Below are 72089 nucleotides of genomic sequence, written 5' to 3'. Positions count from 1 at the left end.
TGTGTATCTTGGCGTGCTCTTTGAGGTTTCAGACTCATGCCAGGAAGGACATTCTTCACAGTTGAGTGGAGAGTGGGGTCTGACTTTCACACGAACTCGGGTGCCCCATATTTGACCACATCCCCTAGATAAGGAGGCCTGGTGGCACTCAGAGGAAGAATAGCAGGCTACCAAGAAGAGACTTGATACCCTATGAGCATATACAGGGAAGGAGGTCCCCCTCAGTCACAGTCATAGGGGAGGGGAGTAAGGGGAAAATGGGAGGGAGGGAGGAATGGGAGGATACAAGGGATGGGATAACCATTGAGATGTAATGTGAATAAATTAATAAAATATATATTAAAAAAACTCATGCCAGGAAAAGTTATGAAGCCTGTGTAACCCCATTTCTGAAAAAGAAACTCCATTTTAAGGGAATGTGGAGTCTGACTAAGTCCATTATGTTAACAAGCTACAAGACTCTATCATATCACAAAAGACCTCCAACTCTAGCCCAGAAAGTACTCCCCAAATGAAGTCAAGCTGACTAAGAACCAATGCTTATGTTCTAAGGGAAAAGATTGTTTATACCTCCAGGTCTGGGTAAAAGTCCTGCACAAGGTTACTTCATCCACAAATGCACCCAACCTTGCATTCTTACATGTTCACCTAGCAAAATGCAATCAGCTCACTTTGGGTAGGCACCCAGAGTTCAAATATACTTTCTGCACCGCAAATAGTCTGGCACATAACAACACCCAATCAGGGACAGACATGCCTGGCTGTTCAAATGGCATCCAATCATATACTGTAAAAACCATTTCTTTGTATAAAACCTATAAAAAACACCACACATTTCTCTAAACTCTGGGGTTCTCATTCCCAATCTGCTGTGTTAGTGAGGGAGGGAGTCCCTGCCCAGGCTTGAATAAACAACCCTCACGCATTTGCATCAGAAGTGACTCCTGAGTGGTCTTTGGGGATCTCAGAATCTGGGCATAACAGTCTCTCTCTCTGCCTGTTCTTACTGCCTGCAGATCAGAATATAGAGCTCTCAGTGACTTCTCTATGACCATGCTGGCCTGTGTACAGCTGCACTCCCCACCATGAGGATAAATGACTAAACCTCTGATACTGTGAGCACTCTGCAATTAAATGCTTTCTTTTGTAAGAATTATCTTGATCATGATGTTTCTTCACAGCAAGAGAGTAGTGGCTAAGACAATGCGCTGATTCACTTAATCCTCTAACATTATCTCTTTACTCATTTTAATCCTATACTGTACTAAGGCCTGAAAACAAAGAAATAAATAGTACTCACCCTTGTGCGTCCAAATTCTACTGGAAAACTTAGAGAGAGAAACAATAGTAGTCTAAAGTCTAATTAAAATAAATATTAATCCACTTCTGTTGTCTACTCTACTTCCTCTTCTGAGTGGGATTCAAGCATTCCCCATTGGGCCCTCGTTCCATCCATTTGCCTGCAAATTTCATGATTTTCTTGTTTCTAATAACGGAGTAGTATTCCATTGTGTAAATGTACCACATTTTCCTTTTTAATTAATTTATTTGCTTGTTCATTTTACATCACAATTGCAACCCCACTCCCTCCACTCCTCCCAGTCCCACCCACGTATTGACTTCCCCCATACACCCTCACTCTCCCTCTGAGTACCAACACACGATAGCAAATGAAGTCGCATCAGAACAAAGTGCTTCCCTTTTCACTGAGGCAAGAGAGGCAGTCCTGCTAGGGAAACTGGATCCAGAGGGAAGAAGCAGCGTCCAAGTTAGACACAGACCCTGATCCAATTGTTAAGGGAAACACTTAAGGAAAAGGCAGACTATTTGCGTCATTGTGTAAGGGGCATTGAATAAAAATGTCATGAGTTAAGTCTCCAGGTAGACTTAGTAAAGCTTAAATACATTATGAGAACCACTCAGCTATGCTACAAACCAGTTCATTGTAACTTACCTTAGAACTGACATATTGAAAGTGAGATTATTAAATAGCACTCTCTAAAATCAAGTTCTGCCATTAGAAAACTATTACTATCTATATCAAGAACTCATATGGTTCTATAACTCCTAATGCTCTGTATGTTGGTGAATAACTGAGCCTATGCTAAAATGACATATGGATGTCTAGGGGAAGTAGAATCTATTGCCATCAAAGGTGTTTTGTTTTGTTTTGTTTAGAAGCTGTTACAAAGGAGGCTCATTCCTTTTCAATTTAACCCATATATGATAATATCAAATATCTTTCCTCTGTTCTGCCATGTCTTACCACACCTCCAAATATTTACTCAATTCCTATAGAACAATGTGAATAATTGTTTCAGTCTCCCTTCTGTCATCAAGATTTAATTTCACAAGTTGTATAACATGGTGAAGGTCGAGAGTGTCACTTCTGTTTCTGCCAGCTGCTGCTGAGAATACAGGAGGAAATCAATGATATGTCTTTGTTTTAAAGGGCAGTACATGGTAATTGAGAAAAATAATCTCATTCTACTTCCTATTAGTGTGTAACAGATCCACAGTGGAAACTGTAGAAATTAAGAAACACATTTTCTACTAATACACAGGGCATATGACATCTTCATCTCAGTTTTCACAAACCTCCAGTTTGAGGACAAACTTAGCAATGTCATCCCATTTGGACAGAATAAGAGTATACCAATAATAATATCTGATATATAGATGCCCCTTACACTTCAAGACTCATTTTTATTCCTGAAAATTAATTTCATAAGAATAACGTAATGATCTGTTATTACCACTGCAATAAAATCTATAGCAGCTACGTATAGTTTTCTAAATCCATTTTAATAATGGACTTTCTTTAAACTCAGAATAAATTTAATTAGAGAGAATAGTACCAAACTGTGGGAGGAGGTTTAATCATGCAAATGAGGTGATTATATCCTCATGTCTGTTGGATATAAACAAAGCATTTATTTTCAATTACTTTTAAACTTCATAAGTATTTCCTAATACCTAACAGTTGCCGTACAGTACACTATACACCATGAACTATGAAAATTCAAATATTGGAGTCCTTACTAAGAAACTTAAAATCTCCTAAAGATGTGATACATCTGGGGCTGAAGAGATGGCTCAGTGGTTAAGAGCACCGCCTGCTGTTCCAGAGGTCCTGAGTTCAATTCCCAGCAACCACATGGTGGCTCACAACCATCTATAACGTGATCTGATGCCCTCTTCTGCAGATAAAGCACTCATATACAATAAATAAAATAAATCTTTAAAAAAAAAAAGATGTGATGCATCTCCCTACCTCACACAAGAACCAGAAAAATATAAAATTGAATCTGCTAACCAAGTAGAGTTTCCTTATCATTGTCCAGATTTTACAAATTTGAAGAAAAGTTCCACAAGTACTTATGTTACTGTTTCTCTGACAGGAATCTCCATTTTGAAATCATGATCAATGCTAATTTTGATTTCTAAAAGTATTTATTGCCATTTCCTTAGTTTTTTTTCTCTTACAATGCTGAGAAGACCTGAGATCCATTAGTATAGGCACACAGAGATGGAGTCAGATGTGCTCATGGATTTCCTAACAGTACAATTTACTCCTCAGACTGGCCTTAAATTTTAAATGAATTCTTTAAAATATGATGGAGTAAATAGCTTAGTCATTTTAGCATGCATGTTTCAGAAGAGGAATGTGCTTGACAGTTTGTAGAGAAAAGTCACATGATTCATAAATCAACACTTAAACACTTGGAATACTTGTGGCAGGGCAGAAAATCAGTGTATACTATTAAACTAAATCATTCATACTAACTTCCTTAGGCCAACTGGTAAAATTCAGCACTTTATTTACATTTTTGTGCATTGGGTAATGTTTGGGGGAAGATATCTGGAGAGAAGCCATGCATACAAGTATTGATTTAGTTTGTTCCATAGCACAATCCTTACATGATCATCTCTAAAAGAAAGAGCAACTTTCTTGTTGCCTAGTTTACAATTTTCTGCATAGAAATCTTGATGTAATATATAAGTCATTGGAGAAAACTTGAGTTAGTATAATTTTCCTCCAAACTGTATATTGCTTACCTATATTTAAGACCTTCCTGCATATTTTGTACTAATGCACTGTCTCCAAAACAGTGAATACAATATTCTTGTTTTCCACTTTAAAAGACAATGATGGGATCAAAAGACTGATGGCCAATCGTTATATACCTAACTTATTCTTCCTTTTTGGCTCAGAAGTATTCAGTACATTGTTTTCTTAATGTCGTTCACTTCCTGTACTCTCTCTAGACAAGACACCAGGTGATATTAAGCTACCATTTGAAACCTGTCAATGAGTTTCCAGTACCCCCACAGCACAAATTAAGTTCTCTACATTCTGACTTGCCTACTTGGTATAACTGAATTTGGACTTAGAACACACACAAAAAAAAATGCCAACTTCTAAGAACTCTAAAAAATTGATAATAAATAAGTAAAGCAGAGACCTGCCTCAGTTAGAATGTAAATGTAACCAGTGGAGAACAGACTGCATTCGTTTCTGGAGAACGTCATACGCGTATATATTAAATGTTGATTTGAGTTTATTTTCATTATTTTTACTCTTGGCTTTGATCCAAGAGTACCTTTGATGTCCTAGTTTCTTCCTACAGGCTTAGAAACCTAGGGTTCTGAGGGAAGGTCCTGTTCTATCTTCTCTCTTTTTATGCAGTTCCAATGCTGCTCCAACATCATCCACAAGCATAGGCCTCTGGGCAGATGACCTGGGAAAATGAGCCCCTACACTTCAAAGAACATGAATAAGACCCTCATTGCTTCTTCTCTGTATTGTTTTCTTTAACTCCATGTGTGACCCTGCACAAAGATCTCACAGGGAAATAAGACTCATGGCAAAACACCTTTATGGCCAGAAGAAATGAAGAAGGGACTGTTATGTGTCAGAAATAATTGAAGCATAGAGAAATGAGTCCCTTGATTCCCAGAAACAACTGGCAAAAACCAAACATCCCCACTGGCTGCAAAAGGGTAAAAAACAAAAACCATAGCAAAAGCTTTAACAACTGAACTACAACATAAACCACTTGCCAAGGCCAGTGGGTCCTGAGTGGCCCATACAGGGGCAGAATTGAACAGTGTGAAAAAGGAGAAAAAATATTGGCATTGGAACAGAAATGGACTGGAATTTGATGTAATCAATCAATCAATAAAATTAGCTCATGATCTTACTGATTTTAACATAATTGTTACATAATATAAAATATTAAAGTTTCAAAATCGAACCCTCTACATTGGAAGACTGGAAAAATGTAATCATTCTACATGGGAAACACTATCTGAGTGGTTTAAAAATGGATATAATACAACCATTTGACACTAGACAAAAGTAGATGATCTGCATGAAGGCTAGTCTTAATTGCTGATTCGACACAACCTATCAACAATTAGGAAGACTAGAATGGCCTCTGGGCATGTCTGGTGGGCGTTACTTGGGTTCCTTTCATTAACGCAGAAAGATCTACCCACTGCAAATGATGTCATTCTCTGGATAAAAGATCCTGGATTTCATGATTGGAGAAAGCAAACTGAGTATTAGCATGCCACTGCTTATTTCCCTGTCTTGGGTGGGAGCGGTCATAGCAGAATAGAGATGACAGAAAAGATAGTTTATAAGCTTAAAAATGATACAACAGAGATGATTTTGTCTATTGGCTTGGTGATACACACACTTCACACAGCAATCAAGCAAAAGAAAAAATGGAGGGAGTGGGGAAGAGAGAGTAGGAAGAAGAACTTACCCAGTCTGAAGAACAGAGAGCAATAATGATGTAAAGACTAAACAAAGAGATAGTCATAAAAACCACACACAGCCAGACGTGATGGCGCACGTCTTTAATCCCAGCACCTCAGGTGGATCGCTGTGAGTCTGAGGCCAGCCTGGTCTACAGAGTGAGTCCAGGACAGTCAAGGCTACACAGAGACACCGTGTCTAAAAAAGCCAAAAACAAAACAAAACAAAACAAAACAAAATAAAAACAAAAACAAAATCAAAAACCTGAAGGACCTACAGGATAATAACATAAGACTTCTAATCCATGTCATAAACTAAGGACAAAATTCCTGCTCGAATTTTTACATTAGAATTCATTCAAACTAGAAAATAGTAGTAAAATAATATAATGTTCTAAAGAGAAAGAGAGATCAATTAAAAATTCTAGACTTAATGATTTTTTTCTAATAAGTATAAAATATAAAGATAATTTCAGATTTATGAAATGTCAGATGATTCATTATAAATCTAACAATGTGAATTCCTCAGGTTTATTTGAAGTAGTAAGAAAATAAGTATCCAGACCTTTCAGGAGTAAGAGAATAGAGTAAATTTTTTTTTCACATTTGCCCTTTTAAATTCTTAAAACACCTATGATTATTAAATGATGTATATAAATATAAAGAATATCATGTGGTAATTGTTAGTGTACATAAATAAAATGCATGTGGCGGCTATAAAATAAGGCTGTGAATATGAAAAGCCTATAATATAGTTTGAAGTTTTCCATACTTTAGTATAGGTAATAAAATACTAAGCAGTCTCTGAAGGTTAGGTGATTTATACTCTCTAAGATATCATTAAAAACAAACTACTGAAGTTAACAAAAATCTAATATACAAATAAAAGTGGACTATTAAATATATTAAAGAACAGAATATAATGAAAGTGAGGTAAGTAATTCTGAATGTTTCTTGGCTCTCTTTAATATTTCTTTATCAGTTCCAACCTCCAGATTCTTGGATGTCTTTAAATGCCCTGTTGATTCAATTTCTGGGAGATTTAAATATATTTTTGTTTTATTTTGTTTTTCCACCTAATGCCAGTGTGTCTAGCTTAAGATGCTGAAACCCTGGCACATTTGTCTCCACTTCTACAGTGTTCCAACAGCTTTTAAAAATGTCTATCTACACACTGTTATTTGAGCCTAAAATGTCTGTCCTAACCCACTGGTATATGTTGCCCCTCGTTAATTCCCTCCTTTATTTCCACCACTATGCATGGTACAACTTCTCTCTCCTCTCCTTTGTGGCTGTCAGAATGTACTGACCTTTCACTCTGTTCTCATACCACTTGGAAACTTCCTCCACAGTTTTGTCATAAATCCTCATTATTTAATGAAGGAAAACTCTAAAAATTCTGCATACAGTGGAATTAAAAATGATAAGTCTAATTGGAATGGGGCATATTCAATTTTCTTTCTTTTTTATCAAGATTTATTTATTTATTATGTGTACAGTGCTCTGCCTGCATGTACACATGCAGGCCAGAAGAGGACATTAGATCACGTATTAGATGGTTGTGAGCTACCATGTAGTTGCTGGGAATTGAACTCAGGACCTCTGGAAGAACAGTCAGTGCTCTTTTCTTTAATTTTATTAATTTATTCATATTACATCTCGATTGTTAGCCCTTCCCCTGTTTCCTCCCATTCTTCCCCCTCCCACTTCCCCCCTTCTCCCCTCCCCTATGTCTGTGATTGAGGGAGACCTCCTCCCCCTATATATGCTTTTAGAATATCAAGTCTCTTCTTGGTAACTTGCTATCATTCCTCTGAGTGCCGCCAGGCTTCCCCATCCAGGGGACGTGGTCAGGAAAGGGGCACCAGAGTTCATGTGAGAGTCAGATCTCACTCTCCACTCAACGGTGGAGAACATCATGTTCGTGGGCTAGGTCCTGGTAGGGGTTCGAAGCTTACTGCCTATACTCTCCTTGCATGGTGCCTTAGTTTGAGGACCCCAGGACCCAGATCTGCCTGTTATAAAGTTCTTCTTGTAGGATTGCAGGACCCTGTGGGTCCTACTATTTCCTCTTTCTTCCATGCTACTCTAGCCTAAAGTCTCAATAGGATGTCCTCTCTTCTGACCCACTTTTTTGGTAAGTAAAGTTTTTCATGGTACGTATCCCTTGGACTAGTGTTTTGATATAAGTGAGTATATACCATTTGTCTCTTTTTGCTTCTGGGTGAACTCACTCATTATAATAATTTCTAGATCAATCCATTTGTCCACAAATTTCAGGAATTCCTCATTTTTAATAGCTGAGTAGTATTCCATCGTGTAAATATACCACAGTTTCTTAGTCCATCCTTCTACTAAGGGACACTTAGGCTGTTTTCATGTTCTGGCTATTATGTATAAAGCAGCTATGAACATGGTTGAGCATATGCCCCTGTTGTGTGGTAGGGCATTTTTTGGGTATATTCCAAGGAGTGGGATAGCTGGGTCTTGAGGAAGCCCTATTCCCATTTTTTCTGAGAAAGCGCCAGACAGCTTTGCAAAGTGGTTGTATTAGTTTGCATTCCCACCAGCAATGAAGGAGTGTTCCTCTCTCTCCACATCCTCGCCAACATGTGGTGTCAATTGAGTTTTTGATCTTAGCCATTCTGATGGGTGTAAGATGGAATCTCAGTGTCATTTTGATTTGCATTTCTCTGATGACTAACGAGGATGAGCATTTCTTTAAGTGTTTCTCGGCCATTTGATATTCCTCTGTTGAGAATTCTCTGTTAAGTTCCAAGCCCCATTTCACAATTGGGTTGTTTGGTTTTGTGGTGTTTAATTTCTTGAGTTCTTTATATATTTTGGATATTAAACCTTTGTCAGATGAAGGGTTGGTGAAGATCTTTTCCCAGTCTGTAGGCTGTCGCTTTGTTCTACTGACAGTGTCTCCTGCCTTACAGAAGCTTCTCAGCCTCATGAGGTCCCATTTATTAATGGTTGACATTAAGGTCTGGGCTGTTGGTATACAGTTCAGGAAGTTGTTTTCTGTGCCTGTGTGCCCCAGGCGCTTCCCCACTTTTTCCTCTAACTGAATTAATGTCTCTGGTTTTAAGTTGAGGTCTTTAATCCACTTGCACTTGAGTTTTGTGCATGGTGACAAATAAGGATCTAATTGCATTTTTCTACATGTAGACATCCAGTTAGACCAGCACCATTTCTTAAAGATGCTATCATTTTTCCATTGAATAAATTTGGCTTCTTTGTCAAAAATCAAGTGAGCAAATGTGTGTGGATTCATCTCTGGGTCTTCAATTCGATTCCATTGATCCACCAGCCTATTGCTTTGCCAGTACCATGCTGTCTTAATTACTGTTGCTCTGTAGTACAGCTTGAGATCAGGTATGGAGATTCCTCCGGAGGATCTTTTATTGTATAGGATTGTTTTTGCTATTCTGGGTTTTTATTTCTCCATATGAATTTGAGAATTGATCTTTCAATATCTTCAAAATATTTTGTAGGTATTTTGATAGAGATTGCGTTGAATCTGTAAATTGCTTTTGGTAAGATGGTCATTTTTACTATGTTGATTCTCCTGATCCACGAACAAGGTAAATCCCTCCGTATTCTGATGTCATCTTCAATCTCTTTCTTCAGAGATTTGAAGTTTTTTTCAAATAATTCCTTCACTTGCTTGGTTTGAGTCATCCTAGATATTTTATATTGTTTGTGGCTATCATGAAGGGAGTAGTTTTCCTAATTTCTTCCTCTGCCTGTTTGTCATTTGTATACAGGAAAGCTACTGACTTTTTTCAGTTTATTTTGTATCCTGCCAATTTGCTGAAGGTGTTTATCAGCTGTAGGAGTTCTCTGGTGGAATTTTGGGGATCACTTATATACACTATCATATCATCTGCAAATAGGGATAATTTGACTTCTTCCTTTCCCATTTGGATCCCCTTGATCTCCTTTTGATGTCTTATTGCTCTGGCTAGAACTTCAAGAACTATATTGAAGAGATATGGGGACAGAGGGCAGCCTAGTCTGGTTCCCGATTTTAGAGGGACTTCCTTGAGTATCTCTCCATTTAATTTAATGTTGGCTGTTGGTTTGCTGTATATAGCCTTTATTATGTTTAGATAAGTGCCTTGTATTCCCGATCTCTCCAGAACTTTAAACATAAATGGGTGTTGGATTTTGTCAAATGCTTTTTCGGCATCTAAAGAGATGATCATGTGGTTTTTCTCTTTCAGTTTGTTTGTATGATGGATTACATTGATGGATTTCTGTATGTCAAACCATCCCTGCATGCCTGGAATGAATCCTACCTGGTCATGGTGAAAGATGTCTTTGATATGCTGTTGTATTTGCTTTGCAAGTATTTTGTTGAGTATTTTTGTATCAATGTTCATAAGAGAAATTGGTCTGAAATTCTCTTTTTTTGTTGGGTCTTTGTGAGGTTTAGGTATCAATGTGACTGTGGCCTCATAGAATGAATTTGGTAATATTCCATCCATTTCTATTTTTCAGAATAGCTTGAATAGTATCGGTATTAGCTCCTCTTTGAAGATCTGGTAGAATTCTGCACTGAAACCATCTGGCCCTGGGCTTTTTTTGGTTGGGAGACTATCAATGGTTGCTTCTATTTCTATAGGCAAAATAGAGCTATTTAATTTGTTTATCTGGTCTTGGTTCAATTTTGGCAAATGGAATCAGTCGAGAAATTTGTCCATTTCCCTTAAATTTTCGAATTTTGTGGCATAAATGCCTTTAAAGTAGGTTCTTACGATACTTTGTATTTCTTCGGTGTCTGTTGTTATGTCTCCTTTTTCATTTCTGATTTTGTTAATTTGGATAGTGTTTCTCTGTCTTTTAGTTAGATTGGCTAACGGTTTGTCTATCTTGTTAATTTTCTCAAAGAACCAGCTCTTGGTTTTGTTGATTCTTTGGATTGTTCTCTTTGTTTCTAATTTATTGATTTCACCCCTGAGTTTGATTATTTCTAGGTGTCTACTCCTCTTGGGTGTTTCTGCTTCTTTTTTTTCTAGAGCTTCCAGATGTGTTGTTAAGTTGTTTATGTGGGATGATTCCATTTTCTTTTTAAAGGTACTTAGTGCTATTAATTTTCCTCTTAGCACTGCCTTCAATGTGTCCCACAAATTTGGGTATGTGGTTCCATCATTTTCATTGAATTTCAGGAAGTCTTTTATTTCTTCCCTTATTTCTTCCATGACCCATGTGTCATTAAGTAGAAAGTTGTTTAGTTTCCATGTGTTAGTATGCTTTTTGTTATTTCTGTTGCTGTTAAAGTCCAGCCTTAGACCATGGTGATCTGATAAGATACAAGGTATTATTTCAACCTTCTTGTATCTGTTAAGGTTTGCTTCGTGACCAACTATGTGATCAATTTTAGAGAACATTCCATGGGGTGCTGAGAAAAAGGTATACTCCCTAGCGTTTAGGTGGAAAGTTCTGTAGATATCTGTTAGGTCCATTTGATTCATGACATTGGTTAATGAGGTTATTTCCCGGCTTAGTTTTTGAATCAAAGACCTATCCTTGAGTGAAAGTGGGGTGTTGAAGTCTCCCACTATTGATGTGTGGGTATCGATGAGTGGGGCAAGCTTTGTTAATAAGCCTTTCACAAATGTAGGAACCCTTGTATTCAGAGCACATATGTTCAAAATTGTGATGTCTTCTTGGTTGACTTTACCTTTGACGAGTACGAAGTGTCCATCCTCATCTCTTTTGATTAATTTTGGTTGAAAGTCTATTTTATTAGATATTAGAATGGCTACCCCAGGTTGTTTCTTGTGACCATTTGCTTGGAATATTTTTCCCCAACCTTTTACTCTGAGGCAATGTCTGTCCTTGTGGTTGAGGTGTGTTTCTTGAATGCAGAAGAATGTTGGGTCATGTTTATGCATCCACTCCGTTAGTCTGTGTCTTTTTATTGGAGAATTGAGACCACTGACATTTAGAGATATTAATGACCAGTGATTGGTAAGTCCCTATGTTTTTTGTATTTGTAACAGTCGAGATTTTGTAAGGTTGTGATTTTGCAATGGTATAGTTACCTATTTCCTATGTAGTTTTGGTTGTAGTTTGACCAGTTGGGGTGGAGTTTTCCTTCTAGTAACTTCTGTAAAGGTGGATTTGTGGCTAGGTACTGTTTGAATTTGTTTTTGTCATGGAATATCTTGTTTTCTCCGTCAATGGTTATTGATAATTTTGCTGGATATAGTAGTCTTGCCTGGTATCTGTGTTCTCTTAGGGTTTGCAGAACCTCTGTCCAGGCCCTTCTGGCTTTCATGGTCTCTGCTGAGAAGGCAGGAGTAATTCTGATAGGTTTGCCTTCATATGTTACTCAGCCTTTTTCTCTTGCCGCTTTTAATATGTTTCCCTTATTCTGTATATTTTGTGTTGTTAGTATTATGTGGTGGGAAGATTTTCTTTTCAGGTCTATTCTATTTGGTGTTCTGTAGGCCTCTTGTATGCTCGTATGTATCTCCTTCTTCAAATTGGGGAAATTTTCTTCTATTATTCGATTAACAATATTTTCTGGGCTGTGGAGTCGGTTGCCTTCTTTTCCCTCTATCCCTATTATCCTCATGTTTCGTCTTTTCATGTTGTCTTTTAATTCTTGAATGCTCTGTGTCAGGAACTTTTCAGATTTAGCATTTCCCTGGATGGTTGTTTACAGTTCTGCGATTGTATCTTCAAGTCCTGATATTCGTTCTTCCATTTCTTGCAATCTTTTAGATAAGGCCACCTCTGAGATGCTTGCTTTCTTCTCTGATGCCTCTTGATCACGTTTTTCTTCTGTGTATTCCTGTATCATAGCTTCCATTTTTATCTTCATGTCTTGGACTGTTTTAATGATTTCCTTCATCCGGTTATTTATATTTTTCTGAAATTCTTCAATTGCATCTTTATATGACTCTTTTAACTCTTCAGCCCTCTTGTTTGCCTCCTCCTGCATTTGTTTACAGATTTAATTTGTTTCTTCCATTATCATCTTCTTTACTAAAGTACATGATTTGCAGTGAGTGGAAGCAAACATAGGAAATATTGAGCAGTCTAAAGAAGATTGATTTAAAAAAAAACACTGTTTTCAAGTATGAAAGCTTGTGTGTGTGTGTGTGTGTGTGTGTGTGTATTTGAGTGAGGAAAGAAGAAAGGTCTGTGGAGTGTATGGTATGTGTGTGTGTATTGTTATATGTGTGTGTTCTGGTATGTGTATGTATTGGTTAGTGTGTATGTGTTGATCTGTGTAACTTCAACTGTGCAAATTAAAGGGCACATATGTGTGAGTCAAAGTGGTTGGTAGAATATTGTATTCACTGCCTTCGGTAGCCTACGTGACCCTTTAGTTTCTTAGATTTTTTCATCTCTTCCTCCCAAGTTTCCATAGCCTCTTGGAAGGATTGAACATGCTTGGGCTATCATATCAGGGTTATATGTTGTTCCAGATGACCCAAGGTCAGGTGGTCAGTGCTTCATAGTGGATGTTTTTACCCTCTAAGTAAACACTACGTATTTTTTAATAAGACAAGTAATATCCATTGGGAAAAATTAATTATTATGAGCATATAGGTAAAGTATTAAGAATTTGCTTAGATTTTTTTCACCTGAAGAAGAGGCATACTTAATGTTGGATCAAAAATGTGAACCTTTCAAAATAAAGAATAAATTATCCAACAGAAAGTTCCATGCATTGGTTCCCCGTGTTACAGTTTAAAACTACATTCTACAATATATGTACTACTTTTACAATAAAAGATAGTGATAATACCCAGAGGAAGGTTTTTGAACATCCTGTATTGGCTACTTTTTAACAGGGCATTATATATTTTCTGACCACTCCAATACTAAAATTATAAATGCTAACTAAAAATATTTTCCATCCTAACTCAGAAAAGATGTCTTTTCCAAAGAACTGCAAAATCATATGCATGTATTTTCTTGCCTGGATTAATTTTCACAGAAGATGAAATGATCAAAGACATGGATCTGTGACTTTGAAATGACATTGCCACATTTAAGTAAACAAAACAGAATCATAAGAACACATTCTTCCATAGATATGCACTTATTTCATTTTGTATTTTGGCTCAAATAGAATTAAGAGCTGTTTTCTTTTGCCAGAATATTGGCAGATTTGTTACTATGCTAATCAAAGACACTGTCAAATATTAAAGGATGTTAAAAGTGGCAATACTAATAATAGTAAAGTTAATTGAATATCCCGAATTACTTTGGGGAAATAATTATACAATATTAATAAAACATTCATTACACTCAGAATTCTGAAATGTGTCATGCTACATGCAAACAGTATACTGGACACTGCTCCCTCTTAAATAATGATTACAAAAAAAAAAAAAAAAAAAAACAGATACACTAAATCTAATAGAAATGGGGAATAGCCTTGAACTAATGCTTACAGGAACCAACTTTCTGAACAGAACATCAGTATCTCAGGCACTAAGATAAACAATTAATAAGTGGGACCTTATGAAACTAAAAAGATGAAAGTCAAAGAATACTGTCATAGGACAAAATGGCAGAATGGGAAAAGTTCTTTACCCTACTACATCCAACAGATTACTATCCAACATATATAAAAAATCTCAAGAAATTAAAGACCAAATATCCAAATATACCAACTAAAAAATAAGGTACTGACCTAAACAGAAAACTCTGGACAGAGAAATCTCTAATGTCTGAGAAGCACTTAGAAATGTTCAGCATCTTTAGTCATCAGAGCAATACAAATCAAAATGACTCTGATATTCTATCTTACACCCATCAGAATGGCAATGAAAAAACCTCAAGTGACAGCACATGCTGACAAAGATGTGGACAAAGAGGAACGTGTCTACATTGCTGGTGGGAGTGCAAACATGTACAACCACTGTGGAGATCAATCTAGAGGTATCTCAGAAAATTGAGAATATTTCTACCTGAAGACTCAGCTATATCACACCTGAGTATATACCCGAAGGATGCTCCACCATACCACAAGGATACTTGCTCAGCTATGTTCATAGCAGCTTTATTCATAATACCTAAAATATGGAAACAATGAAAGAATGGATAAAGAAAATGTGCTACATTTACACAGTGGAACACTACTCAGCTATTAAAAACAAAGACATCATGCAATTTTCAGGCAAATAGTAGATAGAACTAGAAAAGATCATTTTGAGACGGTAACCCACACTCAGAGTATAGCTTTTAAAGATGTCTTTATTATTTTAAAGATTTTTTTGGCAGTAAGACATGTTAACTCCTGGCCACACTCAGCCTATCTCAAAGAGGATGATGAGCATCAAAGAACCTCCTTATGGAGACGGCTTCAAATGTAGCAAACAAGCCACTGGGGAAAATGTCTTTATTTCTACCACAGACAGAAATATTTTTTAAAAAAATAAGATAAATAAGATAAAACAATTCAGAAAACAACACAATTAAATTTCAGTATATTTACTGAAACCATGTCACAGTCCCCTTGATTTTCATGTGTGTGCTTTCAATCCTCTCAAGTTGTAATTATCAGTACTACTTCTCCTGTTAGGTAAAAAATGTTGGTTTATATTTTGTGAACTACATAGAGAAGTTTAAGTCATGAAATTATTTTACTATCTTTGCTTCTGGCTTATAAGTAGATAGTTAACTCAAAACTTCATCATTCTAAAAACCTTTTTTTTTTTTTTTTTTTTTTTCTCTTACTTAGTTCTAAGTATTATCTGACCTAACCAAGAATGTTTTATTCTCTTATGGAAATGCACTCCTTACCTATGTCAGATCAGTCTATCTATAGCCTGTCACAGCTCACCTTTTGCCTCATTCTCCATGCATACTTGCATCTATAATCCGTAAGTAAATTCTCACTGAAACCATTAGTGATTTGGGTATATCCTTCCATTGCACTCATGTTATCATTATATGTTTTATATCAAGAGCTGCGCTGAAATCCTAAAGACACATTTGTGAGCAAATTGAATCTTGGACTTCAGTAGCTCTCAGAACAGAAGACAGGTAAAAATGTGCCATGGGCTATGCATTGTCCAGAATAGTGATGAAAAGTATGACTACAAATGAGAAAGCATGTTTTGCTCTTTGCTTTAGATAGCCTACAGCCCATCTAACAGGCAAATTCCATAATTGTAAGGTATGAGGAAATATCATGTCACATGCTTTATAATAGTCTCCCCATTTTCAACAGCTGTTAGAATTCTTTTCAGCTTGTTTATATGGTGGATTATACTGCTTAAAGGCTTGGAAACTAATTGTTAACTTAGGTCCTAACTAGAATCTTTGTATATTATAGATTAAAAGCTCAGCTAACTAGCAGAGTTGTTAATGACTATATAGATGTATAGTTCATTGTTGTCAAGCACTTTCCCCTCATGCTACCACCAAGGAAGGATATTGCATGCACTCTAACCCAGCCACCTGAGGACAGCGAACAGTCAAGTCAACATTCTGACCCAAGGTCGATCAGGCCTTAGCGAGTGCTGTCAACAGTGATATGTATGAATTATCTCACAGACCTTGTCTTTCTTGTCTCACCTTACAACTGAACTACAAAGAGGTTTTGGCAATGATGGTAAAGCAAAAGCTAGAAAAATGCTCTGAGGAAGACTCAGGACTTGGGTAAGTCAGAGCCATGTATGAGATATAAAGACACAAAAAGTTTTCATCAGGCAAGGAGGAATTCCCTTGCCAGTTTTATAGAATGAATTCACAATCATGAATTCTCAGGGTTTCTCACTCAGGTCTTACTACCAACATTTCCAGAAGTAGACTTACCTCAGAATGACCTTGGTGAAATAGTTTTCAAGAGTCTGTAAGTTATCTGTTTCATTTCTACTTTTTGCATGAATCCAACTGCATCTTTATAAGCTGTTTTGTAAACATCATTAACAGATTTCTACATCATCGCACCACAATGGCTAACAGTATATTTGTGCATGTGTGTGAGAAAGATTGTGCTTAAATAAGTCACAGTGTTTGTTTGAATGCGTGCGCATGTGCACGCATGCACACACACACACACACACACACACACACACACACACACACACACACACACGTTGCTTAGTGAACCAGTACGGAGATCCAAAGTCAAAATACCAAGTCGAATGTTCCCATGGAACAACCAGGTTCCAACATAAAAATTAGAGAGAGGAAATCAAGTTCCAGGACTCCAAAGACACAATGTAAAATAAACTCTGAAAATCATAAGTGTCAAAAGAAAATTCAAGTGTCAGTATGGTAATAGCAGTGTGCCATAGTAGTCAATCAAGGGTTTTGCAGAATGTGGAGAAATCAATACTGTTAATATGTAGAAGAGAGAAATGGGGAAATAAAGATGAGAAAGAGTGTGGTACATACCACTATTAATTTACTTGATGCATTCCTAGATTTGCTACTATCTCTAAATTACTTCTACCAGTTCTGAAATTATTTTACCACTAGTCCCATTTTCAGTGTGACTGGAATTTAAAAAATTTTTAAGTATAAGCAAGTGTCAATAGTTTTCAAGAAGTTCCTCAGATCATTCTAATGGATTCTGAATTTCCTTAAAGAATCACTAATTACAAGAAAGAAATAATGGTCTTGTTTAGAACTTCAATTGATTGAATTTTCTCTTTTCTTTCAAATAGTTTTATATGATTGCAGACAGAGACAAAGTGCTTACTAAATGAGCAGTAAAATACATTTAAAAATCAGTTTTTGTTAGCAATGATACATGAAAATGATTGCTTTTTAAACATTAAATGAAAATGACTTTGTGAGTTAATTTGCAACTGAATGTGCATTGTGATAGAAATCAATTTGGATCCTAAAGGAAATTGAAAGTATTTAAAATCCTACCCTCCCTAAAGTTTCACCATGATTTCTTAATACTAGCCCTACAAGGGTTATGATTCTTATACTTACAGCTCCAGAAGAAAACAAAAAAAAAATTATCAAAGGTAAAAAGGAAGATAGCAAATCGTTTTAGCCTGTGACATTGCATGGTCATGACTGTCATGGCCACAAATTAACAGCCTTCAACATCATACACATCTCCAGCACAAGGGCCAGAAAAAGACCAAAACATATTCAATTCTCTCTGGCATCTTTACTCAATACCTTTTCTGAAAATAGTAGTTCTCAACCTGTGGGTCTTGATCCTTTTATGGGGATGTTGAACAATCCTTTCACATGAGTCTCATGTCAGGTACCCTGTATCTCAGACATTTACATTATGATTCATTACTGTAGTAAAATTACAGTTTGAAGTAGCAACAAAACAATTTTAAAGTTGAGGGGTCACCACAAGGTAAGGTATTGTATTAAAGAGGAACACTCCTTCGTTGCTGGTGGGAATGCAAACTAGTACAACCACTTTGGAAATCTGTCTGGTGCTTTCTCAGAAAACTGGGAACAGGAATTCCTCAAGTCCCAGCTATTCCACTCCTTGGAATATACCCAGAAGATGCCTCTACACAAAACAAGGACATGTGCTCAACCATGTTCATAACAGCCTTATTCATAATAGCCAGAACCTGGAAACAGCCTAAGTGTCCCTCAGTAGAAGAATGGATAAAGAAACTGTGGTACATATACATTATGGAATACTACTAAGCTATTAAAAACAAGGAAATCCTGAAATTTGTGGACAAATGAATGGAACTTGAAATGATCGTACTGAGTGAGTTAACCCAGAAGCAGAAAGACTCACATGGTATACACTCACTTATAATTGGGCACTAGCCCAAAAGGCATGTCCCATGAAAGTCTTCATTTACCGGGAGATTGGGATAGTTGTTAGGACATCCCACTGGGTGGGATTCTAGGTAAGACAAATATAGGAGATGGGGAAATAGAAGGACCCAGAGGGTCTTAGGAACCTACAAGGAGAACATCGTCATGGGTGGATAGGGGCCCAGGGGGTGCTGATCAAACTATTGCACTAACCAAAGACAATACAAGTAGTAAACATTGAACCCCTACTCTGATCTAGCCAATGGACAGGACAATCTCCACTGTTAAATGTAGAGCAGGGACTGACTCTGACATGAACTCTGGTGCCCCCTATTTGACCACCTCCTCTCTGTAGGGAGGCCTGATGGCAGTCAGAGAAAGAATAAGCAGGCTACCACAATGAGACTTGATAGCCTATGACCATATAGTGGGGGAGGAGGTCCCCTTCAGTCACACATAAAGGGCAGGGAAATAGGGTTAAAGCGGGAGGTAGGGAGGAATGACAGAATACAAGTGATGGGATAACAATTGAGTTTTAATCTGAATAAATTAATAAAGTAAAATAAAATAAAGTGCCTCAACATTAGGAAGATCAAGAACCACTGATGGGTAGACCCCAGGGAGTTGGGGAATAGAAGAACCTGGAAGGGACAGGACCTCCATTAGGAGACCAACAAAGCCAACAAATCTGGGCCCAGGAGGACTTGCAGAGACTGATGCATCAACCAAGGATCATGAGTGGAGAGGACCTAGAGGCCCTAATCAGTTGTAGTTGGTTGGCAGCTCAGTCTTCATGTGGGTCCCCTAATATGGGGAGCAGGGATTGTCTCTGACATGGACTCTGCTGCAATCTCATTGATCACTTTGCCTTGAATGGCAGCCTTCCCAGGCCACAGAGGAAGAGGATGCAGGCAGTCCTCATTAGACTTGATAGGCTGGGCTCAGATGGAGGGGAGGAGGACTTCCCTTTTCTGAGGACTAGGGGAGGAGTGAGGGGGAAGAGAAAGGTGGGAGTGGTACCAGGAGGAGACTCAGGAGAAGGCTACAGTCAAGATCTAAAGTGAATAAATGTTTTAAATAAATTAAACTAAAAAGAAAATTGGAACCCTTAGCAGTAAAGAAAGATGAAATTATGGCATTTTCCCAAAATATAGTTGCAACTAGAAATTCTCCCCCACTTTGTGCTGACAAGTGTTTTGTCAACTTGACACAAGCAAGAATCATTGGAGAGAAGGGAGCCTCAATTGTGAAAATGTCTCAATAAGACTGGGCTGTAGGCAAGCCTGTAGGGCATTTTTTAAAATTAGAGATTCAATTATATTTATTGTAAAAATAGACAGTATAAAACAGAATATTAGAAAAGGACATGCTTAGAAAACAGTCAATAAGCAAAGTGTGAAAATTAGTTAATATTTACATACCAATTGTAGTTTTCTCCTTGGCATATTTGAAACATAATATTAGATGTTAACAACATGTGAGGTGACTGAGAGATAAATGGAATGTTGTATTACCTGTAAACTTTCTCTATAAACGAGAACTGGTCCAAAATACAAATGTTATTAAAGTGATATATGGTTATTTTTTATTTTCCTGATTTTTAAATCCTTTATCTGGCTTAGTATCAGCAACTTTTAAAATACAGAGACAAAGATGTTCTGATTGTCTTATGTTTACAGCTTCCTTCTACTAGTAACTTAACTTTCCTTAACATCAATTTCCTGCCATTGTCAGCCTAGTGCATTGTAGACTAGGCAAGGTGAGATAACAGAAATAAAATGTGATTAAGGTTAATTTCAACTCTCAGGAACCAATCTATGCAACACTCATCAATTCATGGGTGCCCATGTCTGTCACCTACAATTTGTAAGTTCAGCCTATGTCAAAGCCATGGATTACAGACTATTAATTGCAGACTTTAGATGTGTTTCAGTGTGCAGCTTTATTAATGCCTTTATTTATCCATTTATTTATCTATGTACATGTGTATGAGTTTTTTATCTTCATGCATGTATGTTCATTAAAGGTTTCCTTGGTATCCATGAAGCCAGAAGAGAGTCCAGATTAGTTGGAAGCCACCACATGGGTGCTGGACACTAAAACAGGTCCTTTGCAAGAGTAGCAAGTAGTCTTAACTTCTGAGCCGTGTCTCTGGTTCCTTTCCTATATTATTTTCATAGGACACTTGTTTTTTCCACGAAATACTCTTACATAAAAAAATTTTGCAAAACAAAATCTATGCTTTATGATTAGCACTTCTTTTGTTTTGGAAGATCTATGCCACACATTGAGCTCAGATGATTGTCCAACTAAAAGTTGATAGCTGGAGATCCCAGTGGATCTATTAACACATTCCCACTGTGTTCCTATTCTTGCTACATTGGGGCACCCAAAAGGGATGATAGATTCCAATATGCTGTATAATTTGGATCAAATTCAATATTTACTCCAAAGATAGAAATGGCAAGGGAATTCATATTCACCCTTTGGTAATGCATATATTGGACCAGAAAATTTGGAAAATATCCACATGCCACTAAGACAATTTCAACTTTTAGTTCGTTTTCCCCCTTACTATTTATGCTTGGAAGAAACAGGGCCATTATTACTGCATATTTCAAACAGTCTGTGTTTTTCAAATTTCATCCTATGTTGTTGTTGAACAAGTGTTTCTGAACCTCCCTGTCACCTGAACTATTATAGAAAGACAACCCTTCACATACCTGCTACAATGATTACTCTGAACCAGTGTGTGAAGTAAAGGCCAGCTAAATTTGTGATCCATTCTTATCATTTAATTAGGCTTCCAAAGATAATTGGTTCCCAGCATCTGTCGCATGTGTTTAATAACCTTTTAAAATGTTTTAAAGTATCTCTATGGAACTCATTGATTAAAATATATTTCAAGTGTTTTAATCAATTTATATTATTATATTCATGTTCAAATTAACCCAATTTTGGGCAGTGGAGCTTAAATGAGTTGGATCCTTGGTCCTCTAACATTAATTCAGAATTCTTTCTATATTTCCTGCTAACAATTTTCTGGGTGTATTTTCAACATTTCTATATCTAGCTTTCTCTATTTCTCCAAAAAGAGAGGCCAGTCATTCTCATGAAATGATTTTTATAAATGGTAGTCTGAGAACTCTGCTTAGTCATTGTGCCTAGATTTTTTTCACTGAAAGAGACAAACTACTTCTTGTTAAGTTCACACTAGTACTAAACTTAGAACATCTAAGATTTTAAATGATTTAATCTTGTGTATATTTCTGTTTTTACTCAAATTAGATGTATCAATTCTCAAATGTACCACTCTAGTTCATCTCTGCCTCAGGGCATGCCATACCTATTGTAGCCTCACAATAATGATAAGAATATTGACAGCATGATACTGGCACAGCAGTAGGCTGGTTGATCAATGGGATCAAATCTAAGACCCAGAAATGAATCCACACACATAAGGTCACTTGATTTTTAGACAAAGAAGCCAAATCCATTCAATGGAAAAATGACAGCATCTTCAACAAATGGTGCTGGTTTAACTGGATGTCTACATGTGAAAAATGCAATTGGACCCATATTTGTTACCATGCACAAAACTCAAGTCCAAGTGGATTAAAGACCTCAACATAAAACCAGAGACGTTAACAAGTCTCTTCTTGGTAGCCTGCTAATGTCTCTGGTTCCTATGAGTATATAAAGGGAGAGGAGGTCCCCCTCAGTCATAGTCATAGGGGAGGGGAGCAAGGGGAAAATGCGAGGGAGGGAGGAATGGGAGGATACAAGGTATGAGATAACAATTGAGATGTAATATGAATAAATTAATAAAATATTTTAAAGAGACAGGCAAGAGAAATAAGAAAAAAAAAAACAGAGATGTTAAATCGGTTAGAACAAAAAGTGGGGAAGAACCTGGAACACATTGGTATAGAAGACAACATCCTAAACAGAACACCAACAGCCCAGGCCTTAAGGTCAACAATTAATAAATGGGACCTCATGAGGCTGAGAAGCTTCTGTAAGGCAGGAGACACTGTCAACAGGACAAGGCAATAGCCCACAATATGGGACCCCATGAAATTTTCCTCCTTCCACATTATGACATCTGTCTATATTGCCATTGTCCCATTTGTGTTTATGCAGCAATTGCCAGGTATTATGACTCTGAGAGTTTACCAACCCTTCTTCTATTCCTCTGTCCTCTGAAACTGTGATATAGATCCAGCCAATGATCTAGGTACCCCATGACATCTCCAGTTGTGGTTTTCTGTAATGGTCTCTCCATTCTATAAAGAAGCTCCTTTTATGAAGGCTGGTAGCTACACTTATATGTGGGTACAAAGATCATTTTTACAATGTACTTAGACATTGTGCTGGTCTGCAGATTGATCATAGCAGTTTCTCCTCTAACGTCCATGAGCTCACTAGCCATGATTTCTCTCCTGTTGAGTGGATCTTAAGTACAGTTGTAGAACCGTTTGCTACCACCAGCATGTAAGTGCCACTTACCGTACATTTACAGATACGTTTCAGGCCAGCCACTGCTGTGCTTATAGGTGTCACTTCTGGATAGGACTATTTCTCTTCACCTAACAGATTTTATTTATTTTGTGTGATTGTTCATACAATAATTGTGTCTTAATACATTTATCAGGTTGTATCTACTCTGCATTACTTTGGGGGACTACTTTTGACTCGGGCTTACTGTGAATGCTATTTTTGGAATTTCTTATTGAGACACTATCAATTTTACTTTTGCAATCTTTTGAACAGAAATGTAACATTTTGGAAATGAGTGAAAACAAGAGAGATTAAAAACTTTTCTATGTTGTCCACCTTCTCTAAAACTCATGTTTAATTTCAATATGATACGCAATGAGACCTAAAAATATAAGATATTTATTTTTCAAACTTATGATAAATTAGACTGAATTTGTTACTTTCAATCTTTAGTTTAAAAAAAAAAAAGAACACTGAGAAATAATAACCATAAACAGCTGGGATACATGTGTCAAAATGCCAGTTCAGAAATTTATTCACAAATATTTTAAGACATTTTAAGTGATGGTAAAACGCCTAAGCTAATTAAAATTCTTGACACCACCTGAGTTTGATCCCCAGGACCCATATTGTGGAAAGAGAAACAACTGCAAAGCACCCTCTGACTTCCATATGCACATTTGACGTGCATGCATCCTCATATTATTAATTAATTAACTGATGTAAGAACTTAAAATTTAACTGAGGAAGTATAGCAGGCTACCAAGAAGAGACTTGATACCCTATGAGCATATACAGGGGGAGGAGGTCCCCCTCAGTCACAGTCATAGGGGAGGGGAGTAAGGGGAGAATGGGAGGGAGGGAGGAATGGGAGAATACAAGGGATGGGATAACAATTGAGATGTAATACGAATAAATTAATAAAATATATTTTAAAATGCTTAAGAAAATAAATTACCTTATACTTGAAGTATACTTAACATTTAATATGTAAAATAATTTAAATTTTCTTCATTATAATTTACAAAGCTAAGATAAAATTATTTTAAATTAATATATCATATATTATACAGAATATATTATTAATTATATAGTATATATTATATATAATATATTAATCATCTCCATCACACATGGTCCACAATTGAAATTACAGATCATTTTGCAAACTGCACACATCTTTTCAAACTGTATGGTATTAGAATATCCCTGATGGTAAGAGTTTATTTATTTTAAGTGTATGAAAGTTATTTCACCACTCACAGAGCAACATATTCACAAGTCTCAGTGAAGAAGATAAGAAAAGTTTCTGTAAGTTGTCTAAATTTCTTTTACTGAGTCATGTTTAATTAAAACATCTGCTCTTCCTGACTCATTTTCTAAAACAGAGAAACATTTCAGTGTTTTGAAGTCTGGAACTGAGTAGACAAGGATTTGTGATGCTTTCTTCAGTGTTAAATTTCTCCTTCACTTGTCTATACCCATTATCACTTCTATCTGCCTAGTATGTGGTTTAAGCCCATATAATTTGCTAGCAGAATTTTGTAACACTTTTTCTCTCTTGCTGATAATTAAGAACATTTACTACCTTAGCCTTGATAACATTTGCTACTTTAGTCTTGATTACTCTTGATATAATCCCTGTGCTAATGCCCTCAACACTACTGCTGGTCCCCACAAGTGAGGCAGCCTGAATGGCTCCTGAGCTTGTCTCCATTCTCTTTCTGAATTTAAGTGAAAAGGTGGTGTCATTTGAGAGCTGAGAGAGGACGAACACTCCCTGCAGGGAGAAAAGAGGAAAGCAAATAACCTGAGAAGTGTCACATGCTCTGCAGAATCGAACTAAAGTTTCATGCATTTGCTGAGCCGCTGGAGTGACGGGTCTTCTCAGTCCCTCAGACACCCTGATCAAGCATGAGGTCCTGTTCTTTTCCAGTGTTCTACAGTACAGAGAATCTTGGAAATCTCTATCACATTAATTTTTGCTTTCCTCTTGGAATCAGACTTCACATGACACCAAGTTCTGCAATTTAAACCCATTAGTCATTTCCAGTGTTACAAATCATTCCTATTCTGAGTAATTAACTAAATTTAACTCTCTCTCTCTCTCTCTCTCTCTCTCTCTCTCTCTCTCTCTCTCTCTCTCTCTCTCTCTCTCTCTCTGTGTGTGTGTGTGTGTGTGTGTGTGCAGAGGGGCGGGGAGGTTGTGATAATGGTGGTTTTGTTTTCTCTTTTCTCTTCCTTTTTTTTCACCTGGAGCTGATTAGATGAGGTGAGCTTATCTAAAAATGTTTAATCCTGTCTTCTTTCTTCTATATGCACATGATTACTCTCTCCTGTCTCTTATCTGGATGGACAGCTGTTTTATTTCTTTGAGGCCCACTTATCTTTGTTTTGGTTTTAGGCTTAAGATAGGGATTACCGGTTGTAATTTTTCTCTGGACGTTGAAGCACGGTCTTAATTGAAACAGGACTGCCAGTTACCTAGTGATGTAAACTGATATGATTTAAAAAGTATGCCCATGCATATGTATACTGGACAACAAGTTGAGACTTTACTGGACAACAAGTTGGGACCTGTGGACCAACTTCCATTACCTAACATATCTAAGGCCAGGATCTGACATTTTTCAAACCACTTAGCTTTTATGTTACAGACTTGCTGACAATATTTTAAGAGAAAACAAAAAACAAAGATCAATAATATACTGTCCCCGAGAGTACGGATGAGGAGTAGTATGCTGCAGCATCCAAGAGGCAGCAAGGAAATGAAAGGAAATGGTATCTGAGAACAGAAATGACAAAAAGAAGACGATGCTCTCTAAGAGATGATGTCTAAGGACTGTGCCAAGTTCTCCTTGTAATTTGCTCCACTACCACTGTCTTCAGACTTCAGATGCTGTGTAAGAGCCTATTGGATAATGTTGAAACTCAGAACTGTGTTCCTTGTCATGTCAATTTCCTAAAAAACCAACTGCTTGAGTTTCAAGAGAATACAGTAAAAAAATATTTACTCGGCAGTATCCACACCATGAACTAAGACAATATGTAAATCAAAAATAAAAGCAAAAATTTATTCAGAAAATTAATATTTAAATCCTGGAATTCTGGTAACTGTGTATAAGAAATTTACTTTACCTTACCAAGTTTCAGCTTGTTTGGATACTGATCTGTAAAAGACAGGTGACACTTATGACTAACTCTCAGGGCTACTTGTAACATCCATTCTATAAACACCAGCTAAGAAGTGAGATCATGCCTAAAATGAAAAATAAAATTCTAAAGGGAAATGATAAAAGCTTTGTGACATTGGTTAAGCAAACAGTTTTTATATTAAAAAGCTTATTTGACTTCTAGAAACTTACTTACCATATCCCACATCACAGCATCATTAAATTCAAGTTCATGGTTGCTTTGACATTCATGAAAACTTATTCAATAGACCATAGAAACTACAAATAATTTCTCCTTTCTATCTATCTTTATGTGTGTATCAACTGCCCAACTGCATCTCTCTTGCTTTATTCCATGCTATACCACAAGTACAAATTTAAATAGCAACTGTGAAAAATGAACACTTAACCCATTGTTTAAATCTTATCACTGAAGTAATACCATATTAGGTAAGAATGTTTCATACATGTTACTCTGCACATTGATATTTTGGTTGTAGTCATTCAAGGGTAATTTTTAATATATTATGGACTGTATAATGTTATTTGGTAAGAGAAATAAAAAATTATCAGCAGCTTAAAGTCTAATCTGAGTCTACTCTTTTAATTTTTCAATTTAAATGGTATGTAGTACACTACCTGTGTTTCTGTTTGTATTCTTGAATATTTAAATGCTTAGATAAAAATATAAGTACGCATTTTCTTTTAAATCTTTATTAAATGTTTTTTATATTTTACATATATATTTATGTTATTATACATGTATACAATAAACTATGCATAGCAAGAAGAACCATGAAAGAATCAGGAATTATATAAATGTTACAATCATAGTGTTTTGGCTATTTGTATTTGACAGCCTTGAAGGAAACATCTTTCCTATCTTGATGCATCTAAAATTCTGAATGTAAATCAGTATCTATCATATCGCATCATTGTCAACTTAAAACATCTATCTAGACCTAAAAACATCTTAACCCCTAAACAACTAAGCTTATTGTAAGACCAAATTTTCTGGTCTTCAACACCATCAGAGACTTGAGAAGGAATAAAACTGATTACCTGAGGATACAAGAGGTGCAGGTTAGTAGTTTTCCAAATGAGAAGATTACAGAGACAGTGCGCTACCTGAGTAGTCACGCAAATAATTTCTTTAAATTTGTAAAAAGATCTTCATCTAAGTAAAAAAATGTTTGGTAGAAAAAAAACAGTAGGAAAACAATTTAATTAAAATGAATAAGCAAATAAATAAACACATTAAAATGTCCCTGTATAGCAAAAGAAACTATTAATAAAGCAAAATAGCCAAAAGAAAGAGACAAATATTTTGTCAAATATACTTGAGATATGGTGCTAACACCAGAATTTACAAAGAACTGAACATTTTAAATACTAAACTGCCACTCAGCAAATGCTCTAATGAACAGAGCAGAGAGTTCTCAGAGAAGCAGCATAACTGGACAATTGCTAGTTAGAAAGTGTTCAATATTCCAAGTCATCAGGGAAAGGTGAGTTAAAACTACTTTAAGGTGGCTCCTGACCAAAATAAGTGAGAATGATACCCATCAAGACATCTGAGAACAAATGAAGAAGATGTGGAGAATTAGGCAACCTGTGCACTTCTGGCAGGAGTATAAACTAATACAAATATTATGAACATCAATATGAAGACTTCTCAAAAATTTAAAAATAGAACTTCCATATGGTACATATATAATACTCATGGGTGTATTTCCAAAGGACTCTATATATTGCCAGAGAGATTTTTTTTACATCAATATTTATTGTTACTCTATTTAAAATAGCAAAGAAACGAGATCAGCTTAGAAGCATGTCAACAGATGAATGCCTAATGAAAATGTAGTGTAGTATACCATGGAATTTTATTTAGTTGTAAAGAAAAAACTAAAAATTTGAAATTTGAAGGAAAGATGATGGATTGGAAAAGAATAATACTACATGAGGTAAACCAAACTCAGATGGTCAGAAACCACATATATGGATTCTAGTCCCTAATGTATACATGTGCATAGAAACAATAGGTATGAATGTGAATAAAGCCTAAAGTAATTTAAAAAAGAAGAGCAAAGGAGGATAAAAATGAGAATGGAGGAAAGGGTGACCAAAGGGACTCAAGTGGCATTAAAGAAGAAAAGAGCCTGGGTAGAAGTCAGAAGTGAATGAGAGAGACAAGACGGATGTGGGAGAGATAAAGAGAGAGAATCTCCTGAAGCGTGGGCTGTGGTCAAATGGTGGGGGAGGAGGGATCCTCCTGTCAGAGGTCTGGGGGGGGGAATAGGGCAAAAAAGGGAAGGAGGGTGGGAACAGGAGTAAAACACAAAATCAATAACAGCCCAGAGAAAGTTTTTTTAACGCCAAATTAATATCTAATAATAAACTGTGTGCTAACTGCAAATTTTATATATGCAAAAGGAAGAGGTATTTGATATATACATTTACCTGTTGAAGTACCAATATTTGTTTATTATCTCATTGTCAGTTATGCTCTTACGGCTTTATCCATTACAAATGGGAAAAGAAAACTACGGCACAATTAAAACTTGAAAAAAAAAATGATACGTCTTCTTTGACATCTCAAGTGCTTTTGACACGCAATCCAACTTTCAGCATCACCTAAAATTATCCTTTTCAGTCTCCTCTCTAAACATTACACTGCACCCACTCATACAGCTCTTTACACATAGACTTATACACACTTACAGAAAGTATGTGTCATACGCATTTATAGACAGAAACAGAAACAAACCAACCAGGATAACTATATAAATTAAAAACCAAAGAGATAAAAACTGCCAATCAGGAATAACAATTCAGATGCAATATGAATAAATTAATAAAATGTATTTTTTTAAAAAAACTACAAATCAATATATGTAACAGAGAAATAGACAAAGACCTTGAAAGAAGAAGCAGCAATGGCCAACTAGTATTTTTAAAATACTAATGGTCACTATTTCTAGTTATCAGGAAAAGGCAAATCAAAAGTACATTGAGATCATTTCACTGAAGTCAGAATGGTCTTCATCAAGGTACCTGACCACAAATGTTTGGAAGAATGTGGGAAAAGAGGAGCCACTATTCATGTTGGTGGGAAAGCAGATTAATATGGCCATTAATGGAAATCATTTTGGAGGTTCCTTAGGAAATTAAAAATATAACTACCATATGGCCCAATCTTAACTTTAATACATATTTATTAAGTAATATTTAGTCTATAAACATCCTACTCATTTTTATAGCTAATCAAATTATTGAAGAGAAATGCCAAAGTGCTTGATTAAAAAACAATAAAATATATTTTCTTGTTAACTTATATAATATTAACAAGGGCAAATTAAAATTAAAATTATCTTAAGCTAAGCAATTTTAAATGAACCTATGAAAACAATGAAATGACTGCAACAGAACAATGATTATTAAAGCATATGTTATATTAGCTAACCAAGTTATGATACTGCCAAATGCCACTGAGATTCTAGTGAGAGTAATATAGGAACAGATAGCTTTTTAAATTTTAAATTGATAAAACTTTGTCAATATAGTATTTAAAAACCTGTGGAGGAACATAGTATTGATCCATTCGTTTGAGTTAATAGTGTCAGTGTTAGAAATATGGCATGATTCATAATTAGAGAAAATTTCATATCTGAGAAAATATTTCCATGTTACTCTTAAAATCTATAGAATAATGGTATTCTTCATGTGCACAGAAATGGAATATTTATTCAATAGGATAAATCTGATGTCATATAATGCAGATAACAATACTGAAAACCACAGATCAGCACATATGACGTGATATATTCACTTAGAAATAAAAAACGGATTAGCTCTGTTTTCATAACTACAATATAAATTAAAATAGAAGAAATCTAGGAAATTCTCTCTGTCTCACCCCTCGCTTGCAATGGTTCTTCAGCTTCCCTTTGAATTACAATAGTCTGCACTGCTGTCTTTAATTCAATGATTTTTCACTCTTATCCATTCCTCTCTGTTCACCTGATATCATACAGCTAAAAATCTGTTATAGATCTGTATTAATCAACTTTCGATCATGGAAGTTCATCATATGCCTTCCTCTCTTGTCGTGGTGTCTTCATGCTACCTGACGCTCAGCTTATTGCTCAGCTGAAGATCGTTCACTGTGTGCTTCTCTATAGAGACATGAGCCTTCTAACCGCACTTTGCTGTCTATTATCTACCCATCAATCCTTAAAACTATGCCATCTGTACTCTGTCATCTAGCGCTTTTACCGTCATCACACAAGACTGTAACAGAGAGCTGTGTGGTGGTTTTTCTCAGTACTAACATATAAACCCTTGATGACATACTTTTTTGTTTCTTTATTACTTGTGATAACTGTTCATGAATGAAAATGTTTTGAAATTAAATATTCAAAATTAAATCATATGAGGTAAGTGAGGAATTGGCATTTTCAGGCTTCTCTTTTTATTATAAAAGCATTGTTCAGACTGCTAAAAGCATATTATACAGCCACATGGCATCCCAAATTATTTATTTTCATAATTTTATTTTATTTTTACAGTAACCATCATTAAATAAATGTAATTTTAAAAAGGTTCACATAGAAAATTCTTGGTGTTGCTTTATTATTGACTCATTTTTAAGCATAAAGGACCAGCTTTCATAAGCTATATCATGGTAGTGGCAGAGAAGTTTCAAAATACCCTAAAATTTGGTATAGAACCTAATACCTGCATAACAAGAACTTTTCTGAAAAAGTCAAATAAGGCTGGGGGCATCAAATTGCCTGAATTAAACTTACATTACAAAGTGATCATAATCAAAATAGAATGATACTGTCATGGTAACACACAGGTAGCAGAATAGATAAATCCAGATATATCCAGTCAGTTAGTTTTAGAAAAAAGTACATATTCAATGATAGGTACAGGAAAACTGCATTTCCACATGTGGAAGAATGAACTTGGGTGCTTTTACTTAAAGTCAACTCAAATTGAATAATCATATTTAAACACAGACCTTACACTATAAAACTTCTAGAAAAAAATAGAGGGCAAAGAACAAGCAGTTCTTTGGATTTTTACATTAGAAACTCAAACAACAAAAAGCAAAAATAAATAAAGGAGATTGCATCAAACAAAAATATCTCCCTAAAAATAAATGAAAGGAAAGGAAATGTATGGTTTGTGGAATGTTTTTACAATTCATATATCTGATAAAATATCAACATTAATGAAGAACCATAAGCTCATCCCATAGAGAAGAGCTTAGTGTATTATTCAGCTAAACTGACTTGGTGCTAAACTCCACTCTAAATAATCTAGCCAATGGTCAGAATATTCTCCACAGTTGAGTGGAGAATGTGATATGACTTTCTCACGTACTATGGTGCCTCATATTTGACCATGTCCCCTGGAGGGGGAGACCTGGTGGCACTCAGAGGAAGGACAGCAGGTAGCCAAGAAGAGACTTGATACCCTATGAGAATATATAGGGGGAGGTAATCCCCCTCAGGAACAGTCATAGGGGAGGGGAATAATGGGAAAATGGGGGGGGGGAGGAATGGGAGGATACAAGGGATGGGATAAACATTGAGATGTAACAAGAATAAATTAATAAAAAAAAAGAAAATAAATAATTATCTTTATACTGATTAATACAAATCTCAGGAAAACTTCTTTCTGAAGTAGATGAACATTCATACAAAGACAAAAGACCAACATATGCACAACCTTAAAAAAAATCTTATCAAATTCCCTCTTCCAAAGGCTCAGGGATCATTAGGAAAGAGTAACATTAAAGGTTGGAAGAGCCAGAGGTAGTGGATGACTGCTGTAAATAGTGACTTTGTTCATGACACTTGAACCCTCAGTGGCTGGAACTGTAAACATTCATGAATCTGCGACATGGTCAAGAAGTCCACCCGTAACTGTGGAGCTATTGGCAGCTTGTGGCTAATGAGGGAAGAAAATCAATTATTTTCATATGTGGCCCCTAATAGGCTGTCCATGTTCCAGTAGATGGTCCTACACCCAGCACAGACTGTCAGCACTAAGTGAACTCAGTGGAGTTTTTTTTTTTTTTTTTTTTTAATAGAAAATGAAGTCAAGGTTAGAATTGTTGGAGAGGCACAGGAGTAGCTTGAGGGGGGTAGTAGAGAGTAGATTTTTAGGAAAACATGAAGTTCTCAAAGAATAGGTATTTAAAATATGTAATATACAAAAAATACCATTCAATATCAGAACAAATCGGCAAAGGGCACTACTGCAGCCACGCGCCCTTGCTCTCCAGAACAACGTGAAGCCACGCAATGAAGCGAAACTGGCAAACACAGTGTTTGCGTTTTTCATCAGCAAGGCAGCCAATGTGCACGAGGTCAGGAAGGTCCTGGGAGAGAAGGGCAAGAATGTCAAGATCATCAGTAAAATCGAGAACCATGGAGGTGTCCGCAGGTTTGATGACATTTTGGAGGCCAGTGATGGGATCATGGTGGCTTGTGGTGATCTAGGCACTGAGATTCCTGCAGGGAAGGTCTTTCTGGCTCAGAAGACGATGATTGGGCGATGCGACCAAGCTGGGAAGCCTGTCATCTGCGCCACAGAGATGCTGGAAAGTATGTTCAAGAAAACATGTCCCACCTGTGCTGAGGGCAGTGATATGGCCAACTCGGTCCTGGACTGAGCAGACTGCATCATGCTGTCATGAGAAACAGCCAAAGAGGACTACCCTCTGGAGCCTGTGAGTGTGCAGCACCTCCTTGTCCGTGAGGCAGAGGCTGCCATCTACCATTTGCAGTTCTTCAAGGAACTCTACTGTCCAGCGCCCTTTACCAACAACCCCACATAAGCTGCCGCTGCGAGCGCCTTTAGAGGCCTCCTTCAAGTGTTGCAGTGTGGCCACAATCGTGCTCACCTCACCAAGTCTGGCAGGACTTGGTGGCCAGGTGGCAGGTGGCCAGCTACCGTCCTCCTCGCCCTCGTGCCCCCACCATCGCTGTAATGGCAATCCCCGGCCCATCTGTACCGCAGCAGCATGCATCTTCCCTCTGCTGAGTAAGGATGCTGTGCAGATGCCTGAGCTGAAGATGTTGACCTTTGTGTAAACTCGGCCATGAATGCTAGCAAAGCCCGAGGTTTCTTCAAGGAAGGAGAGTGGTACTTGTGCTGACTAGCTGGCGCTCTGGCGCTGGCTTCACCAACACCATGCATGTAGTGCCTGTGCCTTGATGGCCCTCTGGAGCCCAGCTTCTAGCCCCTGTCCCAACCCCTCCCACATCCCATCCATTAAGCCAGCAATGCTTGTACTGCTCACTCTGGGCCATAGTGTGGCGCTGGTGGGCTAGGACACCAGGGAAAACAAAGGCCTCAGAAACATGGAATAGAGCCCAGCTGTCTATCAAGGCCCTACCTGAGCCAGGGGTGGAGGAGAAATGCAAGGTTGGAGACCCTCTGACTTTCGCGCGAAAGGGCACCAACATCTCTATGTACTTTTCTCCTGTAGAAACTTGCCCAGAGAACTCTAGCCCTGGCCTGGAATCAGGAGAGAGCAACAGTAGGGGCTTGAGGGCATGGGCCCCAGGTTCCAGTGTAGATAATCTTTGGCCCTGGCCCTGACTTGCCTTCTCAAGAGCTTTGGCCTCCCCCATTCCTCCTTGTGCACTCCACTGCAGCCTCTCCACTCTACACCTTCTATTGTGCAGCGTCTCCAGGCCAGTTGCTAGAGTACCCACCTGAATGTCAATAAACAGCAGCTGAAGAAAAAAAGAAAAAAGAAATCGGCAAGGATCTTGAATAGCTGTTCATCAAAAGAAGGCATAAAATATCCAGCAAGTATAGGAAAAGATTCCAAACCACTAACAATTAAAGTAAATATAAAACAACAAACCCAGTCAGTCGAGCCACTAATAGCTCTACTCCCACAACACGTTTATCAAAAAGACAAGGGATGTGGGTGTTAATGAGAGGGCAATGGAGATCTATGTTTATACATACACCATTGGCGGAAATGTAAACTGCTGCATCTATTATGAAAAATGGAATGAAGTTCTTTTTTTTAAAGAAATTAAAAATAGTTCTACCACATGATTCAGCAATCCATCTTCTGGGTATGTGCAAAGAGCATTAAATCACTACCTGGGAAGACGGCAGTGCTTCTATGTGTCCCCGACCCGCGGGTTCAGTTATTCGAGGAGTGGCGAGGAGGGTCGCGACCTGTGAATAAAGAATTGGGCGAAAGAGAGGCACGAGCCCAGGAAAACTTTGCTTATCGAGGCCTGTTTATTGTAAGGGGGTATCCAAATTTAAAGTAAGTTTCTGAAAGGGCGGGGGTGGGAAGGAATGCAGTGGAAAGTTACAAAATCTTCTGGGCCAGGCCCAAGGACAGCAGGTGTGGAGTGGGGCGATTATACAGAAGTCTCGATACACCGAATGTTCTCTTTCTCAAGGTCAGGCTGGATCTTTGTGGTAGCCAGGCAGAATAATTATCTCAAGTATGCAGACAGCTGTGGCTTTCAGCCAGCAGGGCCTCTCAGCCACTGGGGCAGGTCAGGCAAGGTCCTATGGCTCCTGACATCTATGTTCATTGCAGCATCATTCAAAACAGTCATTACATGGAAAAACATAAAAATCTACCTACGATATAATTGGTGAGAAAATGTATCATAATGGTTTATTGAAATAGCCAGTCTTTAAAAATGAGATAAAGTCTTTTGCTTTAATATGGATAAGCTTTGAGAACATGACAACTGAAATAAGCTGGTCACAGAATATATGAATAATTTGACTGATGGGTGGGATCTAAATAAAAAGTAAGTGAACAGAGATAGGGAATAAAATGCTGTTTACTTAGGATATTCAGGATGGAGGATGAGGAACATGTGGTCAAAGTAGCAAGAAATTATAATAAATCTCTACAGACTTCTAAGACACAATACCTAAACTATAGTTAAAGATATTCTACTTAGGGACTTCTGCTAAATAATCTATATTTAGCTACTTATGCCCTAAACAATAAAAGAAGCCATTAGTAAGAACAATAAGGCAACCAACTGAAATAGTAATGACTATGGTAACACGCCAGGCTACTTCACTTTCTTGATGTACTTTATAGCATCATGTTTTAATCCCTAAGTGTTCATAATAAAATATATTTAAAACAACTAAAATTATGAGAGACAGGAGTACTAAGTAGAAATACATAAATAATTTGAATAAGTAATTGGAAATATTAGATTCTTTAAAAATACTGAGCAGTTAGTGCAAAATAACTAAATTTGTTTCGCACAAATAATGTTCACAGCATCGTTCGACTATCAAGTAGAAGAAAAATCTTTCATAATGCAAATACGAAATACATGGAATAAAGTTAACAAAAATGAAAACTAATGAGCCTAGGAATAGTTACTACAGATTCTAGAAAGAGGAACCTAGGGGAAGACTATATTAAAGTTGTAAATACAATAGAGAGGATGACACACAGCTGAAGAAAAATTCTTTTCAATTCGAAGTACTCAGTAGTTATTAGTAAGTGAAATGAAAAATTGATTCACATAAAAAAATGTCAAGGTGAACACTTCTAAACTTGAGAATAAATTTAATGGTGTAAAGTCCCCAAAAGAAGTTGTCACCTTCAAAAGTGTGTAATACTGGCACCACACTTCTCAGACGTCATAACATTTGCTGGGAAGCGATAAAAGCCACCTGGCGAGATCCTTGGAACATTCTTTCAGTTGAGCATACCCACCATCGATTAACAGTGAGTGCAGCTTTGCCAAACGTGAAGAAAGCAGAGAGTGTAACTTCCAACAAAACTTCCTTTGAATAATACTATAAAATTATCATAACTAAGAAATATAATACAGAAGATAAGAAAAAGAAGCCAGACTATTGCAGGAGACTGAGTATTGAGCGCAGAGAAAAGAGAAAGGGCTTGAAAGAAGTCGCCAGAAAAGTAATATGATGGAAGAAATGAGCTTTCTTAAATAAATTGAGTGATTAATGATGAAAAACATAAATTTCGGGCATAAAGTTCGAATTTTAAAGCAACGATGAATGAGAAAGATGGCCACAATTCTTAAAAAAAAAAAAAAAAAAAAAAACTTTTAGAGATCATTTTTAAGATAGAAAACTATGTCCAGTTGGGAAACTGCCAGAGGAAAAGGCAAGTTGACTTGCAGAAAGAACAGGTCTGAAGCTGGACGAAGCTGGATGAGACCAGTAATTCGAGAAACAGGATGACTCCTCCCAAGGAAAATAAAGAATGGCAAACAGAATTACAAATAATATTATAAACATAAAGTAACTTTAATGGGTAAAAAAACAAAGTTTTGTTTGAAATCATTTGGATTAAACATGGTGATATTTAAGAAACATTCATTGATTTTAATATTTTCCATTGAATAGCATATTACTTGTAACACAAATATGATAGTTTCATTCCAGTATAACACTGCAATAAATATTTGCACCACTGTCATTGTTGTGAATAATGTTTCCTGGAGGTTTTGAAGGCATCAAAGAATTAATCTAGAATACAGGCCTTAATAGCTTCATGATGCTTATGGAAAAGGATGTAAATGCATTCAAGCTTGACACTACAGAAGCTAAAATACAAACGATAAAACCTGGGAGTCAATGATGGGAGCAAAGATTAGAACTAAATTAGAGTAAGTTTGAGTTATAAACAACCAAGTTCTCATTCATAGAAAGGAGTATGCACTATAGATTAATAACTTCATTAATCAGTAAGCAGACATGCCTATCCTGACAATACAAGCATAAAGCTAAAAATGTGTATTGTGTGTCATGGTAGTCATTTTGATATCTAAACTATTAATAAATATTAACTTGGCAAAATTTTAAAAATAATTTAACTGCTATATTGTAGGTGATATAAATTGGTTCGGAGTTTGTTTGTGTTTTATTTCCATATATATTGACCTTAACATTGTCCTCTTTTAAAGCAATTATAGAACGTCATTGACTGTAAGATGCATGTCAATTTAAGAATATTAAAATGCGGAGATAAGAATAAGTACTTTCAAGTCTCTTCTTGGCAACCTGCTGTCCTTCCTCTAAGTGCCACCAGGTCTCCCCCTCCAGGGGACATGCTCAAATGTGAGGCACCAGAGTATGAGGGAAAGTCATATCCCACTCTCCAAGACTTGATACCCTATGAGCATATACAGGGGGAGGTAATTCCCCTCAGGAACAGTCATAGGGGAGGGGAATAATGGAAAAATGGGGGGGGGGGGAGAATGGGAGGATACAAGGGAAGGAATAAACATTGAGATGTAACAAGAATAAATTAATTAAAAATTTAAAAATAAAAATAATAAATAAATAAATAAAATAAGTGCTTTCGAGCCAGTATAATAGAATAGGCCAGATATGTGTCGTATAGACATCCTTTCTTAATGCATGAGAAAGTATTACAAAAAGTACTTCAGGGGTGAACTAAAGTCACTGAAAAGTAATTTATTTCAAATAATGGCATATCAGCATGTTATTAGACTACAGAGGGTTGGGCCTTATCAACATTCGATTTCAACCCTGGACAGCAACACACGTGCAAATATGGCTAACACAAAACCTCATTCTCTAAAGTGTTATTGCAAGAAATCCATATGTATTGAAATGTTTGGTTTACAAATGGAGATAAAACAAAGGAGTGCAAGTATCCACTTACATGTGAGAAAGATTAGCCACTTCTGAGAGACCAACAGAAAACCTCACAGTTGATCATTGCATGATATAAATCCCAATCATTCAGATGATTTTGGCTTGGTGAACTAAGGTAACAAATATTTTCATCAGTAAAAACATAAGCTACAAATAGTTGTCTCCGTGTCCTCATGAAGTCTCAAAACCATGGACTAGTAAATCAGACCTAGCAATGACAACACCATCTGACATGCTAACGTGGACAAGGGTAATAACATAGGCTCCACCCCTACAATTGTTTGCTGATGGGGAGCTACAAATAAGTAATGACTGTTAAGAGAAAAATCAGTATTCTCCACAGACTAGCTCCATGGTAGGTTGTATAATCTCAAGAGGTCAGCTCTAAACATATGCATGTATACACACGTGTATGTGTGTGTGTGTGTGTGTGTGTGTGTGTGTGTGTGTGTGTCATGTGTGTGTTTACCAACAATAATTAACTAAAAGCCATGAATTTAAGAGGGTGTAGGGTGAACACAAAAGGATTTGGAGATGAAAAGTACATAAAAAATTTTAAAAATCAATAACAAAACAACTGCTTAAAAAGCCTACTCACTGCAGCTATTTTCTGGTGGAAGAAATGTCCTTAATAAAGCTAATCATACACTAAACCATAGAGATCTTGAAATTATTTGTTTACATTTCAATATATCAACAGATAGACAGATATGAATATATACATGATAGAATACACACATATATATGCACATACAGACATACATACATACATACATACATGGTAGAATCTGAGATTTTTTGGAGCCATTATTCCAAGGATAAAAATTTCAGACAATCCTAGAAAAGTCTAATTAATATTTGACAAACGTCTACTTTATCTTAGCGGTATTTTAAAAAACAATTTGAGCTTGTCCTCCAAGAAGAGAAGGATTTGCATAACACTGAGTTATTTCATAGAATTCTCTGATATTAAGGAGATGCACTATTGAGTACATGATAGTGAAGGCTTAACTGTTTCCTACTTGTTTGATGTACAAATATCAACACTTCATGTAGTTTAACATGTGAATGTCTACAGAGGTAAGTTAGACAGGAATGACAACTTCACAATTAATAACAGAGACAATATTCAGTGTGTTATTCATCTCTCCAAATACCTGAGATACTAATTTACTCTAAAAAGAGAAGAGATTTTGGTTTGGATTCTGTGTGGCGGTTCGGTTCACAGTTTCAGAGCTTTCAATCCATAGTCAGGTGGTTCTATTTTTCCGGGTAGTTAAATCCCTAATGTATGAAGCCAATATCCCTTTCATGAAGGACAAGCAGCCAAAGCACTGATTTTCTTTCACTAGTAGACCAATCTCTCACCTTGTAATAACCCCACACACACACACAGGCTGGTGATAAAGCCTTCAGAACATGGGGCATTCAGGGGTGTTAAGGATCTAAACTATAAACTCACATCCTCACAATCCACATTAGGAAGAGATATTTCTTGAATCTCAGAACCTCTTTTTATACCTTTCTTCATCATATTCATTTACATCATCCCAAAAATATTGACCATTATCTGATAGGCTTAAGGTTCATTTGTTTGCATATATCCTAAAATTTATTTTGTCTTTATATGTGTGTTTGTTTCTGTGAGTGTACGTACATGTTGGGGACGAGGTGCCTGCAGAGGTCAGAAGAGGGTGTCAGATCACCAGGAGTTTAATCATGTACGTGCTGGGATCCAAACCCCTGTCCTCTGCAGAAATGGTAACCGCTCTTGACTGCTGAGTCATTCTGCAACTCCTACTGTTTGTTCTTAATCATGTGCCTGTTTTAATTTTATATAACTAAAATAATATTCTAGAAATAAACAAAATAGATCTACCAAAAAATAGATTTGTAATATAGGTGAGCAGTAAATTTTCTAATTTTTCTTTTCAGAATTTGAAAGAAAGCTAGAAGCCTCCTCTGTGTTCTTAACCTCAGACAACCTATTTGAGTGTCCAATTAAATGACAGTGATCTCTTTCTGTAACATAGGCCAGGTTACCAAGAGTACAAAAGAAAAATGACAAAAAGACATAATTGATGCTATCAGATGACAGACTAAGCAACTCAGTGAGACTACTGTATTCCATACTCCATAGAGAAAAAAAAAATCCCAGAACTGCACAGGACAGAGGAAAGCTTCCTGATGAAGTCTAAGTTGTGTTGACCACCTGAGAAATGTTGAACTGTTAATGAATCTGTACACTAAGTATATGACCTTCTGGGACGTTGCTGCTTTTGTTTGGTAGACTTATTTTGAGAAACAAATAGGAAAGAAAGAAAGGAAGGGGAGTGTGTGGATATAATGGGTATCTTCTATGGCTCAGAGATTTAGCATGTATAAGAAAAAAATTGACTTAACACAGGTTCATAGATGTATGTTCTATGGGATCAGTATTTCTTCCTGGAATATACTCAGCATTGAAAGCTTTTTTTCTGCAAAAGCTTAAAGTTGTCAGTGTAAGGAGGGAGAGAGTATCTGGAAGGGCTTTGGGGGACAAGAGAATAATAAAAATGCATTTAAATTTAAAATTTGTTAAAAAACAATAAAAATAAAATACTGCATCAAAAAAAGAAAGCATGTAAAGACTGGTACCAAGATTGCTATCACTTGGAGTGACCACATTTTGTTGTTGACAATGGAACATATCACTTGGAGTGACCACATTTTGTTGTTGACAATGGAACATATCACTTGGAGTGACCACATTTTGTTGCTGACAATGGAACATATTTGTATATTTAGTCATTAATAAAGAGCTAAGTCATATATATCAAAATTTAAAACTTTCTCTTTTAAATTAATTCATGTACATAAAATGAGTGAGAAAAATATTTTAAATGTATCAAATATATTTCCCACTTTTTATCTTATCATACTAACATGTTTTCCCAAAATTTATCAGTGTTGGCAATTTTTAATCCTAGTGATAGTATTCCTTGTTAGCCAACTGTATAATGATATAGATTACCTGTATTTCTTTATAACTAGAGAAAAAAGTATAAGAGTGAACAAAATTTCTGTGTAATAATAATCCACATAATAAGAAACTACCCATCTTCTCTCCAGGAATATATCAATGGTGACTGCCCTCTTAGGTGTGGAGGCATATTCCATTCCTTGGAGATTTTTGCTATCACATCTGCTTCAAATTCTATATTTTGAAGCTCCTTACCATAGGTCTCATTTATAAAGCAAACATAAACAAACAGAATCGGGAAGCCAAGCAAGAAGGATAACGAGGGAGTACCTACCTGGACTATGAAATGAGCTATCCTGAGTAACTTAGCAACACCCTTTAATAAGAAAAGGCGAGAGAAAAGGAAGGCAGGGCAAGGCAAGAGAAGGAAGAGAAAAGAAGGTGAGGAAAATAAAGACAACAATATTAATGCAGGAAAATAAATAATGAGCAATAAACAAGATCAAAAAGGACATGCAATCCATTTCCAACAATACAGGTGGGAACACAGAAAGCATGGTCAACTGCAAGAATGAGAAAACTCAGTAAATTAACTTTGAGCTTCTACTTATATTTAGCTGAATAAATAAAAATATTGTTAATTACGTAACTTCACTGTCACTTGAAGAATGCGCTAAAAATGATATAAAAACTATGGTAGTAAACAAGTAACAAGGTTGATATGAAGGTTAATTAGCAATCATTTCTATTATAATTATAAAGGTTGAGTTCTGTTGCTTTAAGAAAGCAACAGCAAAATTATATCAAATGATATTCTCATGTCTGTGCAGGTACCCAGTATCACCCTATTTATTTCATCATCACAGATTTACTCTACACGTGTTTACTAAACATGTGTTATAGGCTAAGGGCTCTGTTTGAAAGCAGAGAAGATGTAGAGGACAGGGAGTGTCCCATCCTGAAAGAGGAAAGGATTTTAGAGCAATTACAAATGTTGTACATGAATCTTTAAGATAGTTCCGGAATCTATTGAAAAACTGAAAAATCACAGTTATGAAACTGAATGGCCTTAAAATAGTTCACTTTTTATTAATCAATGACTTGCATATAAACCTTTATGTGGCGACAATCATTGAGGATGTCTTGAGTATGCCCAAGACAGCATTGCACTGTTGTCCAGAAGGCACCTTGCTCCTGCTCTTCAGTGTGGAATTTCTGATTTATGTAAAAGCTTTCTTTCTCCATAGCTTTATCATTCATAAAATCTGATGGCTGTATAGAACCTGTTTTAAAGAGAATAACAGCAGAAGTTCCCAAAACAAAGTACTTCAAACATCAACTTGAAGGGAATAAATTAGATTTCACCCCCTAGTGGAATATTGTCATGTACTAAGGGGAAAAGCTGTTGTCAGCGATTTAGGAGTGATTACATCATATGAGGCAAAATTTGAATATTTAATATTTTTATCAGTTTATACCAACACCTGTGCAGAGAAGATAAATGAGGTTATAACCCACCATTGTTCCTTGGAAATCTTCTATATTCATAGATTAATAAGAAATCAGTGCCAGTGAGATGTCTTACACAGCAAAGGTGCCTACCATCAACCTTCATGACCCAGGTTGAATTCCTGGGGACCCACAAGGATGGAAGGAGAACAGAATCTTCTAGTTTCCTCTGACCTCCACATGCATACTGTAGTGCACAAACACACTCACACATATACATAAATAAATGTAATTCGAGAGATGATTCAGTGGTTAGCAGGGCCTACTGACCTTGTGGAGGCTCTGAGTTGGGTGCAGGGCCTACTGACCTTGTGGAGGCTCTGAGTTGGGTGCAGGGCCTACTGACCTTGTGGAGGCTCTGAGTTGGGTGCAGGGCCTACTGACCTTGTGGAGGCTCTGAGTTGGGTGCAGGGCCTACTGACCTTGTGGAGGCTCTGAGTTGGGTGCAGGGCCTACTGACCTTGTGGAGGCTCTGAGTTGGGTGCAGGGCCTACTGACCTTGTGGAGGCTCTGAGTTGGGTGCAGGGCCTACTGACCTTGTGGAGGCTCTGAGTTGGGTGCAGGGCCTATAACAGGCAGTTCTCAAACTGCTCTTAGTTCACATCCAAATAACCCAACGCCCTCTTATGGAATTTGAGGGCACCTGCACTGGCATGCACATACACACGCCCACATGCATCTGTATAGTTAAAACGTAATAAAATACTATATTGTCACCATTTAATTCTTTTGTTTCTTCCTTTTTTGAAAATATACTTTTCAGACACTATAATCTAAATTTCCATCTTCTTTCTCCTTCTTGCTCCTCCCTACCTCCCTTTCCATCTGATTCCACTTTCTTTCTGTTTCTTGATAGAAAATACACAGGCATCTAAAGAATATCAATACAGTACACCCCAAAATAGGAAAGTGACAAAACAACCAAACAAGAAGAAGAGCATAAGAAAAAATACAAAAAATGCATACAGACACCGGCACACATGTTCACACACATAGAAATCCCAAGAAAACAGAAAACCAGAAGCCATAATATATGTGCAAAGAACCAGTAATGACAAAACAAACAAAAGCCTTAATATTATGATACAAATTACCTTCAAAGATGCCATTGAGTTCATTTTCTGTTTGCCATCTGCTGCTGGAAATGGGGCATACCCTTAAGGGTAGTTTGTTTCCCTAACGAGACTCCCTAGGAGGAAACAAGTTTTTCATTTACAAATGGCTATGTATTGGAGATAGCTTCTGGGTTAAGGAAGTGGGATTGTGTCCGATTCCCCTTGCAGATCTAGAACCACATCCTATGCAAACCCATGCAGGCCCTGTGCCGAGGACTGAGTTCATATGTGTGCCAGCCCTCTTGTATCTAGAACGCCTTGTTTTCTTAGTGCCCTCCATCCCCTCTGGCTTTTATACTCTTCTAGTCTTCTCTTCAGCAGGATTACCCAAGTCCTGAGGAAAGGACTTTGATATAGACATCATACTTAGGGCTGAATGCTCCAAGGTCTCTCTCTCTCTCTGTCTCTCTCTCTGTCTCTCTCTGTCTCTCTCTGTCTCTCTCTGTCTCTCTCTGTCTCTCTCTCTCTCTCTCTCTCTCTCTCTCTCTCTCTCTGTCTCTCTCTCTCTCTCTCTCTCTCTCTCTCTCTCTCTCTCTCTCTCTCTTCTGCACATTTTCTAGATCTGTATCTCTGTCTTTGTTCCCATGTGCTACAGGATGAACTTTCTCTGATGAAGGCTGAGCAAGGCATCGATCTGAGTATAGCAGAATGTTGTTAGAAGACATTTTATGGTTATATTCATTTACCAGGGCCTTACTATTTAATCGTCCCCTGGGTCCCTGGCTAATCTAGTCTCATATTCTTAGCCACCTGAGCAAGATAGAGTATGAGTTCCATCTCATGGAGTAGGTCTTATCTCAAATGAGATATGGGCTATTATTCCACCAATTTTGTGCCAATATTGCACAAACATTTCTTACACACAGGTCACCCTTATAAGGCAAAGAGTTTCTAGCTGTGTTGGTGTTTACTTTTCTCGTTCAGCAGTATGCAGCATGCCATCCAGTACCATACATAGTATTCCATAATTTTGTTTTTATTTTACAGAAGTAAAGTCTCTTTCCTGCATATATCTGGGTACCATGTGCTTGACTGGTGCCTATGGAGGCCAGAGGAGAGCATCACACTCTCTGAAACTGTAGTTACAGATGGTTGTAAATTGCCTCCTAGGTGGATGTTGAGAATCATAACTAGGTCCTCTGGAAGAGCAGCAAATGCTCCTAGATGCTGGGCCATCTCTCCATTTCCTAGTGTGATTTTTTTTTAATAACTTTAGTGTTTATATTATGTATAGTAATTTGAAAATTACCGAATCTTTGTGGTTTTTCTTTTTTTAGGTTTTTAAAGTAAAATTAAAAGGAAATGCAAGTTATTTTTGCTTTTGTTTTTTAGTTTTAGATTTTATTTTAAAAATGTTTATAAATAATATATTTTGATCATATTCTTCCCTCCTCCCTGTCATTCAGCATCTGGCAGGCAACCTGGCTTCCATGTCAGACAGGCTGGACTAGAAAGAATGAAAGAAGGAAGGGATGCTGAGATCAAAGGTCCCGTTTCTCTCCAGAGGGGATAGAGCACTTTAGGGTGAGGCTCCTGTGCTAGGTGAGGCTCCCAGGGTTACCAGGAAAGGCAGAAAAGATTTTCTACTGAGTGTTACAACTTAACTCCTTTAAAATGAGATTGCTGGTAGCAGATGGCAATGGAATCTTGGATGCTCCAAAAGCCCACGATGATACCAAAGGATTACAGCACTTTGTGTAGTTTCTGTGCTAAATAGCAATAGCAAGCATGCCGCTCAGTCTTTGTTTTTAAACTTTGAGTTGTGAGGAGGGGTTTGTGGGTAAGGAGGGGTCTGATATACTGGGGCTAGGGGTGCCAGAATACTTAGTCCATGGTCAGTGGTACAGTACCTCATTTACATGTAGTAGGATGTGATGCTATTACAAGAAGGAAAACATAGTTCTTAACTATCATATGGATGGGGGAAAAACTTCTAAGTATGGTTAAAGTCATTTGCTGGAGGCTAGAGTCTCCTTAGCATTAGGGTGGAGTTCTTCCAGGAATTCCCAGGTACTTGTTAAACTGGTTTTCTTTTTTTCTTTCTTTCTTTCTTTCTTTCTTTCTTTCTTTCTTTCTTTCCTTTTTAAGTGAATAATTGTTTTTAATGCTAAGTATTGAATGAGTTCATTATGGACAAATAAACTAATATTGTGAGATAAAACTAAAGCTGACAACAATGTCTAGCTCTCAACTGAGGGATACAACAGTTTAAAAGCAGCCATAAATTCCCTATATACAAATGTAAGCATGTGACTAATGGACAGCTTACTAGGGAACATCCTGCCTTGAACTAAAGTAAAATTTGAAAATATAAGTAATGGATATACCAACAAACTAAATGCAGTGGGAAATTATTTTGAAAAAGAGAATAGATTATTAAGATTTCACAGCTGAGATTTTTAAACTGGCCTTTTCATCAGGAAAGAGTTGGGCCTGTGATCCTTCTCTGAGGGCTATGTGAAGCTTCTTACAAGATCTCAGTTACTCAGAGCATTTGGAGAGGAAACCCTGCTGAGAAAAAGGGAGTCCATCATCATAGACAAGGACAAAAGGCTAACCAGAGATGTCAGACTTCAACTTTATCCAGTAGAATTCCACACTCCCCAACTCCTCCCAGATTCACCCCACCTCCCTATCTAATAATACAGAGGCAAAAGACAATGTTCTTAGTAATTAATCCCAAAATCCAGGGTTCCCTGGCTCTTTGGCCACAGAAAACTATTTAACACTATGACTCTTTTTTAAGAAAGCACCTGCTGTTGTGTAACAGAAGTACGTTCTTCATAGGATTAAGAGTCAAATGAAATAATAGACATGAAAAACAGTCTTTTGCAAAATTAATCTCAGGAGATTAATGGGTTTGGGATTCGTTTGCTTATTGTGGCGGTGTTTGTTTGTTTGTTTGTCTGTTAGACATAGTATCATGTGGTCCAAACTGCCTTTGAACTCACTAAGTAGCCAAAGACACATTCAAAGTTTGTTCTGTGTTCCCCTCCTGAGTACTGGGATTGTGATTTCACACTACCATGCCAGGTTCATGCAGTTCTGTGCTATATTTCCAGCCAAATGGCACTTCTTCTTTTAAAAAACTTTATTTGTATTATTAAGTGTGTGTGTGTGTGTGTGTGTGTGTGTGTGTGTGTGTGTGTGTGCGCGTGCGTGCCTGCCCATAGGATGCATTTCCTTTAGAGAGCACCAGGAAGTGTTTAGGTTTTCGAGAGCAAAAGTTATGGGTGATTAAGGAACACTTTTAAAAATGTTCAAAATACTTAACTCTCAGGAAAATACAAATCAAAACTACTTTGAGATTCCATCTTACATCTATCAGAATGGTTAAGATCAATAGCACAAGTGACAGCTCATTCTGACAAGGATGTGGAACAAGGAGAAAGCTCATTCATTTCTGGTGGGGGGTGCAAATGTATACAGCCACCATGAAAACCAATATGGTGGTTACTCTGAAAGTTGGGAATTAATATACCGCAAGACCCACCTATAGCACTCCTGGCCATATAACCAAAGGATGCTCCATCTTATCGCAAGAATGCTTGCTCAACCATGTTCACAACAGCTTTATTCACAATAGCCAGGAACTAGAAACAATCTAAGTGTCCCTCAACAGAAGAATGGATAGAGAAAAATTCAAAAAACGGAGTATTATTACCCAGGCATTAAAAAACTGACATTCTGAAATCTGCAACCAAATTTGGGATACTAGAAAATATCAACCTTAAGTGAGATAACCAAAGAACAGAAATATAAATATGGTGTGTATTCATTTTAAGTAAATGATAACAAGACAGCAATCCATAGACCCAGGGAGGCTTGGTAAAGATGAAGGGTCTAGGGGTACACATTTCCCTGGGAGAGGGATAGACAATAGAAACCATAGGCAGATTGAGGGAAGGAGACATGAACAGGAGGGTCAATGGGAAAGGAAAGGTAGGGTATAGGGAGACAATGCAGGGGAAAAGACCTGGAATTGAAGGGCATTTTAGGGATGATATAGAAACATAGTGCAGTGAAATTTTCCTAAAATATATGATTGTGATATAAAAATAAGATACATGGAATCACAGCTGGCTGACTCTTGTCACCAATCAAGGCTTCCAGTAGCTGGACTGGCTTGCATTTAATTGAGTTGTTAGCCAATGAGCTCCCATGGAACTATCCAAACAATGTAGGCTGTTGCCAAGACAAAGGATCTCTACAAACTGATGGCAGGGCTCATTGGACAGGGAGAAGTCAAGAAGGTATCCACATGCAGCTGTACTCTGAAAAGGTACTCTGCAGGCTACCAAGAAATGGACACCAACCCAGCCATGAAACCTTTGACCTGCATGCAAAATATGCTAAGCATTGGTGGCATACAATTGTGGGAGTAGCCAACCAATCTATGAACTGATTTAAAGCCCACTCCACTCAAGGAGAAGAAATCCGACACTGCTTGTGTAACCAAGAGCCAGAGAACACATAGCTCAGAGACCTAGGATAAAACCAAACACTACTGGTCAAAAATAGTATCAATAAAATGACTCTTAATTATATTCTAATATAGTCATAGATGAGTACCTTAGTCAGTTGTGATCAGAGAAGCTTTCTCCTCTGGCACCCACCTCAGAGTTCAGAGAACTCAGTGGAAAAGGACATAGAAAGAGTATAAGAGCCAGATGGGGTGGAGGACAGTTACAGAACAAGGCTTTCTGAATCAATTAGGCAAGGCACATATAAGTTCACAGAGACTGCAGCAGCAAGCACAGGGCCTATGCAGTTCTACACCGGGTCCTTTGCATACATATTATAGCTTTTTTTATTTTTTTGATTTAAAAAAAATAATTTATTCAGATTGTATTCTGATTGTTATCCCCTCTTTCACCCTATTCCCTTCCCCCAGACCTCTGATAGAATAGGACTTCCTCCCCAGCGATATGACCAAAGCCTATCAGGCCTCATCTGGATAGCCTGCTTTCAGTGCAGAATACTACCAGACCTTCGAAGAAGAGCTAATACTCATACTCTTCAGATGACTCCACAAAATAGAAATGGATGGAACATTAGCAAACTGCCTCTGACATGAACTCTGGTGCTCCCTACTTGACCACTTCTCCTTGATGGGAAGGCCTGATGGCACTCAGAGGAAGGGGAAGCAGGCTATCCATATTATAGCTTTTAACTTACATATTTATGGGACTCCTGATAGTGATAACTAGTGGGTCTCTGATTCTTTCTCCTGCTCTAGAGATTCTTTTCCTCCTGTTTAGGCTGCCATGTCTAACTTCAGTATAGTATTTTTCTCTTCATCTTAATGTGTTTAACTTTGTCATGCTTAGTTATTATCTCTTAGGAGCCTGTTCTCTTTAAATGAGACACAGAATAAGAGTAGGTTCTGATGGAAGGAGATGTGTGGAGGAATTGGGAGGCACAGACAGAGGGAAACTGTAACCAAGATATATTGTATGAGAAAATAATCTATTTTCCTTAAAAAAATATGGATCCGTTGGAAGGACAGCTAATGCTCTTCTAAGCAATCTCTCTAACCCTTCCATTTTATATTCTCTATTACATATAAATGACTATATATTTATGTACACAATCAAACATCTCCCTTAGTAATGTAAGAGACATCATTCTTTTGATTCATAAACATTATAAAGCACTAATTGATATGAGTATATTTTATAAGCATATATGTGAAATATAGTTTTCCTATCAGGTATAAATTTGAATTTATACTCACATTAAATGAGTTTTATTGGATGATCAAAAGCAACTTGGAGAGGTACAGGTTTGTTTTGTTTACTCTTTCCTATTACAACTCAACATCAAAGGTAGTCAGGGCAGGAACTAAGAGAGGGCAGAAACCTGGAGGCAGGAGCTGATGGAGAGGCCACAGAGGTGTGATGCTTACTGGCTTAATTCTCAGGACTAGCTCACCTGCTTTCTTAAAGAATGCAGGACCACCATCCCAGAGTGGTATCACACACACACACACACACACACACACACACACACACACACACACACACACACACACACACACAGTGAGCTGGGCCCTCTCCCATCATTTACTAAATAAGAAAATATCCTGCAGGTTGCCTACAGCTGGATCTTAGAGGCATTTTCTCAATTGGGGTTTCCTCCTTTTAGACGACTCCAGCTTGTGTCCAGTTGACATAAAACTAGGAAGCATAATGCACAAATTTTACCATGATTTACTTTTGGGTACACATTAAAATGTAAGAACATGTGTTACGGTATCCTTTTACAATTACCTTCTAAAATTTCTTTCTCTTATAGTTATACCAGCCAGAGACACACTTGTTTTTGTTTTCTTTGTGAGGCTTTTGACTCATTATCCAATTGATGGCTTTTTTTTTTACAATTTTTTATTAATTTACTCATATTACATCTCGATTGTTAGCCCATCCCCTGTTTCCTCCCATTCCTCCCTCCCTCCCACTTCCCCCCTTCTCCCCTCCCCTATGTCTGTGATTGAGAAAGACCTCCTCCCCCTATATATGCTCTTAGAATATCGAGTCTCTTCTTGGTAACTAGCTATCCTTCCTCTGAGTGCCATCAGGTCTCCCCATCCAGGGGACGTGGTCAGAAAAGGGGCACCAGAGTTTGTGTGAGAGTCAGATCTCACTCTCCACTCAACGGTGGAGAATATTCTGTTCGTCGGCTAGGTCTTGGTAGGGGTTCGAAGTTTAATGCCTATATTCTCCTTGGCTGGTGACTTTTATACACCTTTGAAAGCAAAACCTGTAGCTAAGTTATTTATACCTATTTGTAAAGTTAAAGTTTTAAATTCTCTAAGATCTGATTATAGAAACACATGAGCATTCTTGGAAACCTTTATGTCTAAGTTATTTTATTAGATAAGCAATAATGGCTATGTAATTCTTAAAACTGGAAAAAGAAGTATATGTCAGAAGGGAATTCCATCTCTTAATATATTTCACAGCTTTTGCCATTGTACATTTTAGTTAAAGCATATTCGTGTATTCACATATCCAATCTGATGCCATTCATACAGTACAAATATTATTTGTATGTCAAAAAGCTTTCAGACAGACCTCATAATATTGCCCATAGAATACTGTATTTCAACAAATATTGTTATCATAATTTTTCATCATACACCTAATTCTTTGATTGTCCTCACACAAAATTAAGGTTTCATTGTTGAAAATGATTGGTAACAGATATGTTTGTGAATTTAAACATGTATGTTAATGAACTGCATATATTAGGTTTGGGGTTGTCATTGAAAAAAATTCTAGACTTCATTTTTTTCCGATGAGTTTTACAATGTAATGTTGAAAATCTCTTAATCCATTTTCCTATTTATCTCAAAAGCCCCTTTCTTTGAATAGATAGGAATTAACTTCATAAGGCCAAATTCCAAGTTAAGGTCAATAAATAGGTCTAAGTTTATCTATGGCTCTGCATTAAGAACACAGATGATATCTTTTCTGCAGCAAGACCATAAAAAATATAAGACAAATACACAGATAAAAGGATCTATTATAAAAACATTTACAAATATTTTCAAATATCAAGCTTCTTTACTATAAGTTAAGCATACCATTTTGAAGGTCAATAGTCTCCTTAACTACATGAAATTACACAACAAGCCTCAACATATCATTCGAAAAGTCCTGATTCAAAAATATTAAGAGGAATACTGTGAAATAATATGGCCTGCCATGTGGATGCTGGGGATGAAACCTGGGCCCTCTGCAACAGCAGCCACTACTTAACCATTGAGCCATCGCTCTTGCCCAGTTAAGAACTCAGCTAACATCCAGCATTCCATTGTTATCCGCTCACTCGTCTCTTCCCATTCCCGCCCTCCCTCCCTCTTTCACCCTATACCTCTCCCCTAGACCTCTGACAGAAGGGCACCTCCTTCCCCACCATATGACTACAGCCAATTGGGTCTCATTCAGATAGCATGTTTCCTCTTCCTCTGTGTGCCTCCTCACCAAGGAGAAGTGGTCAAATAGGGGACACCAGAGTTCATGTCAGAGGCAGTCCCTGCTCTCCCCACCACTGTGGAGAATGACTTACTCATTGTCTAGATCTGAACAGGGGGTTTAGGTTTACTGCATCCATTATCCTTGGTTGGTTCAACAGATTTTGCAGGCCCCCTCGCACCAGATCCACCAGCCTTGATGGTCCCCTTGTGGCCTTCTGAAATAGTACCTAAATAAATAAATAAATTTATCTTCTTCATTGCTGACACTTTAAAATCTCAATTGTGTCAAGTATAATTCCTAAAGATACAAATTTTTAAAAAAATATGTTGACTCCTCCTTTACTCTCAATTTCCATTATCCTTGATAATATTTATACAATATTTATGTCTTACATACTATAAATTTGATATGGATAATGGTTTCTTATTATTCATGATATGGATTTACCAAATATAATAACTCCTGTTCAAAACATTTACAATTTTATATCTAAGAATTTTAATATCCATATATATATTATTTGAAATAATGGACTGTTCATTTATTCCTTACAATGAAACATTTTCTAAAATTAATTTTTTCTACACTAAAATGATAACAACTATTTTATTTAAATTATAAGATTATTTTCTTTTATACTGTAACAACTTACAATCTCCCATTAGTAATGCATAACAGTTCTTCTGTCCTTATTGAAGTGGTCTTTAATTACAACAGTTTGCTTTAGTATTTTACAAGTTGTAAGTAACACTAAAACTCTTTTCAAAATTTTTAAAGATTTTAAATTAATTCATGTAAATATAGTTTATATCTTTCTTTTTTAGTTGCATCAAGTACTCATGTTTTTCTCATTAATTTGTAGGTGAGCTTTTTAATATTTGGATAAATACACCTCATTGAATGTATTAAAGAAGTATTTTACTTAAGCATAGAAATCACATTTTCTTTTTACTTTGTGGTGATCTTCTTCCTATTCTTCTACATATACTTCAATTTTCAGTCTTATTTCGAAGATTCTTCACCTTACCAAATTTTCACAAATGTAATTGATGTTATTTCATTATTTTTTCTATTTTAATCAATTAAAATCTGTCCAAAATATATTTCATACATCACATATTATATAAAACAGTTTTCCATATATCACCTGGGACCAAATATGAAAACAACATAACTGAAATAAGATACACCTGTACATACCAATGCAGCAGCTCTTTTAAATTACAACATACTACATTGATAGTCTCCTTTTTGTTCCTGGTATGTATAATCTGACTCAGTAGTTTGTTTGCTATGTTACTTTCTTATTTTCTTTTTCTATATTGATTTTTGTTGTTGGTACTCCTATTGTATTGTTTTCTTTTCCAATCATTTTTCATATTTGTTACAATTTTCTCTTTATTATTTATTCTTTCATGCATAACATCCTGAACACAATTTCTTCTCCCTCAACTCCTTCCAGTTACTCACCTCACCTTACCTCTCCCTCAGATCCACTTCTCCTCTGTTTCCCATTAAAAAAAAAAAGAATATGTCTCCCAGGGATATTGACTAGACATAGCATAATAAGTTACAATAAGACCCAAATTCTCATGTCTAGGATGGATGAGGCAATCCAGGAAGAAGAAAAGCATCCCAAGAGCAGCCAAAAGAGCCAGAGACAACCCATACTCCAACTCTTTTTTTATATTTTATTAATTGTTCATTTTACATCTAAATTTTTATCCCATCCCTTGTATCCTCCCATTCCTCCCTCACTCCTGCTTTCCCTCTACTCCCCTCTTCTATGACTGTGACTGAGGGGGACTTCCTCCCCCTTGTATATGCTCATAGGGTATCATGTCTCTTCTTGGTAGCCTGCTATCCTTCCTCTGAGTGCCACCAGGCCTCCTCATCCAGGGGACATGGTCAAATATGGGACACCTGAGTTTGTGTGAAAGTCCCCACCCTCCACTCAACTGTGGAGAATGTTCTGCCCATTGGCTAGATCTGGGTAAGAGTTCGAAGTTTACTGCATGTATTGTCCTTATGGTTCCTGCTCAAACCATACTCCAGCTCTTAAATGTCCGACAAGAATAGTTTTCTGAAACTATAACATATACACAGACCCATACAGGGTCCATGTTTATTGCTTTATTCTCTGTGAGCTACTATGAGTCTTGCTTAGTTGGCTCTGTGGACCATGTTTTCATGGAGTCCTCAACCTCTCTGCCTCCTACAATCTTTCTCATTTTTTGCAGGGTTCTTCTGGCTCTGTCTTGTGTTTGGCTGTGGGTCTTTACATCTTCTCCCACTGGTTTCTGGATGACATCTCCCTGATGACAATTGGTCTAGACACCAATCTGTCAGTACAGTAAAATATCATTAGAGATCATTTTGTTGGTTTTATGTTTGGTTCTATCCTGTGTCTCTGGGCTGTCCTGCCTCTAATTCCTAGACATCCAGACAGTATAAGACATGGGCTACCTCTCATAGCATGGGCCTCAATTTGGATTAGCCATTATTTGGTCACTCCCACAAATTCTGTGCAACTATTACCCTTGCACACATTGCAAGCAAGACAGACTGAGGTCAGAAAAGAACCATTATCAAATTTATTTTATGAAGCCATAATCACCCTTGATACCCAAACCACACAAATATTCAGTAAAGAAAGATAGTTACAGACCAATATCGCTCATGAACATAGATGAAAAAATATTCAATTAAATACTTCCAAAGAGAATCCAAGAACACATCAAGAATATCATCCATCACGATCAAGTAAGCTTCAGCCCAGAGATGCAGGCATGGTTCAATTTATAAAAATATGTTAGTGTAATCCACACTATAAAAAAACTGAAAAGAAAACCCACATGGTTGCCTCATCAGATACTGAAAAAACCTCTGACAAAATCCAACACTCCTTTATGATAAAAGTCTTGGCAAGATTAGGAATACAAGAGACATACATAAATATAACAAAGGCAGTTTATGGGAAGCCAATAGCCGATATCAAATTAAACATCAAGAAACTCAAGATACTTCAACTAAAATCATAAAAAAAACAAGAAGAATATCCACTCTCTTCATATCTATTCAATATACTAATTGAATTCTAGCTGGGGCAATAAGACTACTGAAGGAGATCAAAGCAATACATATTGGAAGGGAAAAGTTCAAAGTATCATTATTTGCAGATGTTATAATGGCATGGATAAGAGACTGTAAAAATTCAGCAAGGGAACTCCTATAAATGATAAACACCTTTATTGAAGTGGCTTGATACAAGATTAACTCAAAAAAATCAGTAACTTTCCTACATACAAATGACAAATGGGATGAGAAAGACATCAGGGAAAAAACACCATTCACAATAGCCACAAGTAATATAAAATACCTTTGGGTAACTTTAACAAAGCAAGTGAAAGACCTGCATGATAAAAAAACTTTTGAGTCCTTCAAGAAAAAAATATGTAGACATAAGAAGATGGAAATACCTCCCATGCTTATGGATCCATAGCATTACATAGTAAAAATGATCGTCCTACCAGCAGCAAGCTAAAGATTAAACACAATGCCCATCAAAAGTCCAACACAAATATTTACAGATCTTGAAAGAACAATACACAACTTCATACAGAAAAACAACAACAACAACAACAAAAAAAAAACACAAGTTAGTTAAAACTATCCTCTATAATAAAAGGACTTCTGGAGGTATCTCCATCCATGATTTTAAGCTGTATTATATAGCTAATGTAATAAAAGTTTGATGGTATTTGCATGAAAACAAACAGGTTGATCAGTTGAATTGACTCTGAGAAATAAAGCCATATGCCTATAGACACTTGACTTTTGACAAAGAAGACAAAACCATACAATGGGAAAAAAAAAAAACATCTTCAACAAATGATGATGGTCTAGTTGGATGTCTGCATGTAGAATGCATTGCAAAGAGAGAGATCCATACTTATCACCTTGCACAAAATCCAAGTCCAAGTGGATCAAAGACCTCAACATAAAACAAGATACACTAAACTTAATAAAAGAGAAAATGGGGAATAGCCTGGAATGTATGGGAACAGGAGACAACTTCCTGAACAGAGAACACCAACACCACAGGCACTAAAATCTATAATAATAAATGGAACCTCATAAGACTGAAGAGCTTCTCCAAGGCAAAGGACAATGTCAAAAGAACAAGACAACAGCCTACAAAATGGGAAAAGATTTTCACTAAGTACACACCTGACAGGGTGTTAATATCCAAAATATATAAAGAATACAAAGATATCAGCTAACCAGATAATCTAATTTTAAAAAGGGGTATAATTCTCAACAGAAAATTCTCAACAGAAGAATCTCAAACGACTGAGAAAGAAATGTTCACTACCCTTACCCATGAGGGAAATGCAAATAAACTACTTTACGATTCCATCTTATACCTGTCTGCATGGCTAAGATCAATAACACAAGTGACAGCTCATGATGGACACTATAGAAATCAATATAGTGGTTCTTCAGAAACTGAAAATCAATCTACCTCAAAATCGAGCTATGTCATTCTTATGCATATACCCAAAGGATGCTCCATACTACAACAAGGACACCTTGTCCAACTATGTTAATAAAAATAGCTTTATTAACAATAGCCAGAATCTGAAAACAACTTAGATGACCCTCTCAACCAAAGAATGGATGAAGAAAATGTGATACATTTACACAATGGAGTCTTGCTCAGCTGATAAAAACAGTGAATCCATCCTGAGTGAGGTAACTCAAATCCAGAAAAATAAGCATAAAATGTTCTCATTTATAAGTAGGAATTAGCAGTTAAGTATAGGATAACAATTATATAATTTATACATAAGCAGAGGTTATGTTACAAGGAAGGCAAGGGGCATGCATAGACCTCCCTGGGAAGGAAAATTAGAATAGATTTCACATGTAGACCTGGGGATGGAGGGTAGGATGGGAAGAGTAGACAGAGGTGGGAGTATAGGGGGAGAGCATCCTGTGAGAGATGATTGGATTAGGGAAGCTTTGAGGGGCAATGCAGAAATATAACACAGTGTAAACTCCCGGGGATCTATGAGAGTAACTCCACTGAAGTCTCCTAGTAATGTGGGAAGCAAAGCCTAAACTGGCCATCTTCTAGAACTAGGTAAAGCTCCCATAGTGGGACTGGGACCTCAATACAGATAGAAAACATTTGGCCTAAAAGTTTTTATAATTTTCCCATCCTCAGCACTGCAAAAATTGAAGTAATGAAGTTCCTGCCTTTTAGGCGATGTAGCTGTACCAATGACATTAGGTTTAAAACATCAAGCATGTTCTGCAGAATCAAGGGAGTCATGACTCTCAGGGGCCCAGAAAGAAATAATATGTTTGCTGTGTGTTGACATTTGCACCGAGAGAGCAAAAGCAGGAAGTGGTGAAACTTCTGGCATCTTCTGAACCAAATAGCCAAGGAGTATTTTTGATACAAAATATATTTAAATGTATGAACGTCCAAAGGATTGTGGTATTTGAGATACAATTTTCATGGAACAAATCTTATGTTAATAAGTGATGTACTTATTGACAATTAGAGGGAATTACAATGCTGTTTAAATTACCCATCTGTTCCTCTGTGTGGGGGTGTGTGACTGTATGTCTTTGACAGTATATGTGTGAGTGTATATTTATAAGTACTAGGGCCAAAGTGCTCTGAAGGGTGTCAGAGGAGCACCTGTGGGAGTCAGTTTTCTCCTTCCACCATGTGAGTTCCAAGGTTCCATCTTAGGTTATCAGACGTGAAGAGCAGTGCCTTAATCCACTGAGCCATGTCACCAACCTCTACATTCACCTCATTTTAATAAATGAGATAATAAATAGTAAATAAATATACATAAACACAATAATTATGATAGGACACTCATTGACTTTATATAATCAATGAGAATAATGCAAATTCTTGACACCTCCAATTTTAAGATGCACATGGTAGCATGCCAGGATGCACTTGAGAAATTATCTTACAGCTTAACAAGTTTTTATAGGAAATTTAAACTTGCCATTCTTTAAAGTATCTGTTTTCTTTTCTAGGGATTTTATGCCTCTTAGCAGTTATATAGTTATGCTGAGTGCACATATATTTTGATAAACTTTAATTTCTTAAGATAAATGTTAATTTATAGTTTGTTCTCCAATTTTAATTAGAAGCACATTGAGGCTGGCATTTCTTTCTGTACTTCTTTATGGCTTATATAGATCCCATATAATGAACCCTAGCAAGAACCATGCTTTGTCATTGTTTACCTGAAAAAGTAAAGTTTATTTTACAGCTTACAAATATGGTCTATTTTCCTCATCAATCTGTCAGTCACATTTGTATATTAAGTGTTGTAACAGCAGCAATAAAGGAACATTAAGGACAAAGTACTGGTCTGTGTATTGTAGTGTGGCTGTCCTGTATTATGTGGCTAATATCCACTTATATGATTATATACCATGCATATCTTTCTGGCTCTGGGTTATATAACTCAAGATGATCATAGTGCCCTTGTGGGTCCCACAATATGGAGAGTAGGGACTACGTATGATATAGACTCTGGTGTCTACTCATGGATCACTTCCCCCCTGGTGGGGTGGCCTTGGCAGGCTAAAGAGGAAAAAGATACAGGAAGTCCAGACGAGAATTGATGGGCTGAGGTCAGATGTTAGGAGAGGAGGGCTCCCCCTTTCTGAAGATTAGGGGGAGGGGGATGAGCGAGGCAGGGTGGGATAGGGAGACAATGAAAGAGAGGACTACAATCAGGATGTAAAGTGAACACATTAAAAATTAAAATAAAAATAAATCACTTTTTAAAAACCTATGAGTTCAGGATTCTACAGTCTAGGAAGTTACTATCAAATATTCCTGGCAAAATGAAAACAATTTCGTTAATAAGAGCTGCTTGTGTTTTTATTATTAAAATTTTCCATAAAATGGAAAAAAAGTTTGTACAAAAAATAAACGTTACACCACTGAATCTCATACTTAAAATGATTTAAATAATAAGCTTTGTTACATATATTTTACCAAAACAGAAAATATTTAAAATAATAATGACCTATATGTTTTATAGAACATTTAAAGTATTTTATGTCAAAAATATAATTGAGCATTTCAAAAGGTTTTATTATTATTATTATTATTATTATTATTATTATTATTATTGGAAAAATATGATAATTTACATCCTTTACTTTTAAATTTAGGATTTCTACGAATGTGATGTTTAACACTGTTCTGACTGATCTGACTCATCTGGTTCATGCACACATGACTGTGTGTAGACTCCATCTTTTCCATTAGTTCATGCCTACCCAGTAATCAACACTGAGCTTTTAAAATAATAAGAACTTAATATTCTTACAATCCATTTGAGTTCATTTTTCATTTTGTAATATTAAAAAGGTGGGCAATAATTGTACTTAGCATTTTCAATTTCTATAAAATTTATAATTAGATCAACAAATATCATATCCTAGTGCTAGACTTCTGTTGAGATTGTATGAGTGACAGAGATAGATTTGTGCAAAAATGAAATATTTTTGCTATTGAGTTTCTATTCATGATATGTATGATCTTCCCTTCTACTGAGTTAGTTTTTTCTCCAAGTTTCCTAAATAACAGCCAACATGATTTGGGATTACAAAACTTTGCACAACTACTACCAAGTTAAGCACAAGGTTTTGTATACAATTCAGCATTGAGAGGTTTTATTGTCTAGCCACTGCTGACTTATAATGAATACAATTCAGTTTTACAATTTGATATATATTCAAAAGCTCAATTCTAAATTCTAATTATTCACAGAATCCTTTGGAACTTTTACCCATATGACCATATTACATTATAAAAATGACACGTTAATTTACCAATTCTATTTTTAAAATCTCTTTGCTTTATTGCTGGTTACAAATAAGTATATTATCTTATTAACACAAGGAAATGTTTCCAACAGTACATAAAACATTACTATTTTGCTGTATTTCATTATAGAATACCTATTTTCCTGAATCCAGCTCTATTAGAGATACATATTGTAAACAATCGTGGTATTTCAAGCAACATACAGGCAGATACTCATCCGCAGTACATAATAACTTTCAAACTCCATTTTGTGTACAGACTACCAAAATCACGCATACACTATAAAAAAACCCAACCAAGTCTTCTTTTGGTGCTCTGAACGGGGCAAGTTTAGAGCAGAATCAGACATCTCCCATAAGCACTCTAATTAACAACTTTTCACAAGTCCACCCTGACTTTCAAAAAGCAAAGTGAAAACGGCAAAATGGTCAATCTGAAGAGCCATAATCTTTTAGAGAAGGAGCTGCTGTTCTCTTGGGGAACAAATCTCAGGGATGTATCTGCAAAGCGCAGATCACCTACATGGGCAAAGCCAGTGCTCCCAGCAGGTCCCTGAGGGCTTGAAGAGGGCTGAGTATAGGGTTTTTTTGGTGGTGGACAGACAGAGGTAGGCTATAGGAATAAATCTGAGTTTTCCTGAACTACCAGGCTTTTGTTCTAAAGCAGCCACATATGTCAGCATCAGGAAATCCCTGAGAGCCAAGAAGTGTCTCTCAAAGCTAGCAGAGAAAAGTGCTTTCCCCACATCGGCCCAGCTTAATGACACATGCTACTTCTCCCACAACACAATGAAGTGCTCAGGGTACTGAAGACAAGGCTTTTTATCAAAGTGTGAACAAAAGTAGCATTTCAAATCTCCAAGATCTCACAGTCACTAGAAGTGCACAGGTATAAAAAAAAGTCAAACACTTTCTTTTTGGCAACTCCATAACCAGGAGCTCCCTACCCATGGTCTGTTTTGATACATCCAGTTTATCCAAGATTGTTTCCTCTCTTGCGAGCACCAGTATCTCCCTCTTTGTCTTTTGGTATCTTTTTTTCTCTTCTTTGTAGGGGCCTTTTTAGTCCTGGGCTGTGGAGATGGAAGAGCAAGAACATCAGATACCCAGTGCATCTTTCTGTTGTCTCATCCTTCATTTGGCTTTATCTTCTTTAGCATATTCCCTTCAGCATTCTCTTTCTTCAAACCAGGACTGTAGAGGCCTGGAGATGCAGACACTGAATAGGCACGGGGCATGGGGTTGGTATTTGTAACAGCCTGCAGCTATCTTTATTCTTTATTCACCCTAGTCATTTACAGAGTGCCTTTATGGATGTAATTTAGGAATTTTTATTCAATTTTGAATTTGTTAACATATTTTTATTCCAGATTTTAAATTAATCAAATCTTATTTCACATACTTTTAGTCATATTCATCTTCCCTCTACTTGTGTGGCACACTTAAAATCTTAACCCATTATGCTAATCTTGAATTCTCAGACTCAATCTAATTTAATTGTAATGCTTTATCCTTTTCAAAAATATATTTTTTTGGACTAGGTTTCTTCTAAAGTGTGTTTTAACCTGTTTATCATATTTTCCAAAATTATCCTCAATTCATACATTCAAATTTTTAATTGGTATTAAGTTTGCATATGATTATATATTTTAATTGTAAGATTTTGGCAGCCAGTCTTAATTCTGGATTTTATAGGGAAATTTTAAGTAGAGATGTATTGTGCTTAGCATTTAAAAGATTAAGATCCATAAAATATTTAAGGAGTTGAATTTAATTTCATTTTTATATTAGCAATTATTCCTCTTTTATATGGATCTATATGTTTATATATTTATATAACAGTATTTCTAATCTACTTACATATTTTATACTTATAAAATGTGGTAGCATCTCTTATAATCTTTTTTGAAAATTAATTTTAATTTATATATTCTCTTTACATCCTGATTGTAGCCCTCTCCCTCCTCTCCACCCTGAAGCTCCATCCTATCCTCTTCCCCCTATAACCTCTCCCCTTGTCATCAGAAAGAAAGAGCTCCTAACACCACCAATCCACCCCAGCACATTAAGTGGCATCAGGACTGAGCTCCTCCTTATTCATGGAGGCCACGGCAAGTCAGCCTGGGTAGGGCAAAGTTATCTAAAGCAGGCAACAGAGTCTGTGCCATAAAGAGCACCCACCCAACTTACTAGGGGAACCACATGAGGATCAAAGGGCCCATTGATTACATATGTGTAGGGGGCTAAGACCAGTCCATGCATGCTCTTCGGTTGGTGCTTCCATGTCTGTAATGCCTTATGCGCTTAGGTTAGTTGAATGCAGTCTTATTGCAGAGTTCTTTTTCCCACTAGGTCCTTATATCCTTCCTTCCCATCTTTCCACAGGACTCCCCAAGCTCTGCCTAATGTTTAGCTGTAAGTCTCAGCACCTAATTCAATTAGCTTCTGGGTGGGGCCTCTCAGAGAATGGTGAAGTCAGGCTCCTGTCTGTAAATAGAGCAGAGTATTGTTAGTGGTGTCAGGGGTTGGCTTTCTCCCATGAGTGGGTCTCAGGTTGGGCCAGGCAGTGGTTGCCCATTCCCTCACTCTCCTCATCTTTATCTCTACACATATTGTAGATAGTATAAATTTTGGTTCAAAGCTTTTGTAGGTGGATTGGCGTTCCACTCTCACCATTATAGGCCCTACGTGGCTACAAGGTGGGCTCCTAAGTCTCCGTGTTCCCTGCTATGAAGAGGCTTAGCTACAGACATCCTCCCTATAGCCTACTCTGTCACAAGTCTCCAGCTTCTCTCAGTGATACTACCACCTTCAGGTCCCTCTTTTCTCCAGTCCCTTAAACTTCCCCTCCCATCTGTCCCCACATGTAATCCTCCTCCTCCTTTCCTTCCCCTCTCCTCTACAGCTCCATGTCTACTTCCATTCCCACTGTATATTTTATTTCCCCATCTGAGAGAGATTCAAAAAGGGCCTCCCTTTGGCCCTTCTTGTTATTTAGCTTCTTTGGTCCCTTGATTTGTAGTATAGTTATCCTGTAATATGTGTCTAACACCTGCTTATAAGTAAGTAAATACCATGAAGGTCTTTATGGGTCTGTGTTACCTCACTCAGGATGATCCTCTCTAGTTCCATCCACGTGCCTGTAAATTTCAAGATTTCTTGGTTTATAATAGATGAGTAGTATTCCATTGTGTAAATGTTCCACCATTTCGGTATCCATTCTTTGGTTGAGGGACATCTAGGTTGCTTCCGGTTTCTGGCTATTATGAATAAAGCTGCTACGAACATAGTTGAGCAAATGTCCTTGTTGTACGGTGGAACATCTTTTGGGTATATGCCCAGAAGTGGTATAGCAGGATCTTGAGGTAGTACTACTTCCAATTTTCTGAGAAAGCACCAGATTGATTTGCAAAATGGTTGTAGAAGTTTTCACTCCTACTAGCAATGGAGAAGTGCTCCCCTTTCTCCACATCCTCACCAGCATGTATTGTCACTTGAATTTTTAATCTTAGCCATTCTGGTGTGTAAGATGGAATCTCAAAGTCATTTTGATCGGCATTCCCCTGATGACTAATGATGATGAGCATTTTTAAGCGCTTCTCAGCCATTCTATATTCCTCTGTTGAGAATTCTGTTTAGCTCTGTGTCCCATTTGTAATTGGATTGTTTGGTTTGTTGGTGTTTAATTTTTCTTTGAGTCCTTTATATAGTTTCTAATATTAGCCATTTGTCAGATGTAGGACTAGTGAAGAGCCTTTTCCAACCTGTAGGCTGCCATTTTGTTTTGTTGACAGTGTATTTTGCCTTACCAAAGCTTTTCAGTTTTATGAAGTCCCATTTATTAATTGTTTATATAAGAGCCTGATCTGTTGGTGTTCTGTTCAGGAAGTGTTTCCTGTGCCAATGAGTTCAAGACTGCTTCCTACTTTCCGTTCTAATAGATTTAGAGTATTTGGTTTTATGTTGGGGTCTTTGATCCACGTGGACTTGAATTTACTGCAGAATGATAAATATGGGTCTATTTCCGTTTTTGTACATGTATACATACAGTTGAACAAGCACAATTTGTTGAAGATGCTTTCTTTTTCTCATTGAAAGGTTTTGGCTTCTTTGTCAAAATCAAGTGTCTATAAATGTGTGAATTTATTTCTGAACCTCTGATTAGGTTTCATTGATCACTACGTCTGTTTCTATGATGATACCATGTAGTGTTTATTACTATTGCTCTGTAGTACAGCTTAAAGTCAGAGATAACGATACCTCCAGATCTTCTATTATTGTATAGGATTGTTTTAGCTATTCTGCATTTTGTTGTTGTTTGTTGTTGTTGTTGTTGTTGTTTTCTATATGAAGTTGAGAATTCTTCTTGCAAGGTCTATAAAGAACTGTTTTAGTATTTTGATGGAAATTGCATTGAATCTATAGGTTAATTTTGGTAAAATGTCCATTTTCACTATGTTAATCTTACAGATCCATGATCATGGGAGATTTTTCCGTCTTCTGATATCTTCTTCAATTTCCTTTTTCAGAGACTTGAAGTTACTGTCACAGGTCTTTCACTTGGCTAGAGTTGGCTAGAACTACATCAAGATACATTATATTATTTGTGGCTATTGTGAAAGGTGTTGTTTTCCTAATATCTTTCTCAGCACATTTTTTTGTATGCTGAAGGGCTACTGATTTTTTAAATTAACCTTGTATGCTTCCACTTTGCTGAAGGTGTTTATCAGCTGTAGGTGTTCTCTGATATCATTTTTGAGTATCACTCATATACATTATCTTATCATTTGTAAATAGAGATAATTTGACCTCTTCTTTTCCATTTTGTAACCCCTTCATCTCCTTTCATTGTCTCATTGCTCTAACTAGAACTTCAAATACCATATTGACGAAATATGGAAAGAGTGGGCAGCTTTGGCTTGTCCCTGATTTTACTGGAATTGCTTTGAGTTTCTCTCTATTTACTTTGTGTTGCCACTCATTTTGCTCTATATAGCCTTTATTACATTTATGTATGTGACTGTATCCCTGATCTCTGCAAGATATACCATGAAGGGTTGCTCAATTTTGTCAAAGGATTTTTCTGCATTTAATGAGATGATCCTGTGATTTCTTTTCTTTCAGCTTGTTTATATGGGGATTACATTGATGGATTTTCATATGTTGAATCATCTCTGCATCTCTAGAATGAAGTCTACTTGATCATAGTGGATGATGTATTTGATCCATTTGGTAGCATTTTATTGAGTTTATTTTTTTTTTTTTCATCAAAGTTCATAAAGGAGATTGGTCTGAAATTTTTTCTTTTTAAGGGGAGGTTGTTTGTTTGCTTGTTTTATTTTTTGAGACAGGGTTTCTCTAGGTAGTCTTGGATATCATGGACTCACTTTGTAGATCACAGTAATCTTTCTGTTCTCTTTCTTTGCTGAGTCTTTGTATGGTTTAAGTATCAGGGTGACTGGCTTTATAGAATGAGTTTAGAAATGTTCATTCTGTTTCTATATTGTAGAATAGTTTGAGAAGTATTGATATTAACTCTTCTTTGAAAGTCTGATCGAATTCTGTGCTAGAATCATCTGACTCTGGCTTTCCCCCCCCCTTTGGACTGGCAGAGTTTTGATGACTTCTTATATTTCCTTAGAAGTTATAGGACTGTTTAAACTGTTTATCTGATCTTGATTTAACTTGGTAAGTGAAATATGTCAAGAAATTTGTCCATGTTCTTTAGAATTTCCAAATTTCTAGAACACAGGCTTTTGATGTAAGATCTAATGATTCTTTGTAGTTCCTCAGTGACTGTTATGTCCCCCTTGTCATTTCTGATTTTGTTAATTTGGGTATTGCCTCTCTGCCCTTTAGTTAGTTTGGCTAGTAGTTGATTTTCTCAAAGAATTTGCTCTTGGTTTTGTTGATTTTTTTGTATTGTTTTCTTTGTTTCCAATTTATTGATTTTAGCCCTGAGTTTGATTACTTCCTGCCATCTACTCTTCTTTGGTGTGTTTATTTCTTTTTGTTCTAGAGTTTTTATGTGTGCCTTTGAATTTCTATTATGAGAACTCTCCAATTTCTTTATGAAGGCACTTAGTGAGATGAATTTTCCTCTTAGTACTGCTTTCATTTGGGTATGTTGTGTCTTTGCTTTCATTGAATTCTAGAAAATGTTTAACTTCTATTTTTATTTCTTCCCTGACCCAGTGGTTATCAAGTAAAACATTGTTCTGGCCTCAGTGAAAAGAGGACATCTTTAGGTATGATGTAGCTTGATGCTTTGTGGCAGGTTGGTCTGAGAATGGGGCTCCACTTTTCTGAGAACTGGAGGGAGTATAATTTCTCCTCAGACACAGGTGCTTGTCTCACCATTGTGTGTCATTCCTGAATCACGGTGTTGCAGTGCTACACTTCACAACAATTTTATCCTCTGTGTTGGGAGAAGTGAGTAAACATTTATTGAAGAGCTCCCATTTCACAGTGACAGTGTTTTAAATGCTTACTCATGGTTCTATGCAAACTTACAGAACCTTTAAGAGCCTGGAAATAATATAAAGATTGATTGTGCCAAATGCACTAAGTGTGCAGACCTGCTAAGCACTTATGAGAAGAGATACTGGAAAGACTCAGGCAGCATTCACAGCTTTAAAACTGAAGCATGAACAGACAAAAGTATCTCAGAGACTCGAGAAGGAGTGTCTGACATGGGGAGAGGAAGCACCCGCCTGGATCAGCCATAACTGTATGTTTTTCCCATCTTGACAGTATAGACAGGAAGTAAAAGTTCACTACGTCATACAAATCCAAACTCCCAGTCAAAGGGACTAACAGACTTATTTGCCCAACATCTCAACTAACTTTTGAATTGATTGTTGCAAGTAAGTTGTTGAATAAAATTATTAATGTTTAGTTTATTAGCATAAGCTCAAACAACTAAGGTATAAATGAAACGGGATTGGGAAAGAGAGCTGGCGAAGATACTTGACGAAAGCAAACAAAAACAAAACAAAACAATAACAACAAAAATCATCTTTAGTTCTTAGCTCAAGAACTATCTTGGGATAGTGAGCACTAGACCACCCCCCCACCCCCCGGTGATACAATGCTGCAAAGAAGACAGGGTGGAAGTAGAGCCCAGTAAGGTTAGAAGACTTATCTGATTCAGACTGTGATTGAAGGGCAGAAATCCACAAGATTTCCTTATCAAGTCACTGGATTGCATTACAAAAACAAAGATATCATTCAGCACAAGAGGCAAAAATAAGGAGATAGAATGTATTATGTTGCATTTGTCTTAATAACCAACTGGACCTAACCAAAAAGCACACAATGATGTCATCTCTTGAAAAATCTGGGAGATTGTATCTAAAACATTTTGACTTTTATCCTAAAGGCAAAATAGAGATGTAGAAAATACACTATATGGTTTTTCACTGTGAGCCAGAGCAATTAGTTAAGGCTACTTGACAGGTTCCAATGAGAAATGTTGAAAGGATTAAGCCTGTGATAGTGGGAAGCAGATAATTATTATATCTACTTAGTTTGCTAATCAGTGATGTGTAAAGGGTGGAGTTTGGGACATAATTCATGAATGTCAGGCTCTAATGCATTAGGTCCAAAGAAAGACCTATGACACATTAAGGAATATATATGTATAGAAGGCTTACCATCAGAAACATTAAATTTTATCTTCCTCAAGGACATCAGTGAACAGATGTCTGCAAACCAACTGGACAGACAGCTCGTAGCCTAGAAGAAAAGACTAGGCCAGACTCCGTTCATAATATTCTGCAATATTTCCTGGAATGTGTCAATACAGATTTTCCTTATTCTTATCCCTATAATTTCTCAGAAAGGAAAGAATTTCTATAGCAATTCATATTGTTTTGCTTATTTGAGAGGTAGGTGGACTTGCATGTGCTGTTTTTTCAAATACTGTAGGTCTCCATTTCTATCAGTCCACATGCTTATTTCTTGTTGTAAAGCTATCCTTGGTTATATGCAAGAAAATATTTTAGACCAGCAGTTCCAAACCTGTGGGTCACAATCCCTTTGGGGATTGAGTGAGCCTTTCATGGGAGTTGCAAGTCAGATAGCCTGCATATCAGATATTTACATAATGATTCTTAACAGTAGCAAAATTACATTTATGAAAGCCACAATGAAATAATTTTATGGTTGGGGGTCCCCAGAACATGAGAAAGTGTTTTAAAGGGTCACAGCATAAAGAAGGTTGAGCCACTGCTTTAGACTCTTATTATTAGTTGGATACAACCACCATTAAAACTTTTATAAATAAATAAATACACATTTGTTTCTTGCTCTGGAGTTCTAAAACTGTAGTATGTTGTTATTGCTACTTCTTGGAGTCTCTAAGAAAATATATCTTTATAGATAAAATTCATAATAATAGCTATACTTACTGTTGCCACTGGAAACACATTAGGTATAAAGTCAGTAAATAAAAGAAATGCTGAGCTGTCAAGTTCTTACAGCAATATGATCCTCATAGCCAATTGGAAAAGGCTAACTAAAGAGCGATGCCGTCTACTAGGAGCTGAACTTCAATAGGATGAGATATTTTTTATTGAGTCATGATAAAACAGAGTAGCCAATCTTCTATCAAACAGAGCTTACTGTTAGATCACATATATTCTTAATTTATGGACTATAGATATTTAATTGTACACTGAGAATTTAACCAGTAACATATTACTATAAATTTTAAATGATCAATAAATCAAGCATACAGATCAAAGTAAACTCTTCAAGTTTTAGCAGACAGCATTCATTAAAATTCTCAGCTTAAAGGGCTTCAGAACTGAAATTATGACTAAGAAATATACTAAGAGCACACAACACACTTTTTGTTTTAGCATCAAAGAAATACTGACAACACCAAGAACCAACATACATAACATTTTTAATGCTAGGCTCCAAATGGACCTAAGAGATGCTAAGAGATAAAAGAAATTAGAAATTAATAGTTTTCATTTATGCCAAGGTGGTAGTGGCAGGACAGAAATGAAGGAAACAGAAATGTCAGTAAATCATGTCTGATTAAATTTGTGCAAATAAAAGAAAAATAGAAATGTGGATATTAAATAGATAATGAGAGAACAAATAAGTAGTTAGATGATAATAGACTAGTTTGAATAGAAAGTGATAGATGATAGATAGATAGATAGATAGATAGATAGATAGATGACAGATAGATGATAGAAAGACAGACATAGATGATAAGCAGAAAGAGAGACAGATAGATGGTAGATAGATGATAGACAGAGAACACATAGATAGATAGATAGATAGATAGATAGATAGATAGATAGATAGGTGACAATCAGAAAACGTCAGCATAAAACTTTCAAATGGCAAGTTAAAAATAGAGATTGTTACAAGACCCTAGCATAACTGTCCTCTGAGAGGCTTAACCCAGCAGCAGATCAAAACAGAGGCTGAGACTCATGCCAAACATTAGGCAGAGATTGGGGAGTCCTGTGGAAGAGTCAAGGAAGGATAGTGGGACCTGGAAGTGACAATAACTCCACAAGACCTACAGAGTCAACTGACCTAGGCATCTGGGGGCTCACAAGGGACTGAACCACCAACCAAAGAGCATGCATAGACAGTACGTAGGCCCCTACACATATGTCGCTGATGGGCAGCATGGTCTTCATGTACATCCCCTAGAAAATGGAGTCGGGGCTGTCTCTGACAAGGACTCTGTTGCCTGCTTTTGGATCACCTTCCCCTAGCTGAACTGCCTTGTCTGGCCTCAGTGAAAGAGGATGCCTTTAGGTATGATGTAGCTTGATGCTTTGTGGCAGGTTGGTCTGGGAATGGGGCTCCACTTTTCTGAGAAGTGCGGGGAGTGGTAGAAGAGGGTGGGAGTGGGCTGCAATCAGGATGTAAAATGAATACATAAATAATAAGAAAAAGTAATAGTCTATAGTTATAAAGATAAATAAAATAATAAAATAAAAATATATTGCACTGATAAAAATAGAGATTGCTATAAAGAATACAGAAGTCACACTTAGATATATGTTGTGTATTAAGAACTCACATCTGTGGCCTATTCTATCTCACTATACAATTGTAGGGATTTTGTGAAATTATGCCAAAAAACTTGAAGCATTTTCTGATTTAAAATCTTCATTGACTCCATGAAAATGTTTTTTTTATTTTATTTATTAATTTTATGTACATGTGTGCATGCATATGAACAATAAACATAAATCACAACTTATATCATTTATATTTTATAAAACATCCTAAAAGGAAGACATTATAATTACTATAATACTTAAAATGCATCAATTACTGTTTTATCACAAATTAATTTATTTATATTTGAATATCGTGATGTATTTTTTCTCTAAATCTATACACAAACCATACAGTGTTCACTACCACTTCAAGACACAAACTACAGAGTTATAAATGTGAAAAAAGTGGCATATTTCTAATGAAAAAAAGTGTTTCCTTATTTTAGAATAAATTATGCAAATCACAATGTTTAACAGCTAAGATCTATAGAACTAATAACCCAGAAAGAATTGGTGATTTTAGACAAGTCACAGGAGGAGGTAGTCTCCAAAGCTGTGGAGTGCTTGTTCTTTAATGAACAGTCCTGACAATCTGACCTGTGGTGCTCTAAGCATAGACACTGGAAATCTAATGCTAGAAGCCACCTAAGGCAACTTTGGTCCATTTCTGAAATAGGAGTTGCCTGTTTCCATGGCCAAGAGTGTGCAAAAAGATAACAAGCTAATTAAACAAAATAGATCAATTGAACAGAAACCATCAAAGTAACGCTTGGTCAATCTGATAGTGGAAAAAAATAATAGTAAGTCATCCCTAAGGAGAATAATTATACTGCCTTACATACCAGAGATCATGGGAGCCTAAAATCAAATAAGATAACATGATATTAAACATTTATTAGGCAATATTAGTTGATGAATTAATACTATTCCCTGACTTTTCTAATTTTTTAGGAATATTCTCATACATTCCTGAATAAGTTAGATAAGTATTCTTTTATCTATAGTTCGTTCCTCCAACTTGGGAAAGGTGTTGTGTCTGTACATAATGATTGCATGATTAAAATTCAGTGATGTGGAGAAATTGGAATGTTGCAGGCACAGAACTTCATTTCCGTCTATCTAGTGTCATTTTGCCCTCCTAAAAACATTACTTGAACAACTGTGTAGAACCTAAAATCCTGACAAAGATAAAGATCTCTTGGAATGTATTAATGCAACAAAACCTGGTTTTCCATCAGTCAAAAAGCTGAAAATCATGTCAGACAGTATCTAAGCCTTATATCAGAATTCTCCCCACCTTCTTGATGCACCCACAAAATTATTTGAAAAATGTCTTGGTTTATGCTTTCTTTGTTCTGTGTGAATAAAAGGTTCATGAGATTGCTACCTCACTGGCATTTAGTTTTTGGGAGATCTAAATGTGTTCCTGGGCCAATATCACACATATTTGACTCCAGAAAATATATATATATATATATTTTTCTGCCATTTATCCTCTGAGATAAGAGGTTTTCTTTCCTTTAAATGGTATTAGCTCAATGCTTTGTAAGTGAATATTGTACATTTACAGCTTTCTCTATATTTGTGAAATTTAAGATGTGTAGCATCTACAACTATTCACACAAGTGAACAAGTTCTGCAAGTTACCTTGGGAAAGAATTACAATTTGGAAAATAGGAAGATTCTTGAAGGAACAAAACACAAAGCACAATGATGCAGTGAGTCTGGGTTAGGTTCAGTGAGAGCAGTGGTCTTCAAATTACTCTGTATCTAAGGAAAGAGATTAGTTACTAGTAACAGGTGCAGGAAGTTAGTTAGCCTTAGAGGAGGATGGGAACGGGTTCAGGAGAAGAGATGTGTTCCGACACGGATTTGTTCCACCTAAATGTATTAAATTCAAAATGTAATATAAAATTTCAGGAAACCCTTTATTGAAGGGAGTTAACTCTACATGTAGCCATTTTTAAGGCCACATGATAATAAGAATTAGTAGTGTATAAATACCGTCTCACAATGCAGAATCCATTCTGCATGATGCCTTTGTATTTTATGGCTTATCTATATCTAAATAGGTTCATTTTTATTTTGCAAAATGACCATAATTGTATTCAACTCAACTTTAAAATATAACACATTGCTAGCTGTGGTGGCACATGCCTGTAATCCCAGCACTCGGGAGCAGAGGTAGGCAGATCTCTATGAGTTTGAAACCAGCCTGGTCTGGTCTACAAAGAGAGTCTAGGACAGCCGGGGCTTATTACACAGATAAGCCTTGTTGCAACCCCCCACCCCCAAAAAACAAATAATAATTAATAATACTACTAGCAACAACAATAATAGTAAATATAATATAACACATGAATGTAAGCAATGTGTATATGTTTCTTAACTATATAAGCCAACTCATGCTCATATTCTTTTTTTTTTTTAATTTAAATTTATTTATTTATTTGTCCACTTTACATTCTGATCTTAGGGCCTCCCTCCTCTCCTGTTCCCATCCTCCCTCCTTCTTCCAATATGCCCCTCTCCTACTCCTCAGATAAGGGAAGCCCATCCCCCTCAACTCACTCCAGCACATGAAGTTGCAATAGACCTGCAAGCTCACATTCTTTTGTGATCTGTTTTTGCTTCACCACGGCAGGTAAAATAAAAATAAGCATTATTATTTTTCATCAATTAAATGTTGATTAACTAAAGTTATGTGCCATTAAGCTCAATCTACTACATGAAAA

General features: G+C 36.7%; 1 pseudogene; it reads left to right on the top strand.

Moving 5' to 3' along the window:
• Positions 1-16357: 16357 nt before the first annotated feature.
• LOC127196234 (pyruvate kinase PKM-like) lies at positions 16358-33413 on the top strand (annotated as a pseudogene).
• The last annotated feature ends 38676 nt before the right edge of the window (positions 33414-72089 follow it).

The sequence above is a fragment of the Acomys russatus genome, chromosome 1, assembly GCF_903995435.1.
Source record: "Acomys russatus chromosome 1, mAcoRus1.1, whole genome shotgun sequence".
Taxonomy (NCBI): Eukaryota; Metazoa; Chordata; class Mammalia; order Rodentia; family Muridae; genus Acomys; species Acomys russatus.
This window is presented reverse-complemented; position numbering and strand designations above follow the sequence as displayed.